This window comes from Mustelus asterias, chromosome 9 (genome assembly GCF_964213995.1).
Source record: "Mustelus asterias chromosome 9, sMusAst1.hap1.1, whole genome shotgun sequence".
In the NCBI taxonomy this organism is placed as follows: Eukaryota; Metazoa; Chordata; class Chondrichthyes; order Carcharhiniformes; family Triakidae; genus Mustelus; species Mustelus asterias.
This window is the reverse complement of record NC_135809.1, coordinates 134,189,540-134,261,628: the sequence shown is the minus strand read 5'-3', so window position 1 is coordinate 134,261,628 and position 72,089 is coordinate 134,189,540.

Sequence of the window (72,089 nt, the reverse complement as noted above, 5' to 3'; positions counted from 1 at the left end):
TGGATTACACTCTGACATGTTGCCCATGGAATTCCACACCTGGAGTGCCAAGGTTCAATTCAAAGATGTCTATGAAAAGGAATGGACATGTAATTAGCATCGTTATCAGCTGACACCTCCATCAGAGAGTGAGGGTCCATCAAGACTAAGGGGAACTGCTCGCCACCAACATGCACCAGCCACCCCCCCCCCCCCCCCGCCCCCATACCATGGGGCATGACAGAACTCTCATCCCCTGCTAGTTTCTATTGTCTTGGAATCTGCCAAAGTTTTAGAAATGAAACATTGAATTGTGATCACTTATCCTGCAACAATGCAGCAGAAATGGTGATCAAATTCCTTTGGAATATACAGTGAGCAGGACTTTGGGTTTGCCAAGCAAAGGCAGAGAAATCCGGAGAAGCTGCTAACAGAGCAGGGAGGAATCGCTCTCGCTCCCTGGGGATAAGTGTAGCACCCAGTTCAAGAAATTAGCATCACCAAAGCCTGCCAATGAATCAAGATCCTGTAAGGATTGAAACATCTTCTACATTTACAGTATGAGGTGGCACAGTGGCACAGTGGTTAGCACTGCTGCCTCACAGCTCCAGGGACCCGGGTTCGATTCCACCTTGGGTCACTGTCTGTGTGGAGTTTGCACGTTCTCTCCATGCCTGCGTGGGTTTCCTCCGGGTGCTCCAGTTTCCTCCCACATTCCAGAGATGTACGGGTTTGGTGGATTAGTCGTACTACATGTGTGGGTGTTAGGGGGATAAGACAGGGTGGTGGGCCTGGGTAAAATGCTCTGTCGAGAGATTTGGTGCAGACTTGATGGGCCGAATGGCCTCTTTCTGCACTGTGGGGATTTTATGGCTCTAATTACCAGCTGCAAGGAACAAGCTAACTTAGAACAGCCGCAATGTTCAGAAATTCACTCCTCAATGCCAGGCACAGGACATAACATCCTTTCAACGTTTTATTGGGACTCTAACTCTCCTTCCTTCCGATCCCCGTTCTTGTGTGTGACATTGTGTTCCTTATTATGTTAGAATCATAGAATCCCTACAGTGCAGAAGGAGGCCATTCGGCCCATTGAGTCTGCACCGAGGAACAATCTCACACAGGCCCTAATCCTGTAACCCCATACATTTACCCTGCTAAGCCCCCTGCCATGAAGGGGCAATCCACCTGACCTGCACATCCTTGGACTGTAGCAGGAAACTGGAGCACCCGGAGGGAACCCATTTTTTTCGGGTTTAGCAACTAACAAATTTGCTCTTATTTTGATTCAAGAAAACCTTGATTTGATTTGATTTATTATTGTCACATGTATTAACATACAGTGAAAAATATTGCTTCTTGTGCGCTATACAGACAAAGCATACCGTTCATAGAGAAGGAAACGAGAGAGTGCAGAATGTAGCGTTACAGTCATAGCTAGGGTGTAGAGGAAGATCAACTTAATACAAGGTAGGTTCATTCAAAAGTCTGACAGCAGCAGGGAAGAAGCTGTTCTTGAGTCGGTTGGTACGAGACCTCAGACTTTTGTATCTTTTTCCCGACGGAAGAAGGTGGAGCAGAGAATGTCCGGGGTGCGTGGGGTCCTTAATTATGCTGGCTGCTTTACCGAGGCAGCAGGGAGTGTCGACAGAGTCAGTGGGTGTCAATGATTGGCTCTTTATTGTTCCCTGCTTAGAAAGTAAAAAAAATCATTTTGGATTTGGAAAAAGCATCCAAGGGGAAAATAAATTGAAAAATCTTCGCTGTGACCAGCGAAGGAGACTAAATAGAGGGGATCCGGTTCTCTCCTCCGTATCTGGTCGTAACAACCTGCAAGTATTGGCTTTGTTTAATCCTACGTCCAATCCAAAGGTTATCTGGGCTCGTCTGAAACCTTTCTTTGCGCTGCCCTCAGCTGGTAACTTGCAAGCAGGGCAACAGTGATGCTGTGAGAGAGTGAGGCTTTTGAATGAACTGGCCCTCATCTCATCTGTCTTCACGTACGACTCTTCAATCTTCTTCTCTCTGCTGGTGAGCAGGTAACAACATGCTGTATCCAGACATGGGCATTCGAGGTCACATCAGGGGAGGGAGTCCCTGATCTTGCTTGCCCCGGTACCACTACCAGTGAGAATTGGCACCCAGCTAAATCTCCATTCACTGCAGCAGGACTGGAAAATGCCAGCCGTGGGCAAGGTCGGAGAATTCCGGCCAAGATGTTACAAGGTAAAAGCATAAACATGACAAAGCAGATTCTAGCCAAGTCTCTTTGCATCTGATTTTCCAATAGTTCCTGCCCCTTCCCCTGCACGCCAGTGCATGCCAACTTGGAGTCCACCTCCTTCCCTTTTACCATTTAGACTGTTAAATTAAGGTGGAGATGCCAGCGTTGGACTGGGGTAGGCACAATAAGAAGCCTCACAACATTAGGTTAAAGTCCAACAGGTTATTTGGAATCACAAGCTTTCAGAGCATTGCTCCTTCATTCGGTGAGTCACTCACCTGAGGAAGGAGCAGCGCTCTGAAAGCTCGCGATTCCAAATAAACCTGTTGGACTTTAACCTAATGTTGTGAGGCCTCTTATAGTTAAATTGGACAGGCAAATTAGACAGCCTGCCCACCTCCCAGTAATTTATGAGTGGGTTGTTAGTCACTTCAAGACCCACTTTCACCAAACCATTGGCATCCTTTGACCTTTGAGCCCAATGTCTGCTATCTTTTCAAACCTCATTCCGACAATAACCTTCTCCACAGAGGCTAATAGCAGACAGCAGCTGTGCTCCTGCACACTGCATTCAATCTATATGAAAGACAAAGACTACCATGTTCCAGTGTGTTTTGTGATGTTGAACTTGCTGTAGGCTGTAAGTGATCCTGCGTTGATCAATAAAGAGTGACCATTCACTGCAAATGGATCATGCATGGATAGCAGTGCAGTGGTTTGCTGAATCACAGGGGATTATTGCTGTAAATCTGCTACGTTCCACCCAAGCTCCCCTCGACTTACCCATCAAATCAATGCTGACTCTGTAAATCTTCAACAGTCGCCTTTGAGTCTTGTCTTCTATTCAGGAATAATAAAAGCTGCTCTTGGGTGTAAAACGGAGACCTCTTCCTCACAAACGAACAATAGTGCCAGAAAACCCAACAGGTCATGCCGCACCTGTGGAGAGAACCAGGGTTAATACTTCAACTTGATGATCCCAGAATCCCGGTGCAGAAGGAGCCCATTCGGCCCATCAAGTCTGCACTGACTTCCTCACAAGGTATCTTACACAGGCCCTACCTACCACCCCCCCACACCCCCCCCCCGCCAACCCAACCCAACCCAACCCAACCCAATCTCTATAACCCTGTACATTTCCTATGCCTAATCCATTCAACCTACACCTCTTGAGACACTAAGGGAGAATTTGGCAATGGCCAATCCATCTAACCAGCATGTCTTTTGGATTGTGGGAAGGAAACCAGAGCACCCGGAAGAAACCCACGTACACAAGGAAAAAAACTGCAAATTCCACATCGACAGCCACCTGAGGCAGGAATTGAACCCAGGTCCCTGCAGCTGTGAAGCAGCAGTGCGAACCACTGTGTCCCCATGCCGCCCTTTCATTTGAACTAGAATGAACCTTTTCTTGTTTCACCTTTAAGAATGTAGTGTTGTATTCCCAGCAGAACTCAGAACTTGGGGCAGCACGGTGACACAGTGTTTAGCACTGCTGCCCCACAGCACCAGGGACCTGGGTTCAATTCCTGGCTTGGGTCACTGTCTGTGTGGAGTCTGCACATTCTCCCCGTGTCTGCATGGGTTTCCTCCGATGCGCTTGTTTCCTCCCACAATCCGGAAGACGTGCTGGTTCGGTGCATTGACCCAAAAAGACACCGGAGTGTCACGACTAGGGGAATTTCAGAGTAAGTTCATTGCAGTGTTAATGTAAGCCTTACTTGTGACTAATCAATAAACTTTACTTTACTTTAAAAACTGAGGAAGGTGGAACTTGTAGCTGTTAAAGAATAATCTTGCAGATTGGAAGTACCTTTTTTTTAACATATCTGTGCAATCCCAGTGATGCTACTGAATGTTAATGGTTCTCCAAGTTTCAGCATCGTGTAGAGAAGTTCAAGTCTTTGGCTACTTTTTGATAGGGTGATCTCAATTTTAGATTGATGCATTCCTATAAATATCAGTCCACTGATTGGTTTTCACCCCTTTTTGAGCCTTTAATGAAATCAGGTAACATGAAAATGTATCAGTAATGATATTTCCACTGCCCTCGAAATGAAGCAGTGTTTATTGTGCTCTCCATGTCCCCGCTGATGTATTAGCTTGTAATTCAAGCACACAAGCAGGTATCCATTACACACCCTCTCTCATCAGTAACACACATCTCATGATGGACTGGCTGCTGCTTACAGACACTTAACATTGTCATAAAATGTAAGTTACATCTGCAAAACTAATGGAAATAATCTTTTATTGTCAGCTCCAAATGAGATCGATACCACATTTGAATACAGATGGACTTAAGTAAAAGCAAATGGGAGAATAACCGTTACTGCCCGAAATATTGTCTATCTGAAATCTCAATAATTAATTTTTTTAAAATTCATTCATGGGACATGGGTGTCGCCAGCTGGTCAGCATTTATTGCCGATGCAGTTCGGAGTCGACAACATTACTGAGGCTTGGAGTTACATGTAGGACAGACCAGGTAAGGACGGCAGATTTCCTTCCCTAAACGACCATAGACACGACCTAAACGACCATAAGACTTACCTGGATAGTCACATGAGCAGCCTGGGAATGGAGGGATACAAACGATTGGTCTAGTTGGACCAAGGAGCGGCACAGGCTTGGAGGGCCGAAGGGCCTGTTTCCTGTGCTGTACTGTTCTTTGTTCTTTGTTAGAATCATGGAATTCCTACAGTGCAGAAGGAGCCCATTCGGCCCATCGAGTCTGCTCCAACCACAATCCCACCCAGACCCTACTCCCATAACCCTACATATTTACCCTACTAACCCCCTGACATTAAGGGACAATTTAGCATGGCCAATCAATCTAATCTGCACATCTTTGGCGTGTGGGAGGAAACCGGAGCACCCGGAGGAAACCCATGCAGACACCGGGAGAATGTGCAAACTCCACACAGCCAGTCACCTAAGCTAGGAACTGACCAGTGAACCAGACAGGTTTTTTCCGACAATCGACAATGGTTTCATGGTCATTATTAGATTTTTAATTCCTGATATTTTTTCATTGAATTTAAATTTCATCATCTCCCAGGGTGGGATTCGAACCTGTTGTCCCTAGAACATTCGCTAAATTTCGAGATTAATAATCTAGCAATAATAGCCATCGTCTCCCCCTATTGACTGAAATTTATTCTGAAGAGGCTATGTGAATGATTCTATGCTGGAATTTTTTTTTCAATTACTCGTCCCTTCATCGACTAAGGCAAGAGGTGAGCATTTCCGAGGCCCAGCCATAAAGAAAAAATTACTGTCTCACACAGTCAAGGTTTTTAACGTCAATCTCATTGCTGCGGTTGAGTGTCTGTATCTAGCCTATGTGGTGTCATCCTGCATGGCGTCAGCACAGCGCTGCCTACCTTGGATAGCATGGCAGTCTGTATAGGTACAACAGCAGAACCACTACAGCAGAGTCCATGTCAGCATTCTTTACAGCGTTGTTGGCAACTCAGACACCTGGGTTCCACAATCCAGAGGAAGGTTTATTGAGCGGACAGTGGGCAGGGGAGAGGGTTGCTTGGACATCGTCTGCAGTCTGCTCTCCCACAGGTCAGTGGAGCAATGAGACACAGCCCAGTGGCGGTGACTGTTTTTATTCCTTCATGGGATGTGGGCATCACTGGCTGGACCAGCATTTGTTGCCCATTGCTAACTGTCCTTGACCTGATTGGCTCGCTGGGCCATTCCAGAGATCCCGGCTCCAGAGGAGACAGTGGCATTGCAGTATTGTCACTGGGTTAGTTAATCCTGAGGCCCAGGCTCATGTTCTGGGGACACGGGTTCAAATCCCACCGCAGCTGCTGATGGAATTTAAATTCTATTAACAAATCTGGAATTGAAAGCTGGTCTTGGTAATAGTGACCAAGGAACCATCACTGATTATTGTAAAAACCCACCTAGTCACTGGTATCCTTCAGGGATAGAAATCTGTTGACCTCACCCTAATTGGCCTACAGGTGATTTCATACTTACAGCAATGTGGTTGACTCTGAACAGCCCTTTGACACTCGAGGGCAATTTGGTTTGGACAACAAATACTGGGCTTGTCAGTGATGTCCTGTATCCTTGAAAGAATACATATTCAATGATGGAGCATCCAGAACACTCTAGGATAGAGAAATCCACAGATTCAGAGCCATTTGAGGAAAGGATGTTCTCTTCATCTTCATCTTAGCGGAGTTGGCTAATGTAGACTGGGAACACAGACTAATTGGTGGGACAGTTGTGGAACAGTGGAGGATTTTTAAGGAGATTTTTCTCAGTACTCAGCAAAAATATATTCCAGTGAAAAAGAAGGAATGTAAGAAAAGGGAGAGCCAACCATGGATAATTAAGGAAATAAAGGAGAGTATCAAATTAAAAACCAATGCATACAGAGTGGCCAAAATTAGTGGGGAACTAGAAAATTGGGAAGGCTTTAAAAAACAACAAAGAACTACTAAGAAAGCAATACAGAAAGGAAAGATAGATTATGAAACTAAACTAGCACAAAATATAAAAACTGATAGTAAAAGTTTTTGCAAATATATAAAACGGAAAAGAATGGCTAAAGTAAATGTTGGTCCCTTAGAAGATGAGAAGGGGGATTTAACAATAGGAAACGAGGAAATGGCCAAGGCCTTAAACAAGTTTTTTGTGTCGGTCTTCACAGTGGAGGACACAAATAGCTTACCAATAATTGACGGTCATGGGACTGTTGGGGGTGAGGACCTTAAAACAATCACTATTACTAATGAGGTAGTGCTGGGTAGGCTAATGGGACTAAAGGTAGACAAGTCCCCTGATCCGGATGGAATGCATCCCAGGGTACTAAAAGAAACGACAGAAATAATAGCAAATGCATTAGTTGTAATTTATCAAAATTCATTGGACTCCGGGAAGGTGCCAGCTGATTGGAAAACAGCTAATGTAACGCCACTGTTTAAAAAAGGAGGTAGACAAAAGGCAGGTAACTACAGGCCGGTTAGCTTAACATCGTAGCACCTGGAAAAGAATGGTTCAATCAAGCAGACGCAGCATGGATTCATGAAGGGAAAGTCATGTTTGACTAATTTACTGGAATTTTTTGAGGATATAACGAGTGCGGTTGACAGAGGGGAACCGGTGGATGTGGTGTATTTAGATTTCCAGAAGGCATTCGATAAGGTGCCTCACAAAAGGTTGCTGCATAAGATAAAGGTAGTCATGATGTGGAGATGCCGGCGTTGGACTGGGGTAAACACAGTAAGAAGTTTAACAACACCAGGTTAAAGTCCAACAGGTTTATTTGGTAGCAATGGTTTATTATTGCTACCAAATAAACCTGTTGGACTTTAACCTGGTGTTGTTAAACTTCTTACTAAGATAAAGGTACACAGAGTTGGGGGTAAAGTGTTAGCGTGGATTGAGGATTGGCTATCTAACAGAAAGCAGAGCCGGAATAAATGGGTGCTTTTCCGGTTGGCGATCAGTGACTAGTGGCGTGCCGCAGGGATCGGTGCTGGGGCTTCAACTATTTTCCATATACATAGGCGATCTGGAGGAGGGGACCGAGTGTAGGGTAACAAAGTTTGCAGGTGACACAAAGATGAGTGGGAAAGCAAATTGCGTGGAGGACACAGAGAGTTTGCAGAGAGATTTGGATAGGCTAAGTGAGTGGACAAGGATCTGGCAGATGGAGTATAATGTTGGTAAGTGTGAGGTTATCCACTTTGGAAGGAATAATAGTAAAATGGACTATTATTTAAACGGTGAAAAATTACAACATGCTACTGTGCAGAGGGACCTGGGGACCCTTGTGCATGAATCACAAAAACTCAGTTTGCAGGTGCAGCAGGTAATCAAGAAGGCAAATGGAATGTTGGCCTTTATCGCGAGAGGGATGGAGTATAAAAGCAGGGAGGTCATGCTGCAACTGTACAGGGTACTGGTGAGGCCGCACCTAGAGTACTGTGTACAATTTTGGTCCCCTTATTTAAGAAAGGATATATTAGCTTTGGAGGGGGTACAGAGAAGGTTCACCAGGTTGATTCCGGAGGTGAGGGGGTTAGCTTATGAGGAGAGGTTGAGTAGACTGGGCCTGTACACATTGGAGTTTAGAAGGTTGAGGGGAGATCTTATAGAGACATATAAGATAATGAAGGGGCTAGACAGGGTAGAAGCAGCGAGGTTATTTCCACTTACAATGGAAACAAGAACTAGGGGGCATAGCCTCAAAATACGGGGGAGTCAATTTAGAACAGAGTTGAGGAGGAACTTCTTCTCCCAGAGGGTAGTGAATCTTTGGAATTCTCTGCCCAATGAAGCAGTGGAGGCTACCTCGTTAAATGTGTTTAAGTCACAGATAGATAGATTTTTAACCATTAAGGAAATTAAGGGTTATGGGGAGCGGGTGGGTAAGTGGAACTGAACCCACTATCAGATCAGCCATGATCTTATTGAATGGCGGAGCAGGCTTGAGGGGCTAGATGGCCTACTCCTGCTCCTATTTCTTATGTTCTTATGTTAGTCCTAAATGATTGGCCCTTATCCTGAGACAGTGCCCTTGTGATATAAATTCCCTGACCAATGGAAACAATCATTCAGTGTCTACCCTGTCAAGCCCAATCCACCTAATCTGCACACCTTTGCATGTTGAGCATGTATCGATTTTGACATTGGAGCTTGAAGTAGAAACGGAACAAGGCAACCTGCACATGAATCAAGGGAAGGAATTTAGTTCCATCTCATTCAGGGAGGAAACCCTGCCTCTGAAAACTGACAGTCAATCAGAAGGCCAGCAGCTATTCTGCCCCTGCATGGTCACTGCCGGGACTGCGGGTTGCCCTGAAGAGCCAAAAGAACACAGACTCAGTGGTAATTTGGGAGGTGGTGGGGGAAGGGGAGGATGGGTGGGGTTGGTGCTGGGATTGTCAGGGTGGAGCAGAATTATCCTGTCAGGTGGAGCGGGGGAGAGGTGCGCGCAATTCAATGCCTGAAAATGAGATACCTTCTCCTTGCCCAAGCCACTGGCCTGCCAGGCTCACCAGGCAGATAAGACATGGTGACGACCTTCCTTACAAAGAATCATAACATCTACAGTGCAGAAGGAGGCCATTTGGCCCATCAAACCTGCACTGACAACAGTCTCACCCAGGTCCTATCCCTGTAACCCCAAATATTTACCCTCCTAAACCTCTTGACTCTAAGGGACAATTTATCATGGGCCAATCAACCTAACCCGCACATCTTTGGAGTGTGGGAGAAACCGGGGCACCCGGAGGAAACCCACGCAGACATGGGGAAAATGTGCAAACTCCACACAGACAGTGACCACAGGTAAGATCCCAGCAACACCAGGAGGAGGTTCAACTGGCAATGGGTGGGATTACTTTCTGATGTTTCCCCCGCTGCTGGCAAAATCATAAAGCGGGGGGGGGGGGGGGGTGCAAGTAGGCAGCAGATACCACTACCCTGGAGTCAAATTGTACAATCCCATCCACCCCCCCCCCACCACCCCCAACCCCACCCACCCCACCCCCCTGCCCCCGCCCCCCACCCCAACCCATACCCTACCTGTCATTCCTGTACAATTACAGCCTCTGTATCTGGATTGGAAAATTACAAATATCACTGCACTGTGTAAGGAGGGCAGGGAAATGCATCTGTCAACACAGCAGTTTAATATCAGTAATTAAATCATTCATCAGAGACAGTGACTAGAGGTTTCTCTAAACACAACTGATCAGAGGGTCATCGTGGGTTTGTGAGGGATAACGTGTAGCTTGTTGCATTTTTCCAGGAGGCCATTGGTGCGGTGAATAAGCAAGAATCTAGAGGGTGGCACTGTGGCACAGTGATTAGCTCTGCTGCCTCACAACGACAGGGTTCAATTCCCGGCGTGGGTCTGTGCGGAGTCTGCACGTTCTCCCCGTGTCTGCGTGGGTTTCCTCCCACAGTCCAAAAGACGCGCTGGTTAGGTTCATTGGCCATGCTAAATTCTCCCTCAGTGTACCTGAACAGGCGCCGGGGTGCGGCGACTGGGGGATTTTCACAGTAACTTCATTGCAGTGTTAATGTAAGTCTGCTTGTGATTTTTTATGAATAAACTTCAAAAACTATTGACAATATGGAATCATTCACAAAATGAATGCATGGAGTTGGAGGTAACCTTGTGACATGACTTGGTAATTGTTAGGATGAGAGGGAATGGGGATAAATGGTTCATTGTCTTATTGACAGGGTCTGACGAGTAATATTTCCCAAGGTCCTCACTGGACATAGATAAATGAATTGGATGATGAAATAGAATGTTGTATATCGAAGTTTGCTGACGGCACGAGGTTAGCAGATGAACATACAAGTTAGGAACCATTTGGCCTCTCGTATCCCCTCCACCATTTGATAATTCATAGTTTCATAGAGGTTTACAGCATGGAAACAGGCCTTTCAGCCCAACTTGTCCATGCCGCCCAGTTTCCTTCCACGCTCCAAAGATATGTAGGTTAGGTTGATTTGACCATAGCCCTTAATGTCCGGGTAGGTTAGCAAGGTAAATAGCGTGGAGTTATGAGGCTGGGGCATTGATAAGATTGTTGTTGGTGCAGGCTCGATGGGCCGAGTGGCCTCCTTCTGCACTGTAGGGACACCATAATTCTATGAATCTCTGAATTAAATCAGGTGTCAGCTGTACCTCAACCCCATTGGCCTGCCTTTGTTCCATATCTCTTGATAACTGTACCCTATAAAAATGATCAAACTCTTGAAAAGGTGAATTGATCCAGAAATCACAGCCCTTTGCAGCTGTGGGCAGCGAAGAGCAAGTTTCAGATTTCCACTTCCCTTTGGCTTCCTAATTTCAATCATGGATTTTAGGATTAGGTGGATTGTCCCTTTGTGTCAGGGGGACGAGATAGGATAAATGTATGGGGTTATGGGGATAGGAATTGGGTGTGATTGTGGTCGGTGCAGACTCGATGGGCCGAATGGCCTCCTTCTGTACTGTAGGGATTCTATGATTCTATGATTGCCCGGTCCTGCTTCAGTTTCCCTCAGCGAATAAATGGCATCTCCAACATTCACTCCAACAAATTCCTTCAATATTTTAAACTATTCCATTTGATCACTCCTCGACCTCCCACAAGAGAACACAAACCAAGTTAACTTGTCCTCCAGTTTCACTCTTTCATTACCAGAATCATCCTGGTGAAACTTCGCTTTCCGAGCCCACCAGCCCCTAATTTTCCTGAATTTCCCAAACTGATCATGATAATCCAGACGGGATTTAAGGCTTTGTGTTGCTGAGCATCTCTTACTCTGCACATCTCGTCATGGCGCGGTGGAACAGTGGTTAGCATTTCTGCCTCACAGCACCAGAGACCCAGGTTCAATGTCGGCCTCGGGTGACTATCTGTTTGGAGTTTGCAAGTTCTCCCCATGTCTGCATGGGTTTCCTCCGGGTGCTCTGGTTTCCTCCCACAGTCCAAAAGATGTGCGGATTAGGTTGATTGGCCATGCTAAATTGACCCTAGTGTCAGGGTGATTAGCAGGTTAAATACAGGGGTTAAGGGGATAGAGCCTGGACAGATTACGATCGGTGCAGACTTGATGGGCTGAATGGCCTCCTTCTGCACTGTAGGGATTCTATGATCTCCTAGTCTCTCGCCCTGATGAAAATGTTCTGATTTTCTCTTTCACATAACCAAAGTGCATGATTCCACACTTCACCTCATTAATCTCCGTCTGCTATAGTTTTGCTCACACTGTCAGTCTCTCTCTGCCCTCTTGAAATTTTGCATTGCATCACACAATATATTAAATATTTTAAGGCAGTTAGATAGATTCTTGCTCAATAATAGAGTTATCAGATGTAGGCAGAAAAGTCCATTGACAAGTCCATCCATTGACTCTGTCTACACTTCCCGCTGCCTCGGCAAAGCTGGCAGCATAATTAAGGACCCCACACACCCCGGGACATTTTCTCTTCCACCTTCTTCCGTCGGGAAAAAGATACAAAAGTCTGAGGTCACGTACCAACCGACTCAAGAACAGCTTCTTCTCTGCTCTGACTTTTGCATGGACTTACCTTGTATTAAGTTGATCTTTCTCTACACCCTAGCTATGACTGCAACACTACATCCTGCACCCTCTCATTTCCTTCTCTATGAATGGTATGCTGTGTTTGTATAGCCCGCAGGAAACAATACTTTTCACTGTATGTTAATACATGTGACAATAATAAATCAAATCAAATCAAATCAAACCAAAAAGTAGAGTGAAGATCACAAACAGATCAGCCATGATCTTACTGCCAGAGTAGTAGTAGAGGCGGGTACAATTTTGTCTTTCAAGAAGCATTTAGACAGTTACATGGGTAAGATGGGTATAGTGGGATATGGGTCAAGTGCGGGAAATTGGGAATGCAGTGCTAACCACTATGCCACCGTGCCACCCGAAATTGAATGACAAAAGAGACAAAACAGCTGAAAGGCCCACTACAATTCCTATAAGCATTCAATAAACATCACTTATTTACTTCGAAATTCATCTTTTTTGTTCACCAACTTTCTGTGATTTGCGAGCATGGGCACCTAACTCCCTTTGGCCCTGTATTCCTACATCGTAGCAGCAACTCTGACTGAAAGTTTCACTTGCTCATGAATTACATCAAGAATGGATGGTCATTGTTCGTTCCAACCAACATGCCTACCCAATCACAGCCTGACAAGTGAGTTTAACAGTTTTGTTTCCATTATAATTGGGGACCCAACTGTGACTGAACTCCTGTGTGAGTTTAACCTGCAGGATTTTACCCATTCTCTGGTGCATAAAGAGGTCATTACTGCAGGCTGAACGAACAAGTGTTAGGATGAGCTGCTGTGTGGCTGGCTTTGAATCTCCCAATCACGGAACAATTGCAGGAAAATAGGAAAACATTGTAGCTTTATTGCAGGAGAAATTGAGGTCTGAGTGTTTCAGAGAGTTGAGGCACCAATTGAATTGATGATGGAAGACAAGTGTAAGTGGACTGCAGCGGATGGTCTTTGCCCTGCAGTGGACATGCTGAAGGACGAGGACATTGTAAATTCACAGTAATCAGGGATGATGAAGACTATACCTGCAGCAATCAAAAAGTGATGTGGTTCAACTGGAGTCTGAAGGATCCCAAGGAACCTGAAATCAGATGTTAATAGGTAAAGAGAGGAAAGACTTTCAAACTCATTTCTCAGCTAAGATCAAGCCCAAAATGGGTGCAATGCCTTATCTTGTCAGCTTGGATCTTGTTTGTGTCTCTTGTGGGGACCATGAATTGGATTCAATTGGAATTTGAATTTGTTTTTTGGAGCAAGCAAGGAATGGAGTTGGGTTTTGCCCCCTCCACTCTGAGCATTGACTTTGTAGCTTTAAGGATGGAGTGAAAATTTTAAAAAAACAAAGGAGGAAACCTACCAGTTGACAACATATTGGTGTGAGGGGAGATGGCCAAGGTAATGGATGGGGTGAAATGGTAGAATGCACTGGAAAGGCTGGTTATGTTTCAAGTGGATAAGTCACCTGGTCCAAGGGGCTTGAATCCTGGGTTTCTATCAGAAGGCTAGGTGGAGATATGCTTTTTTTATGCTAACATATTCTGAAGAGGGATTTATGTCTGTGAAGGTATTCCTTACATTGGAGCTATGGAGATAGTTAGCTGTTAAAAATTATACCTTGTCATCTCCCTTCTTCATTCAAAGCCAGAGGTGGGCAGCTTGGAGTTGGGTTCGTGTTGGGATATCTGATTTTTCCTACAGACACTTTCGGAACATTTAAGCGGTTATTGGATAGGCACATGGAGCATACCAGGATGATTGGGAGTGGGATAGCTTGATCTTGGTTTCAGATAAAGCTCGGCACAACATCGTGTTCTATGTTCTATGAATGCCTCCATCAATCCTAAAGCTGCCCATTTTCTGGTTGTCACTTTCTCCTCTGCCTCTGTCCATAATGCGAAGGACATCATTAGGCTTCTCTAAAAAAAATTAAACAGGTTTCTCAACTTGTCCTGTCATCATCAAATATTCAGTTTCAATGAATCATTCAAACAAAAACCAATTATTAGTCATAAGCAAGAGCATAACATCTCTGTAAGGAATGGTATACAATGCTTATGTAATAGGCTGTCAATTTCCTCCAATATGTTCCACACCGAAAATGCAGCAGAACCCCGTTTACACACGTAAACCAGTTTCTACCATGGTCAGACATGGCTGTAGAGTGAGACATGTGGACATGAGACATGGGCGGCACCATGGCACAATGGTTAGCACTGCTGCCTCAATTCCAGCTTCGGGAGACTATGTGGAGTTTGCATGTTCCTCCCGTGTCTGTGTGGTTTTCCTCCGGGTGCTCCAATTCCCTCCCACATGCCAAAGATGTGCGGGGTTAGGTTGATTCAACCATGCTAAATTGCCCCTTAGTGTCAGGGGGACCAGCAGGGCAAATACAAGGGATTACGGGGATCGGGCTTGGGTGGGAATGTTGTCAGTGCAGACTCGATGGCCCGAACGGCCTCCTTCTGCACTAGGGAATTTTCACAGTAACCTCATTGCAGTGTGAATGTAAGCCTACTTGTGACTAATAAATAAACTTTGTAGGGATTCTATGTTCCAAGGAAATTGTCAGCCACAGTGTAAAATGGATATTCCAGTTCTCCCAGCTCCTCACTCTTCCCACATGAGGCAAAGACATTATTGATAACTATCTCACAACCAAGAAAAACACTTTTTTTGTGAAACTGAAGTATTGGGTTTTTCCAGTGTTTGAGCAAGATTGAGGATATTCTCTTAGCCCTACCACTGAAGATGTGAATGTGACAAAATGGTACAAGATGTCATTTCCAATGTCAGGGCCAAAACAGCTAACAGGGCATGATTTGCACCTGAAATTGATCATCTCAAGTCACTGAATCCCTGTGCTATACGCCGGGGAAGAAATTCGATATCCCTGTGCGGAACAGGGTTTACAAAAGTAATGCCACTCTCTTTTCCTGATTGTGTGAAAGTAAGTGTTGATCAGTGTCAGTGCCTCCGGAGCTCACGGTCGATTGGAAGGCATTAAATTCTTGTATCTTAGGCATGAAAAGGATGAACAATAATTTCTTCTCATCGGCCACAATCTCAGACTGGCCACAAGCTGTTTATAAATGTAATTGAAAATGAAATAGTTCTGATGCTCCACTAAATGTCACGGCGTTCTGAGGGACTGATGGGCGTCACATAATACTTTTTCAAGGCCATTGGAGAATAAAGGATTTCAGAGCCTTGAAAACAGTCATTGAGAGGAAAGTTGACTGTGGTGAAAACCAGGTGAACTGTTGAATGAAACAAGTGTTATAAGTTCTGCAGAAATGACCTTGAAGAACCGGGGAATGGACCAATAAGCCCAGCTTCGACTGGTTAAAGCTGATTTTGAAATTTAGTTTTCAACTGGATTTATGTTAAAGACTACAAAAACTAAACATCCCCTTGTCAATGCTTTGCATGATCAAATGATTTGAGTTTATTAAGTTTAATGAACAAAAATGCTGTTAAATAGAAATGTAGAAATGTAGAAGATAGGAGCAGGAGGAGGCCATTCGGCCCTTCGAGTCTGCTCCACCATTCATTACGATCATGGCTGATCACCCAATTCAGTAGCCTAATCCTGCTTTCTCCCCATAACTTTTGACCCCATTCACCCCAAGTGCTATATCCAGCCACCTCTTGAATACATTCAATGTTTTGGCATCAACTACATCCTGTGGTAATGAATTCCACAGGCTCACCATTCTTTGGACGAAGAAATAATTGCAGGAACTTGAATATTTGAAAAATACAAGTCAGTGAGGAAGTGCAGAAGTTCACACAATGTTAGAGAAAATAAAGATGAAGCTTGAACAGTTAATAAAATTATTACCAAAGGATCGTTTTATTTTATGTTTTGGCAATGTAAGATCCACAGGGAATAACACAAAGGACAAATATTCAATTCAATGCTAACAGACTGCTGGTAAAGGGAATGACAATGTGTTCTGGCATCAAACAAATGTGTTTTGTAACATAATGCTACAAATGCCAGGTTTCCAAACTGATTATGTGCAAAACAGTCTATTCAGTTCATGCAAAAATGGGGTAATGAAGTGGATCGTATGACCTGCTACAAGTTCTGCCTGACAACAAACCTCTGTAGTTTGGTCACCATGGGGACCAGGCAGCCCAGGTAGAGTGATATTGGAATGCACATGCCAGGTTTAACATCTGAACACAAAGGCAGAGATAATTGTTCTTAATATTGCAGACTTACTGTCTCGGGAGGCAGGGGAGAGAGAGACAGAAAGCAACAACCATCACGTGCAGCAGTGAAAAGCTGTGCTCTGCTAGCTACCAGGCAGAAGGCTGATGGCACAGTGTCCTTTGGTTGAGGAGATTGAGCCATCAGGAATTAAAGACTCTGATAGATTTTCATCCTGGCATGGCTGGAGTTCAGGATTTCTCATTAGAATGTAGAAAGCAACCTCAAAGGTCACTTGGCATTACTCAGTGAAACAGAGAGAAGTGAGCCTACTTTAACCTGAGTGTAATTTTGGACTATGTGCTCTGAAGACTGCAATCCTATGGAGAACATTTTATAATGTATAAATGTGAAATGGGGTTATTGGTTGTTTTAAGAAACTAATATGGGATAGTTTTCTGTGGTTTAGTCTATTGGCTGCCTACTATGTAATGTTTAGTCAATATTGCTTTTCGTTTGTTTGTTACTGTAAAAGGCTTAAGACATGACGTTTTGTGCGATAACCTTCATTCACAGAGAATCTTTTTTAAAAGTAAGGTGTTTCCCTAGGAATTGTAACAATATGAAGAATTCTTTAATTAATTTTCTCCTCAACCTGAACTTGGAATGATGTTATTGAATAGCTTGAGCATAGATTAGTTTGTTTACTGATGAGGATTAAATTTTATCTATCTAGTGAAATATAAATGGAAGTAGTAAAATATTACCAAACAGACATGTACTGCATCAACTCCAGTGTTGACTCGGTTAATCTGCAACCCTCTTTTTTGACTTGACTTAAGAAAAAGGTTGCAAATACTTTTGTTTATTTGTGTTTACAGGATGTGGGCATCATTGGCTGGACCCAGCATTTATTGCTCATCCCTTTCTATTATAGAAAGGATATTATTAAACTAGAAAGGATGCTGAAAAGGTTTCCTAGGATGCTACTGGGACTTGATGGTTTGCGTTATAAGGAGAGGCTGGATAGACTGGGACTTTTTTCTCTGGAGCACAGGAGACTTAAGATGATCTTATAGAGGTTTATAAAATAATGAGGGTCATAGATCAGCTAGATAGTCAACACCATTTCCCAAAGGTAGGGGAATCTAAAACTAGAGGGCATAGGTTTAAGGTGAGAGGGGAGAGATACAAAAGGGTCCAGGTGAGCAATTTTTTCACACAGAGGGTGGTGAGTGTCTGGAACAAGCTGCCAGAGGTAGTAGTAGAGGCGGGTACAATTTTTTCTTTTAAAAAGCACTTAGACAGTTACATGGGTAAGATGGGTATAGAGGGATATGGGCCAAACGCGGGCAATTGGGACTAGCTTAGTGGTTAAAAAAAAGGGGAGCATGGACAATTTGAGCCGAAGGGCCTGTTTCCATGCTGTAAAACTCTATGACTCTAACTACCTTCCATTTCAGAGGGCATTTGAAAGTCAACCACATTGCCGTGGGTTTGGAGTCACATGTCAGCCAGACCAGGTAAGGATGGCAGATTTATTTCCCTAAAGGACAGTGCTGAACCAGATAGGTTTTTATAACAATTGACAATGGTTTCATGGTTAGACTTTTAATTCCAGACATTTTATTGAATCCAAACTCTATCATGTGCCATGGTGGGATTCGAACCCAGGTTCCCAGAGTATTACCCTGCGTCTCTGGATTGCTAGTCCAGTGAAAGCACCACTATGGCACTGTCTCTCCCTCACATACTGTTGATTGCTTTGCAAATGTCAACTTCACCTTTCTTCACACTTCCTTAAGCACAATAAGTAGTCTCACAACACCAGGTTAAAGTCCAACAGGTTTATTTGGTAACCTGAGCTTTAGGAGCGTTGCCCCTTCATCAGGTGAGTGACTCACCTGATGAAGGAGCAGCACTCTGAAAGCTCATGATTCCAAATAAACCTGTTGGACTTTAACCTGGTGTTGTGTGACTACTTACTGTACCTACCTCAGTCCAACGCCAGCAACTCCACATCATGGCTTCCTTAAACAGGTAGCAAAACTCAATTTCTTAAGATTAGACAAGACATGTTATCTGAAAAAAAAAATGTATACTCCTGAGTTCACTTGCTCAAACTCTGCAAACTGACTACCTGGCATCAAGTCTCAGAGCCATTTCTTTGTATTTTATAAATACATTTTCTGATAGAAATGGATGTAACTAACAGAGGTGGTTTGGAGGTGGTTTACCGGATTGATACTGGAATGAGCAGGTGGTCTTATGAGGAAAGATTGGACAGACTGGGCTTGTTTCCACTGGAGTTTAGATGAGTGAGGGGGAACTTGATTGAAATTTATAAGACCCTGAATGGTCTCGACATGGTGGATGTGGAAAGGATGTTTCCTCTTGTGGGTAATCCTAGAATTAGGGGGGGAACTGTGTTGAAATTAGGGGTCACCCTTTTAGGGCAGAGATGAGGAAAAATGTTTTCTTTGGAACTCTCTACCTTGGAAGGGAATGGAGGCAGGGTCACTGAATATTTTTAAGGTGGAGGTAGATAGATTATTCTTGGACAAGGGAATCAAAAGATATCTGGGGTAGATGGGAATGTGGAATTTGAAACACAGAGTAACCATAATCTTGTGGAACGGTGGAGCAGGCTCCAGTCACCAAACGTTTGTACTCATTCTCTTGGAGAAAATGAAAGGCGTTTTAAACTTGTAATTTTTGGAATGAATCTTACATTAGGAATATTTTAGGGGAGACGATGGCCTAGTGGTATCATCGCTAGACTATTAATCCAGAAACTCAGCTAATGTTCTGGGGACCCGGGTTCGAATCGGGTCCCCGGAATAATGGCCGGAATGCTCTGATGGCGTAGACCCCGCCACCGCTGTCAGCGGGAACAGAGAATTTGGCGCTCAGCCAAATCTTCATTCACAGGACCAGAGAATCCTGGCCACAGGCAAGGTCAGAGCATCCCAGTCAATACATCTAGGGAAGGATCATAGAACCACAGAACCCAGAAAGTGCAGAACAAAGAACAAAAGAACAAAGAACAGTACAGCACAGGAAACAGGCCCTTCGGCCCTCCAAGCCTGTGCCACTCCTTGGTCCAACTAGACCAATCGTTTGTATCCCTCCATTCCCAGGCTGCTCATGTGACTATCCAGGTAAGTCTTAAACGATGTCAGCGTGCCTGCCTCCACCACCCTACTTGGCAGCGCATTCCAGGCCCCCACCACCCTCTGTGTAAAAAACGTCCCTCTGATGTCTGAGTTATACTTCGCCCCTCTCAGCTTGAGCCCGTGACCCCTCGTGATCGTCACCTCCGACCTGGGAAAAAGCTTCCCACTGTTCACCCTATCTATACCCTTCATAATCTTGTATACCTCTATTAGATCTCCCCTCATTCTCCGTCTTTCCAAGGAGAACAACCCCAGTCTACCCAATCTCTCCTCATAGCTAAGACCCTCCATACCAGGCAACATCCTGGTAAACCTTCTCTGCACTCTCTCCAATGCCTCCACGTCCTTCTGGTAGTGCGGCGACCAGAACTGGACGCAGTATTCCAAATGTGGCCTAACCAGCGTTCTATACAGCTGCATCATCAGACTCCAGCTTTTATACTCTATACCCCGTCCTATAAAGGAAAGCATACCATATGCCTTCTTCACCACCTTCTCCACCTGTGTTGCCACCTTCAAGGATTTGTGGACTTGCACACCTAGAAGGAGGCCATTCAGCCCATCGAGCCTACACTGACAGCAATCCCACAATCCTACCCTGAATCTGTAACATTGTTGTTGGAAATTATAACTTTGTGTTACTTAAGACACAATTTATTTTTCCTTTTGCTTTCTGAATCACTTTCCTCTCTTAAACTAACCTTCCTTTCCCTCTCTTTATTTCTCTTTCTGTACTTGATTCAGTGTTCAATTCACCCTCTTTGACGTACACTTCCTTCTCCATCCACGCATGATTCACTTCACGATCTTTCACCCTGATTGATTTAGGAGAAATATGGTTGCTGGTCTGGTTCACTTAGGTCTCGCGTTCCCACATTCCCTCACGGCAACATTACCAGTCACACCTTCAACAACTTGCCTGGCAAAAATATTTTTAACAAAGCCTCAACGTGCAAGAACAAAGCCTCATCAATAACGAAAAATGAAGGACTCGCTCCTGAAGCAAATTACAATGATTGCATTTTCCCTCATCTTTCACTTTCAAACATCAGATCTGGGTTTCGATACTAAGAAAGGTAAATGTTGTTCATGCCAACACCTCTACTTTCTCATAAGACTAAGGAAATTTGGCGTGTCAGCTGCGACTCTCACCAACTTTTACAGATGCACCATAGAAAGCATTCTTTCTGGTTGTATCAAAGCTTGGTATGGCTCCTGCTCTGCCCAAGGCCACAAGAAACTACAAAAGGTCGTAAATGTAGTCCAATCCATCACGCAAACCAGCCTCCCATCCATTGACTCTGTCTACACTTCTGCTGCCTCGGCAAAGCAGCCAGCATAATCAAGGACCCCGGACATTCTCTCTTCCACCTTCTTCCATCGGGAAAAAGATACAGAAGTTTGAGGTCACAGACCAATCGACTCAAGCACAGCTTCTTCCCTGCTGCAGTCTGACTTTTGAATGGACCTACCTTGCATTAAGTTGATCTTTCTTTACACCCTAGCTATGACTGTAACACTACATTCTGCACTCTCTCGTTTCCTTCTCTATGAACAGTATGCTTTGTCTGTATAGCGCGCAAGAAGCAATACTTTTCACTGTATGTTAATACATGTGACAATAATAAATCAAATCAAAATCACATCCAATGGGGAGCAAACATTGAGAATCTGGGCTTGTGTCTCTCCTTATTTCTATTCCAATACGAATAAATGTGTGCAAATACCCATGTTGATTCTATTGGACAAGGTTTGCTGCAAGGAATCAACATTAGAAAAATGGCTTTTAAGATTAGATTTCTTCAACCTGAAATTTTAATTTACGTCCTTTTCAATCGATCCTGAAAAGGACTTTCCTCCCTCACATATTTTTGAATTGAACACTTATTTTTCTTCTGAATTAAAAATCTTCTCTCATACCATTTGATCTACTCTTACCCCAATATCATCTAATTATCTCCCGTTCACTGATGTTCCTGCTTTTCTTTCTACTCGTAACGTTTCTTGCCATGTCTGGGGAGCTCCTAAATATCAAATCAAATTTTCCTACTTTCCTATTTCCTGGTGCAGCATGCAAGAAATGTATCATCTCAATTAACTCATCTGCCCTCTTTAAAAGATCACTTCCCTATTCCGTTACAAAATTGTAAAAATTCCTGTAATGAGTTCCTTTTCTGTTTGTAATATATTATGTATTTAAGTGTCTGCTTTGGTGTTAATGTCTTGCCAATTACATAGTTATGGTAAAGAGGAACAGGTGATTTGAATTAATTGTCTATGAGCACAAATAAATAAGAGTCCCGCCCTGAGAATTTGCCACAAAAATACAGAAGAGTCGCAATGACTTCTTCTGGAACAAAAGGGCTGCCAAGGTTCTGAATGTGTTGCTTAGGGAGGATGGTGAGTCGCTGGTGTTCCTTCACTCCAAGTAGCTATTCTCCATCTCCAGCATTTACATTGAGCCTCAACCATGAAGTGCAGCTCCTGTTTATAGACCTGTGAGGTCATTGTGCCTCATTGCAGGAGTTGCCTGTCCTTTATAGGGAACTGACTGAGGTCTGGAACATGGCGGCCTCATGCCAGAGCGCTCTCCCAGCAGGAGTAGCGGTATATATGTTTAGGGGGAGGCGATGGCGGAGTGGTAATATCTCTAGTCTATTAATAAGAACATAAGAATTAGGAGCAGGAGTCGGCCATCTGGCCCCTCGAGCCTCCACTGCCATTCAATAAGATCATGGCTAATCTTTTCGTGGACTCAGCTCCACTTACCCGCCCCCTCACCATAACACTTATTTCCTTAACTGTTCAAAAATTTATCCTTGCCTTAAAAACATTCAATGAGGTAGCCTCAACTGCTTCACTGGGCAGGGAATTCCTTTGGTGAAGAAGTTCCTAAATCTGCTTCCCCTTGTTTTGAGGCCATGCCCCTTCGTTCTAGTTTCACCCGCCAGTGGAAACAACTTCCTTGCTTTTATCTTATCTATTCCCTTCATAATCCTGTATGTTTCTATAAGATCTCCCCTCATTCTTCTGAATTCCAATGAGTATAGCCCCAGTCTACTCAGTCTTTCCTCATAAGCCAACCCTCTCAACTCCGGAATCAACCTAGTGAATCTCCTCTGCACCCCCTCCTTTCTCAAGTAAGGAGACCAAAACTGTACACAGTACTTCAGGTGTGGCCTCACCAGCACCTTATACAGCTGCAACATAACCTCGCTGTTTTTAAACTCCATCCACCTAGCAATGAAGGACAAAATTCCATTTGCCTTCTTAATTACCTGCTGCACCTGCAAACCAACTCCTTGTGATTCTTGCACAAGGACACCCAGGTCCCTCTGCACAGCAACATGCTGCAATTTTTTACCATTTAAATAATAAATAATAATACAGAAACTCGGCTAATGTTCTGGGGACCCGGGTTCGAATCCCATCACAGCAGATGGTGGAATTTGAATTCAACAATAACAAATCTGGAATTAAGAATCTACTGATGACCATGAAACCATTGTCGATTGTTGTAAAAACCCATCTGGTTCACTAATGTCCTTTAGGGAAGGAAACCTGCCATCCTTACCCGGTCTGGCCTACATATGACTCCAGAGCCACAGCAATGTGGTTGACTCTCAACTGCCCCTCCAGGGGGAACTAGGGATGGGCAATAAATGCTGGCCAGCCAGCAACGCCCAGCGATCCCCCGAATGAATGAATAAAAGGTAAGTATTTGCGATGTTTTCCTTGCCAGTTTTGGCCTCTCCCGCTTTTGCTGAAATATGTTTCTAACTATGGACATTGTTCAAGTTAAAAGCTGAATAGTGGGTATTGGCAGGTTACAATGAAATGTGATTATTTACAGCTAAGCTGCTGTCCAACGCGCATTGGGGTGTTAGTTGGAAGTGAGTGGATTGTGATCAGGATGGTAAATGTGCTTTTGTTTTTGTTACCTAACTTGGGTAGGGTGGCACGGTGACACAGTGGTTAGCACTGCTACCTCACAGCGCCAGGGACCAGGGTTCGATTCCAGCATCAGGTCACTGTCTGTGTGGAATTTGCACATTCTCCCCGTGGCTGCGTGGGTTTCCTCCCACAGTCTGAAAGACGTGCTGGTTAGGTGCATTGGACGTGCTAAATTCTCCCTCAGTGTACCCGAATAGGCACCAGAGTGTGGCGATTGGGGGGTTTTCACAGAGTCATAGAGGTTTACAGCATGGAAACAGGCCCTTCGACCCAACCTGCCCATGCTGCCCTTTTTTTAAACACCTAAGCTGGTCCCAATTGCCCACATTTGGCCCATATCGTTCTATACCCATCTTACCCATGTCTAAACACTTTTTAAAAGACAAAATTATACCCGCCTTTACTACTACTTCTGGCAGCTTGTTCCAGACACAATAACTTCATTGTAATGTTAATGTTAGCCTATTTGTGACTAATAAATAAGTAAATAATAAAGATGTTCTTTCGGAGAGTCAGTACAGACTCGATGGGTCGAATGGCCTCCTTCTGCCCTGCAGGGATTCTATGGTTCGGTGCTACATCCAATTGTTTTATGCACCAAAACCGCACAGGGTGTAGTTAGCAAACTATAACAGAGTGAGACCATGACGAGCTATTGGCATATTTCTTTATAATTTTTCTGTGCACGTGATCGATCTGTGCTACCTTCTCTCACTCAGTCTAAATAACGATACAAAAGATTTCAATGTAGAACCTCGGAATAGAATCAGGTGTGTGGGCGTGGGTGGCACTGCCGATCCTCTCAACTGTTATCTGCACAAGCTTCTGTAACACTCTGGATCTGATTCCGAAGAATTCAGAACTATTTATCTACCCACACATGGGTTGTTTGCTGCGGCAGACTGAAATCCTTCATTGATGTTGAAGAGTCACCTTCAGTGATTCTCCAGAGATCCAGGGTTGGTATTCTCCAAGTGAGATCTTCGATTGTTTCGTTCCCTGGTTTGATAATTAGCTGAGCTTAGTTCCAAATTCTCCTTTAATCTAATACTTGAAGGCATTTCATTGATGGAGTGAAAAGCCTATTCAATAATTGAATAATTAGGATATTAAGCGATACACTGACAGACAGTGCAAGTTTAACAAAGGCCTTTCTCTGAAATCAATACAGAGTCAATGGTTTATACTGGAATCTGAACTCCACAGCTACAACTTGCTGCTACGATAGTCCAAGAGTGTTTCATTGACGTATTCTGTGTTTTCTATAGAAATGAATCATCAGAACAGCACCATATGTGGTTGAATCATGCCTCGGTGCTTTTATTCTTGATATTATATTGTTCTTTGCTGACATTTGCTTCATTGTTCATTGTTGGAGATATGGCAGAAAATTCATCAAATGAGCAAAGTATTTCACTTCATTCAGGAGCATCAAATAGTTAGCACTTACTGGAGGAGAGATGTGAGACGGAACAACGTATCAATAAAGAAAGTGTTAGTTTATTTGTAAGTGTCACAAGTAGGCTTACATTAACACTGCAATGAAGTTACTGTGAAAATCCCCCAGTCGCCACATTCCGGCACCTGTTCGGGTACACTGAGGGAGAATTTTACACGGCCAATGGACCCTAACCAGCACGTCTTTCAGACTGTGGGAGGAAACCGGAGCACCTGGAGGAAATCCATGCAGACAATGTCCGCACAGACAGTTACCTGAGCTGGGAATCAAACCCGGGTCCCTGACACTGTGAGGCAGCAGTGCTAACCACTGTGCCACCGTGCCGCCCCATTTCAGCATTGTTCTATCTCTTCCAGTGAACATTTTCATTTACCCCATCAGTTGTAAGGAATTATCAATATTCATCAGAATAATAATACAAATGTACGTTTAGAATTCAGATGCTGTTGCAGCATAGAAATTAATTCAATATTGGTAGAAAATCAGAATATCAGGAATAAATAATTTATAGATCCTGAAGGGACGTGAGAGGGTGGATGTGGAGAGGATATTTCCTCATGTGGGAGAATCTAGAAATCGAGAATCTAAAAATAAGGGGTTGCCCATTTCAGACAGAGATGAGGAAAACATTTTCTCTCAGAGGGTTGTGAGACTTTCAAATTTTCTTCCTCAAAGGTCATTGAGCCAGAGGTGGATCGATTTTTGATTAATAAGAGGTTAAAAGTTATCAGATGTAGGCAGAGATGTGGAGTTGAGGTTAATGTTAGATTAGCCATGACCTTACTGAATGGGAGCGAAGACTCAAAGGGCCGAGTGGCCTACTCCTGCTCCTTATTCATATATTTTTATTCATCTATGGGACATGGGCATCATTAGCTGGCCAACATTTATTGCCCATCTCTGGTTGCCCTTGTCCAAAAGGCAGTTTAGAGTCCACCGCATTGCTATGGCTCTGCAGTCACATGTCGGACAGACCAGGTAGGGACAGCAGATTTCCTTCCCTAAAGGGCATTAGAGAGCCAGACAGGTTTTTCCGACAATCAACAACAGTTTCATGGTCATCAGTAAATTGTTAGTTCAGATTTTCCCGTGGCGGGATTCGAACCCTAGTCCCTAGAATATTAGCTGAGTTTCTGGATTAATAGTCCAGCGATAATACCACGAGGCCATCACCTCCCCCTAAATATATATATATGTTGATTATATAGAAGAAAAAATACATTCACTTCAATTTATTTTAAATCCCAGACACCTGAACCGCCAGTTTCACAAACAAAGTATCAGAGGATCGCAGAATCATAGCAATTAGACGATTCTTTCTTTCTACCCTCCCCTCAATAATTGAAAATTGTATATTATTTAAAAGGTATAACTAAATTGCTTCTTTGATAGAATTATCCAATAAGTTGCACGTCCCTGCTTTTTCCCGGTGATCCAGTCTATGTATTCCTTCAAGTATCTATCCAGTTCCATTTTGAAATTATTATTAATCATACTCGCTCTATCCCTCCAGCAAGGTGTATTCCAAATTGTAGCAAGTTCACTGTGTAAAAAAAACAAAGTTCCGCATTTTATGCAGCAAATGGTAATGATCTGGAACTTCATGTCTCTGAGAATGTTCGATGCAGAGGTGAGCATTGATTTCAGAAGGTAATTAGATGGTGGACAGGCTTTGCGGACTCAAGAGATGAGTTACTCTCCACAGAACTCTCGGTCTCTGACCTGCTCTTGCAGTATTTACATGGTTAGTCCATTGAGTTTCTGCTCAGTAGTAACCCCAGGGTTGTGATAGTGGGGGATTCAGTGTTGGCAATAGCATTGAATATCAAAAGGATATGGTTAGGCCCTCTCTGGTCGAAGAAGGTCAGTTTCCTGACAATTGTGTGGTGCAAATGTTATTTGCCACTTGTCAATTCAAGCTTGAATATTGTCCAGGTCTTGCTGCACATGGACACAGGCTACTTTAGTAGCAGAAGTGACCATTGCTCAATCATCAGCAAACATCCCCACTTCTGACCTTATGATGGAGGGAGAGTCATTTATGAAAAGCTGAGGAAACTATCCTGAGGAATTTCTGCAACAAAGTCCTCGGATTGAGATGATTGACATCCAACAACCACAGCCATCTTCCTTTGACCCGATATGCCAGTGTGAAGATGGAATTTTGTCTCCACAAGTACTGGTGGTCACTCTTAACAATACCGCCATGGACAGATGTATCGACAACAGATAGATTGGTGAGGATGAAGTCAAGTAGGTTGTTTCATTCTGTTGGTTCCCTCACCACCTGCTGCGGACCTAGTCTCACAGCTATGTCCTTTAAGGCTTGGCCAGCTCGGTTAGAGGTGGTGACACTGAGCCACCCTTGGGGATGGACATTGAAGTCTCCAGCCAAAATACATTCTGACCATGAAGCTCTCACTACTTCCCCCAAAGTAGTGTTCAACATGGAGGAGAATTATTTCATCGGTAGGGGGTAGATGATAATCAGCATGATTGTGCGTGTTTGACTTGGTGCCATGAGACTTCATGGAGTCTGGAGTCACTGATGTGGATTCCCAGGGCAACTCCCTCCAATTATGTTCGAAATATGAAACAAAACGGGAAAAATGCTTGAAATATTCAGGAAGACAGGCAGCACGGATGGAGAGTTAATGTTGACAGTCATCAACCTGAGACTTTAATCTTCCTTCTCTCTCTACAGAGGCAGCTTGAGCTGCTGAACATTTCCAGCATTTCCTGTATCATCACCATAGAGTCATAGAGGTTTACAGCATGGAAACAGGCCCTTCGACCCAACTTATCCATGCCGCCCTTATTTCTTTTTTAAAAACCCCTAAGCTAATCCCAATTGCTCGCATTTGGCCCATATCCCTCTATACCCATCGTACCCATGTAACTATCTAAATGCTTTTTAAAAGATAAAATTGTACCCGCCTCTACGACTACCTCTGGCACCAATATCTTTTCTGCCCCTTAACCTTTTGTTTCTCATCCAGCCTGCTCACAAGCCTATGATGTGGTGCAGACTCACGAGTCTTTTAAAAGCTCATATACACAGTATCAACAGAGCTACCTCATCACATCACTCAATTACTTCACAAAGTTGAGCTAACTCAACTAATTTGAGACATAATTTTGATGTAGCACCAGCCTGATATTGTTTTTAGCCATTACTATAAATATTGATGTTTTAATTCATTGAGTAATGTGGACAATAATAGACTCACTTATAAATAGCAGAGATCTGATCAGTCATTACTATTGCTGTGTTATTTGCTCAGATTTATGGACTAGAATAAATTCAAGTTGGTTAATTTTACTGGGCTTTATTCCAGTTAAAAATATATTAACTTGTTCTAGTCCAGTCAGTGAACAAACTGGATTCAATTTATTCATACAGCTACACAGACTCCTGTAATTAAGTAATATTCATTATATTCATGTGATTTGAAGGATTCAGTGCTAAGCCAAGATTAAATACTGGATCATTCTCTCTGTGAAGCAACTGCTTTGAATGCATTGTTGTCTAACTGAAGGAGCAGTTCCACATTAAAAATGAATGCTGCATAATTGGCAGTAATTTCACCGCTTCCCCAAAGGTTTTTAAAATCAAATATTAACGCAGGTGGAGTCAGATCCCCACTTTCTTGGTGAAGGGTGTGTTTGTAAAATATATGCATAATTACCGTCTGTTTGCAATTGGACAGCAAGGAAACGTCATTCCCAACATTTATAAATTGGTCGTTAACTATAAATGGCGAAGAAGGTGTGCAAAAATATTACTCCTAGATACTCAGGGGCAGACACGGTGGCACGGTGGTTAGCGCTGCTGCCTCACAGCGCCAGGGACCCAGGTTCGATTCCTGGCTTGGGTGACTGTCTGTGCGGAGTCTGCACTTTCTCCCCGTGTCTGCGTGGATTTCCTCCGGGTGCTCCGGTTTCCTCCCACAGTCCAAAAGACGTGCTGGTTAGGTGCATTGGCCATGCTAAATTCTCCCTCAGTGTACAGGAACAAGCGCCGGAGTGTGGGCGACCAGGGAATTTTCACAGTAACTTCATTACAGTGTTAACGTAAGCCTACTTGTGACACTAATAAATAAACTTTCAATTGATAACCTTGGTCTTCAAATGTCTGCTGCTTGCTTCCTTCACTTGCATCAACTGTGTAAAACTATCCGATCTTCGTTCTTCAGATCTATCTCCCCAAACAACCTCTTCAAAACCTTCATTACACAAAGAATAATCTCATTTGAATTTTAACTGCGCCATTAATGTGCAAATTCACACATTTAATATTGCACAGGAATATAGCCATGGGATTTCCTTTACTAATGTGAGTGTTTTTGAAGTTACTCCATGCTCCTGTCCGCCCAGCAGTCGATGCATTTGTGTTTTCTCCAGAAAATGAAGATGAGTTCCTTGACATTAGCTGCCATTCCTCAGCAAGGAGGGTAAACATCCTGACGTCTCAGATTTGAGAAGCTGCCTTGCTTATTTTTTTGATCAAGCAGAGTTGGGCTGTCGAGAGCGAGCTGTGTTGACAGAAAGCTGATGACTTGTTCATTCTGCTGCACGTTTCACCTTGGTTTTGTTTTCTTCATTTTCTCCTGCCTGATTATTGTCAATATGCATCGCTCCAGGAAAACCTTTCTTCCACGGATAGCACTAGCTCCACCCTGTGGCAAACAAAGAAACATTGCTAATTGTCATGCTGCACCCCAGATACGTAAAGCGGCCTGTACCACTGAAATCCTGATAGTTACAGAATGGACAAGAAATGTTTGGGCAGAGCCTGTATATAGATTAAACTTTTTGAAATCAGAGAAAAATACCTGGTTTTAAAACTTTTCTTTACACAAGAATAGATGTGCGACCTAGGTTGATTGGCCATGCTAAATTGACCCAAGTGTCAGGGGACTAGCAGGGTAAATAAGTGGGGCTACAGGGATAGGGGCTGGGTGGGATTGTGGTCAGTGCAGACTCAATGGGCTGAATGGTCTTCTTTTGCTCTGCAGGATTCTATGAATATTTTATTTTACAACACAGCATAACACCAGTCAGGGCGCATGTCTTCAATGGACTATCACTTGATTCTAACTGCACCAAATTGTCAACTGAACATGTAAGGAAGTCATCGCAAAAGATTTCCTAGATGTAATCTATATGAGGACACAAACATATCAGTAAACATCAGCTCTAAAGTTCAAGCTGTTAATAAAAGGATGAAAACACAAATCAAGGAATCTTGAATACAATATTGCAATTCAATGCTCACTATCTATCCAACCCAACCAGTGACTGTCTTGTCGACATCTCATTCCTTTTACCCCCAGTTAGGCTTTGCAGCAAATAACTCTGCTTACTTTATGCACATTGCAATAGTCACCAGTCTCTGTCCTCTGAATATTTTGCCCCTACATTAACCTATGTGTATATTGTCCACCTCTCTGGGCAAGATGTCAACCTCACCATCATTGTACCAACATTCCCAATATCCACTTACGTGTCATTTGTTGTCTTTTCCTATCTCTTTGCCCACTTACAAATCTCCCAGCCTCACTCTCCGAATCAAAATATAAATCACTTCTTGCTCATTCATCAATTCTTGGTTGTAACTGTGAGGAGGTGGAGATATTGGGTGCAGAGAGGGCTGAGTTTCCAACCCAGAGAGTTTACTTTCACGTGTAAACAACCAGTGAGGATGTTCAAGGGTCTGAGGGCCACCAGAGAGAAACAAGGAAAGAATCACCTACAAACAGTTGAAGTAAAGGATTTCATTGGATGGAAAGGGGGAGTTTGAAGCAGGTTGCAACTTTTCTTGTTGGGCACAGAGCAGTGATCCTGCGAATCCTGCTGCGAGACCCCAGAGGACTCCCCGTTCAGCCCCCGGTTAACATATCTTCATCTTGCAGAATTTTAGTCTTCGAAACAGACTTTTGATACAAAAGCAAATGTGGTGAATATCTTCTAGGAATTGAAATTTGTTTAACATGAGACATGAGACAATTCAAAGTCATGCAAGTGTTTTATTTAAGTCGCTCCCTTCATTTTTACTGAAACTTCCCATCCATGATATATATGGGCGGGGTTTTATAGCCTCTCTCGTCCCGAAACCGCAAAATCCCCTCCGAGGTCAATGGACCTTCGCATTGTCCTCCCCTCCCCCGCTCCGATTCCCGTGGCGGGCAGGACGGTAAAATCCCGGCCATAGAATGAATATTGTATTTTACCTTAATTGCACCTTCTCAAGAGCAACTAGGGATGGGCAATAAATGCTGTAAGAGTTTTAACAGCACCAGGTTAAAGTCCAACAGGTTTATTTGGTAGCAAACACCATTAGCTTTCGGAGCGCTGCTCCTTCGTCAGATGGAGTGGAAATGTGCTCTCAAACAAGGCACAGAGACACAAAAATGTGTCTTAGGCCTAAACCGGGATGTTGGATTTATGTCACATTATCAGTAACCGCCACAGCTTGCCTCCTGGACTTGCAGGCTGTCCTGTCTGGAGACAATACACATCTCTTTAACCTGTGCTTAATGCTCCCTCCACCCACATTGTCTGTATCTTTAAGATCTGGCTGGTTGTAGGGATTTGCATTCTAATCAGTATTCTGTAACTTGATTTTTGTGTCTCTGTGCCCTGTTTGAGAGCACATTTCCACTCCATCTGACGAAGGAGCAGCGCTCCAAAAGCTAATGGCATTTGCTACCAAATAAACCTGTTGGACTTTAACCTGGTGTTGTTAAAACTCTTACTGTGTTCACCCCAGTCCAACGCCGGCATCTCCACATAATAAATGCTGGCCAGCCAGCGACGCCTATGTCCCACGAATGAACAAAAGAAAACTAAATAATCCAGCTTGTATACGGAGGGCTACATGATGCAAAGTTCCTGTGAAAAATACAACTTTACATTTGAATAATCATTGATCCAACATTTTCTGAATCGTGTGAACATATTTTGAGTGTCATGAGCTTTGTGCAGTGGCCTGTGCGAAATTCTTTACATCAACTGAGCTGTATGTAAACTTACTGCTGCTACCTAAGGATGATTGAGAGCTGAACAGATGATTAGACAATGTGTTAGCTTTGGTCCTCACTTGTTTCTCTGTGATTTCATTTCAACCTTTCCCACCTACACAAATATGCAGCCCACTGAATTGGGATCATTTCAGGTCACACCAATAGCACTCAGTGTCAGCTGTGCAGTAATGATAATTACAGTTCTCGTGCTTCCTATCACTTTTTAGACAAGTGGAATTGTGAAATGGTTTCCTGCAGCACTTACACAATGCGTGCACTTCTTACTCATAGAATCCCTACAGTACAGAAGGAGGCCGTTCGGCCCATCGAGCCTGCACCGACAACAATCCCACCCTTTCCCATTACCCCACCAATCCCCCAAAACTAGGGTCAATCTAGCTTGGCCAATCAACCTAACCCGCACATTTTTGGAGTGGTCTCCCTGTTCGAATCTGTGTGGAGAGATGCAGGACATCGGGAGGCACTAACATCTAACCTGCTTCTTTGAATTTGATCATTCTCAACGGAAGACAACTTTGGAACAATTCTTGCTTAATCAATAAAAATCCTTCAGCCAGCCACAGTTTCATTTTAAATGGACAATTATTTGCCTGAAGTAAGTTAGGAAAGCATAATTGCTCAAACTTATCAATTGGCAGCAATGGCATAACTGTGAATGTGCAACTCATTTCAAGGCAGTCCTCGACTTTATGATAATTGAGCTATGAAGAGTGGCACTTGCAATATTTCTAAATTGACACCCTGTATCAACATTCCTATGTCGGTTTCAACTCTACGATGCCCCATGCCAGCAAACAAGTTCAAACATTCATACATGTGCAATGACATGCATAAAACAGCACAGTACTATAATTCTAGCACAAAGAACAAAGAATAAAGAAAATTACAGCACAGGAACTGGCCCTTCGGCCCTCCAAGCCTGCACTGACCACGCTGCCCGACTTAACTAAGGCCCCCTACCCTTCCGGGGACCATACCCCTCTATTCCCATCCTATTCATGTATTTGTCACTCTCATATCTGCTTCCACTATCTCCCCGGGCAATGAGTTCCAGGCACCCACTACTCTCTGTGTAAAAAAAAATTCTCTGTGCATTTTCAGCTGATGTGATATTTTACATCAATATGATTGCTATTTACATCATAAATTCAATAATGTTGCTATGTTACCAGTCTATAATCGATTGCGTACAAAATTCTGGATTATTTTGGTGAAAACAGGGTATTGAACCTTGGTTCAGGAACCAATCCCCCATTTATAACATTTTCTAATGGGAAAATTAGTTCCAAGTTTCGACTCCGAACACTGTTTTCCGGAACCAATTGTGTGGTAGGTGCTCAGGCTGCCCCTCTGTGCAGAACTGGCTCACTGCAAAGCCTTGAGACAAAACAAAAACTCCTCAGAGACACATGTGGGATCGAGTTCGCATTATGGGCACAGCTGTCGAAACAGATGCAAATTGTGCCCATGTTGAAAAATGTTTTCTTTCCTCAGCCAATGGTAAGAATAGTTGCTTAACTCCCAGCAAGCAGTGTGAGGGAAGCCGGATCTGAAACGTCAACTGCTGGTTAACCTCATCAGTAATCCCAGCAGACGTGAAGTCACTGTGTGTTCATAGTTACTGGACTTTTATAGATCTTAAAATCTGAAAGGTGCTGTTGGACAAACGGGGGAGAGATAACTCTGAAGGTAATTAAATTAAGATTGTTTGGACCTGTTTGAAGTATTGATGCTGTGTGGAGATATTGGACCTGATTTTACCATTTTGAGTCTAAGTGCCGAATCTGGGCGTCAAATAGATCTGAGCCTGGAGTCCTCTTTCCAGCAGCACCCATACGCGTTTTGCCGGCTCCAGTCCGATTCACACTGTGGGCGGGGCTTAGCACTGCCAGAACGATCGGAGCTCTGAACTGCACATGCGCAGTTTGAAAAAAAATCCGAAGCAGCGCGCCCGGGCGGGGAGAAAAAAGCAGAGAGAGCGGCTCTCTGACCCAGATCATCTGGGGGGGGGGGGGGGGGGGGTGGGAGGAGGGGGGGGGCGGGACCCAGATCACCCTCTGGAGGGGGGGGGGTGGGGGGGTGGGAGGAGGAGAGGGGGTGTGACGGGCCCATCTGGCTCACCAAGTCAGTTACAATACTGCGTTCAGCATCTACTGAACCATCTTGGATACAAAGGATAATGGCATTAGGGTTCTGCATGTAAGCCTTGCTTATGCTAAAAATTATATCCTTGGTGTCGGCAGCCATTCCTGATGTTCCAGAACTGATAACACCAGGAAGATCGACCAGTACCATTCATTATCCTTTGTATCCAAGATGGTTCAGTAGATGCTGAACGCATTATTATAACTGACTTGGTGAGCCAGATGGACCCACAAGGCAGAAGGACCAGCTTTGTGTTGACCTAAGTAGATCTAGCTGAGGAACATACAGCTTATCTTGCTAACGGAAGGATGGTGGAGGGAGACCAGCGATCGAGGTAGGTTGGGGATGTGCTCTACCGGGGGGGGCCTGCCTCCCAGGGGGGTCTGATCCCGGGGCGGGGCGGGGGGGGGGGGGGGGCGGGCGGGGTCTGCCGGGGTGGTTAGCGGGGGGGTCCGCGAAGGATGGTCGAGGAGGATGGTGACTTCACAAGGGCAGAGAGGGCTTCTGAGGTTCCCCTGCGGAATAGAAATCCGCTTCGGACTTTTATTCTGCAGGTCGCTAAAAGCGCGGATTCGGAACGGACCAGAAGACGGTAAAGCGGGATTTGGCGGTAGAGTTGGGCACGCGGTTAATTAAGTCAATTTAAATGCATGCTAATGCATTTAAATCGTCGGGCCGCTCGATTCGGACGCGGGCCGGACCCGTGCCTGCATCGGGTGTCGGCAAAGCCGCGATTTGCTCGGAATCGGGTGCAGATCGTGGTATCGGCCCGACACCCAACTTTACCGCGATTTTGCGCCCGAAAATGGGCGCCAAGTTTTACCATAAGACCATAAGACATAGGAGCGGAAGTAAGGCCATTCGACCCATCGAGTCCACTCCACCATTCAATCATGGTTGATTTCAACTCCATTTACCCGCTCTCTCCCCATAGCCCTTAATTCCTCGAGAAATCAAGAATTTATCAATTTCTGTCTTGAAGACGCTCAACGTCTCGGCCTCCACAGCCCTCTGTGGCAATGAATTCCACAGACCCACCACTTTCTGGCTGAAGAAATTTCTCCTCATCTCTGTTCTAAAGTGACTCCCTTTTATTCTAAGGCTGTGCCCCCGCGTCCTAGTCTCCCCTGTTAATGGAAACAACTTCCCTACGTCCATCCTATCTAAGCCGTTCATTATCTTGTAAGTTTCTATCAGATCTCCCCTCAACCTCCTAAACTCCAATGAATATAATCCCACGATCCTCAGACGTTCATCGTATGTCAGGCCTACCATTCCTGGGATCATCCGTGTGAATCTCCGCTGGACCCGCTCCAGTGCCAGTATGTCCTTCCTGAGGTGTGGGGCCCAAAATTGCTCACAGTACTCCAAATGGGGCCTAACCAGTGCTTTATAAAGCCTCAGAAGTACATCCCTGCTTTTGTATTCCAAGCCTCTTGAGATAAATGACAACATTACATTTGCTTTCTTAATTACGGACTCAACCTGCAAGTTTACCTTTAGAGAATCCTGGACTAGGACTCCCAAGTCCCTTTGCACTTTAGCATTATGAATTTTGTCACTGTTTAGAAAATAGTCCATGCCTCTATTCTTTTTTCCAAAGTGTACGACCTCGCACTTTTGGTAAAATCGGGTCCATTGTTTTGTTCAAGTATACTTCTATTTCACTTTATTATTTTTCCTATTTCTTAATAAATATTTACTCTGTTATAAAATTATCACACGTAGTTGAGGACATAATTTCTTTAATTTAACCCTCTCATACCATAGGAACTGCAAATACCGTTGAGACTGATTCGTTTCAAGTCTCCGTTCTGGAGTTTGAACAACTCGGCATTTGCCATCAGGCTTCCCCTTAACCGAGTAACAGGCAAATAGTTAAAGGAGAACATGTTCTTGGATTTCCAAAAGACATTTGATAAGTTGCCACACCAAATGTGACTACAGAAGATAAGAATTCATGCTTTTGGGAGGTAACATATTAGCATAGATTAAGGATTAGTTCATTAACAGGAAGCAGAGAGTCAGGATAAATTAATCTTTTTTGGATTGGTAATCTGTAATTAGTGGTGCAGGGATCAGTGCCAGGCTTCAATCAGTTACAATTTATATCAACAACTTGGATGAAGGGAACAAATGTTTGGTCGCTAACTTTGCTGCTGACACAAAAGTAGTTAGGAAAGTAAGTTGTGAATTGGACATTAAGAATCTACTAAGTGAGTGGCCATAAACTTGGCAGAGGGAGTACAATATGGAAAATATATTTATTGTAAGGGGAATTGAGTGTAAAAGTGGCAAAATGTTGCTGCAGATGTAAAGATGTCCAAAGATAAATGGATTGGCCATACTAAATTGCCCCTTTGTGTACGGGAAACTAGCTGGGGTAAATGAGGATAGGGCCAAGGTGGGATTGTGGTTGGAGCAGACTCAACGGGTCGAATGGCCTCCTTCTGCACTGTACGGATTCTATGATTTACAAGGGGCTTTAGTCAGATCTCATCTGGAGTTTAGTGTACAGCTTTACTCTCAACTAAGAAAGGATATAATTCGAACATAAGAACTAGGAGCAGGAGTGGGCAATTCAGCCCCTCGAACCTGCTCTGCCATTCAATACAATCATGGTTGATCTCATCTTGGCCTCAACTCCACTTTCCTGCCCGTTCTCTATAACCCTTCAACCTCATTACTAATTAAAAATCTGTCTATCTCCTCAACTTTACTCAACGTCCCGGTATCCACCGTACTCTGGGGTGGCGAATTCCACAGATTCACAATCCTTTAATTTAACCTTTTCAAGCCCAATCTCATTCTGATAAAACTGCAATTTGGGTTACGGGGCAACTTAGCAAATGCTTTCTAAAAATTGATATAAACATCATCCGCCCCATTCTTTTTATTTCTTCACAATCTGGTTTCTTCCAAAAACACAGTGAATTAATGAACCAAGGCATGTCCTTCAGAAATCAGTGTTCACTGTTTGTGATTTAAAGCCTCACTAATTTTATCCCAATTTGTCCACAAACGAAGGATGATTAACTGGCCTTTCATTTGCTTGATGCACTAAAGAGTGACGCGGAGAAGAGGAAGGAAGTTCTCTGTCCATTAGTTTATTGTTTAGTTCCCATTCTAAAAAAGTGTGAGAAGTGGCTGTCCTATCCTGTCCATGTAGAGCAGAATTAATAAGAGAAAGGAGATAACATGGACAATGAGAGCATCAGTGATGTTTTCTAATGTTTGGCCCATGAAGTAAATTCAGAATTGGAGTAGTCAATTTATTTGGCAACCCTGATAACTCTTGGGAAACTGAGATGTGAAAACTTCCCTCACCTACAGCCGAAAAGAATAAATTAAAACTTCCGAGTAACTTGCACCTATGTTCGCTGCTTCAGTGAGGTATGGCAATGGGATACCTTGTTTATTCAATTCACAAAGAAGGCTCTCCGAACTCAATCAGTTACTCAAGAGTTATTAGGTCCTGCTTACTTGTGAAAAAAAAAATGATGGAGTACTGTCTCTGGTGTGAATCTATTCCCTTGATCAAGCACAATTCTGTCTTCGGTAATGAGTTTAGCTTAGTTCAAAATGTAACTGATGAATGCAAGTTTCACCATGGATAACTCATTAAGCAGCCCATCCATCATACTAATTGTGCATATAATCGTGTATAATAGCATTAAAACTATTTCAGATCAGCATATTCCTAACGTTCTCAGGAATGAATTATTCTATCAACGCAAGTGTTGACGTGTATTTTCCACATGCTGTTCACTGCGGCCTTTGGCACATTTTGTAAATACCTCAGGTTTGCATTATTTTCATGTTTCTATATCCAGCTGCAGAGAATAAAAGAAATGTACTGAAACTCTACCAAGGCTAAACGGGTGCAATTCTATCTGGAGAAGGCCAAATAAACTGACCACATTTTCTAGGGGCGGCACGGTGGCACACTGGTTAGCACTGCTGCCTCACAGCGCCAGGGATTCGGGTTCGATTCCCGGCTTGGGTCACTGTCTGTGTGGAGTTTGCATGTTCTCTCCGTGTCTACAAGGGTTTCCTCCGGGTGCTCCGGTTTCCTCCCACACTCCAAAGATGTGCAGGTGAGGTGGATTGGCCATGCTAAATTGCACCTTAGTGGTAGATGGACTAACTAGGGTAAATGCAAGGGGTTGCGGGGATAGGTCCTGGGTGGGATTGTGGTCGGTGCAGACTCGATGGGCTGAATGGCCTCCATCTGCACTGTAGGGATTCGATGAATTCTATGAATATGAAACCTGCTGGGCTAGCTGTTCCATCTATTCAAAATCAATAGAAAAATTAGTCATTCCTTTGAAGAAGTTTAATAATTCTCAACTGTTATTACTGTATTTCCTTACAAATACCTATTTTTATTATTCACATTTTTTGCCAGGCTAGTTATAACCTCATAACAATGCTCAACTGGTAATAACAAGGCACTTAACACTGTCTTTCAAAAAGCATTTAGACAGTTACCTGGGTAAGATGGGTACAGAGGGATATGGACCAAATGCGGGCACTTGGATTAGCTTCATGGCAACTTTTGTGGTAATCTTGCACCACTTCCAGCGACAAATCAGCACAGTCTCATAGCATAGATCCATCAAAAAATAGCGCCGTCTTATGTTTTACCTCACTCTGGGAGTCAGCGTTACTGTGGCAACAAGCACTTCTACATGTGTGTAATCTGGAGTTAAAGATGGTGATGGAAATGTCTCCAACTTCCTTTCCATCACATAGAACAAAGAACAATACCGAAGAAAAGTACAGCACAGGAACAGGCCCTTCGGCCCTCCAAGCCTGTGCCAATCATGCTCCAACTAAACTAAAAAGAAACCTTCTGCCCTTGCTCTGGCCATATCTCTATATTTCTTCCCTATTCATGGACCCATCCAGATGCCTCTTAAATGTTGCTAATGTGCCTGCTTCCACTACCTCCTCTAGAAGCGTGTTCCAGGCACCCACCACTCTGCATGAAAAACTTCCCCCACACATCTCCCTTAAACTTTCCCCCTCTCACCTTGAACCTGTGCCCCCTTGTAATTGACACTTCCACACTTGGAAAAAGCCTCTGACCATCCATCCTGTTTATGCCTCTCATAATTTTGTCGACCTCTATCAGGTCTCCCCTCAGCCTCTGTCTTTCCAGTGAAAACAATCCTAGTTTATTCAACCTCTCCTCATAGCCAACACCCTCAAGACCAGGCAACGTCCTGGTGAACCTTCTTTGCACTCTCGCAAGTGCAAAGCTTCTGGTAGTCTGGTGACCAGGAATCTCTCGGTCTGCCGTTGAAGTGAATAGGAAAGATTTACAGGTTGATACTCAGTCTGTCTGGCCACAAACCCACCTTCCTTGCTCATCAGCTGCTATGGGGGGGACTCAAACCCTGAACTTCTGACTCAGAGGCAGGCTAGCTCCCCACTGCGCTACAAGACTTCACCAAAGCATATTACACAAGTACAATTAATACCCTTTAAACAATCACCCAGCAACAGTGCAGTAACATTTTGTCCAGCTTTTAACAATAGCTGGAGTCAGCAAGCTGCAATTCATTGATTCACAGTGAAACAATTTTGTGGTACTTCTCATTGTCAAACTAACTCCTGAGAAAGGGAGGGATATGCCTGTAAATAGAGGTGCATTTAGTAGGGGTCAGTTTGTACAATACTGTAAAACAGCTTATAATAAATCTACAGTCCATTTCATGGCTGGAATTCTCCGGCCGTTCACGGCGGCGGGGTTCTTCAGTCCCGCCAGCAGCACACCTCTCCCCGTGGGTTTCCCACCGGTGTGGCGTGACATCATTGGGAATTCCCATTGACAGCGGCAGGACCAGAGAATCCCACCGCTAGCAAACAGCGTGCCACCTCCCGGCAGCGGCAGCCGGAGAATCTCGCCCCACATCTTCCCCGATTCTGACTTCAATGAACAAAGAACAAAGAAAATTACAGCACAGGAACAGGCCCTTCGGCCCTCCAAGCCTGCACCGACCATGCTGCCCGACTGAACTAAAACCCCCTACGCTTCCGGGGACCATATCCTTCTATTCCCATCTCATTCATGTACTTGTCAAGACGCCGCTTGAAAGTCACTACCGTATCCGCTTCCACTACCTCCCCCGGCAACGAGTTCCAGGCACCCACCACTCTCTGTGTAAAAAATCTGCCTCGTACATCTCCTTTAAACCTCGCCCCTCGCACCTTAGACCTGTGCCCCCTAGTAATTGACTCTTCCACCCTGGGAAAAAGCTTCTGACTATCCACTCTGTCCATGCCTCTCATGATCTTGTAGACTTCTATCAGGTCTCCCCTCAACCTCCGTTGCTCCAGTGAGAACAAACCAAGTTTCTCCAACCTCTCTTCATAACTAATGCCCTCCATACCAGGCAACATCCTGGTAAATCTTTTCTGTACCCTATCCAAAGCCTCCACATCCTTCTGGTAGTGTGGCAACCAGAATTGAACACTATATTCCAAGTGCAGCCTAACTAAGGTTCTATAAACCTGCAACATAACTTGCTAATTTTAAACTCAATACCCCGGCCGATGAAGGCAAGCATGCCGTATGCCTTCTTGACTACCTTCTCCACCTGCATTGTCACTTTCAGTGACCTGTGTACCTGTACACCCAGATCCCTTTGCCTATCAATACTCTTAAGGGTTCTGCCATTTACTGTATATTTCCTATCTGTATTAAACCTTCCAAAATGCATTACCTCACATTTGTCTGGATTAAACTCCATCTGACTGGATTTATGTTGGATTTATGTCACATTATCAGTAACCCCCACAGCTTGCCTCCTGGACTTGCAGAATCTCACTCGCTGTTCTGTCTGGAGACAATACACATCTCTTTAACCTGTGTTTAATGTTCCCTCCACCCACATTGTCTGTACCTTTAAGACCTGGCTGGCTGTAGATTCGTATTCTAATCAGTATTCTGCAACTTGCTTTTGTCTGTTTGCACTGTTTGAGAGCACATTTCCACTCCATCTGACGAAGGAGCAGTGCTCCGAAAGCTTATGGTATTTGCTACCAAATAAACCTGTTGGACTTTAACCTGGTGTTGTGAGACTTCTTACTGTGTTAAACTCCATCTGCCATCTCTCCGCCCAAGTCTCCAACTGATCTATATCCTGCTGTATCTTCTGATGATCCTCATCGCTATCCGCAAATCCACCAACCTTTGTGTTGTCCGCAAACTTACTAATCAATCCAGTTACATTTTCCTCCAAATCATTTATATATATTACAAACAGCAAAGGTCCCAGCACTGATCCCTGAGGAACACCACTTGTCACAGCCCTCCATTCAGAAACGCACCCTTCCACTGCTACCCTCTGTCTTCTTTGACCGAGCCAGTTTTGTATCCACCTTGCCAGCTCACCTCTGATCCCAGGTGACTTCACCTTCTGCACCAGTCTGCCATGAGGGACCTTGTCAAAGGCCTTACTGAAGTCCATGTAGACAACATCCACTGCCCTACCCTCATCAATCATCTTCGTCACTTCCTCGAAAAACTCGATCAAGTTCGTGAGACACGACCTCCCCTTCACAAAACCATGTTGCCTCTCACTAGTACATCCACTTATTTCCAAGTGGGAATAAATCCTGTCTTGAAGAATCCTCTCCAATAATTTCCCTACCACTGATGTAAGGCACACCGGTCTGTAATTACCTGGATTATTCTTGCTACCCTTCTTAAACAAAGAAACAACATTGGCTATTCTCCAATCCTCTGGGACCTCCCGTGTAAGAAGTCTAACAACACCAGGTTAAAGTCCAACAGGTTTATTTGGTAGCAAAAGCCACTTTTTGCTTGATGTACTAAAAAGTGGCTTTTGCTACCAAATAAACCTGTTGGACTTTAACCTGGTGTTGTTAGACTTCTTACTGTGTTTACCCCAGTCCAACGCTGGCATCTCCACATCATGACTACCTCCCCTGTAGCCAGTGAGGATACAAAGATTTCTCTCATGGCCCCAGCAATTTCCTTTCTTGCCTCTCTCAGTATTCTGGGGTATATCCCATCAGGCCCTGGAGACTTGTCTACCTTGATGTTTCTCAAGAACCCCAATACCTCCTCCTTTTTGATCTCAACATGACTCAAATTATCTACACATCCTTTCCCAGACTCATCATCCACCAAGTCCTTCTCTTTGGTGAATACTGACGCAAAGTACTCATTTAATACCTCGCCCATTTCCTCTGGCTCCACACATAGATTCCCTCCCTTGTCCTTGAGTGGGCCAACCCTCTCCCTGGTTACCCTCTTGCTCTTTATATATGTGTAAAAAGTCTTGGGATTTTCCTTAATCCTGCTGGCCAATGCTTATTCATGACCTCTTTTAGCTCTTCTTACTCCTTCCTTAAGTTTCTTTCTACTTTCCTTGTATTCCGCACTTGCTTTGTGTGTTCCCAGCCTCCTAGCTTTGACAAATGCTTCCTTTTTCTCTTTGACTAGGCTCACAACATCTCTCGTTATCCAAGGTTCCCAAAACTTGCCATACTTATCCTTCATCCTTACTGGAATGTGCTGGTCCTGAATCTCTATCAACTTACACTTGAAAGCCTCCCACATGCCAGATGTTGATTTGCCCTCAAACACCTGCCCCCAATCTACATTCTTCAGTTCCTGCCTAATATTGTTGTAATTAGCCTTCCCCCAATTTAGCACCTTAACTTGAGGACTACACTTATCTTTATCCATCAGTACCTTAAAGCTTACTGAATTGTGGTCACTGTTCCCAAACTGCTCCCCTACTGAAACATCGACCACCTGGCTGGGCTCATTCCCTAATACCAGGTCCAGTATGGCCCCTTCCCTGGTTGGACTATTTACATACTGTTTCAGGAAGCCCTCCTGGATGCTCCTTACAAATTCTGCCCAATCCAGGCCCCTAGCACTAAGTGAGTCCCAGTCAATATCGGGGAAATTAAAATCTCCCACCACAACAACCCTGTTACTTTTACACCTTGCCAAAATCTGCCTACACATCTGTTCCTCAATCTCCCGCTGGCAGTTGGGTGGCCTATAGTAAACCCCCAACATTGTGACTACACCTTTCCTATTCCTGAGCTCTACCCATAATGCCTCACTGTATGAGCCCTCCGAGGTGTCCTCCCGCAATACAGCTGTGATATTCTCCTTAACCAGTAGTGCAACTCCGCCACCCCTTTTACATCCCCCTCTATCACGCCTGAAACATCTGTATCCTGGAATGTTAAGCTGCCAATTCTGTCCTTCCCTTAACCAAGCCTCTGTAATAGCAACAACATCATAATTTCTAGAACTAATCCAAGCTCTAAGTTCATCTGCCTTACCTGTTACACTTCTCGCATTGAAACAAATGCACTTCAGTCCACCAGACCCTCTCTGATTTGCAACCCCACCCTGCCTGCTGTTTCTCTGAGTCTTACTGGCCCTACTCTCTGGTTCCCCTTCAGCTAATTCACCTTTGCTTTGGGTCCCACCCCTCTGCCAAACTAGTTTAAATCCTCCCGTGTGACACTAGCAAACCTCCCGGCCAGAATATTTGTGCCCCTTCAGTTTAGATGCAACCCATCCTTCTTGTACAGGTCCCATCTGCCCCAGAAGAGACCCCAATGGTCCAGATATCTGAAACCCTCCCTCCTACACCAGCTGTTTAGCCACGTGTTGAGCTGCACTATCTGCCTATTCCTAGCCTCACTAACACGTGGCACAGGGAGTAATCCTGAGATTACAACCCTAGAGATCCTGCTTTTTAACTTTCTACCTAACTCTCTAAACTGCTGCTGCAGGACCTCATCACTCTTCCTGCCTATGTCGTTAGTACCAATATGTTCACCCTCTCCCTTCAGAATGCTTTCTGTCCGTTCAGAGATATCCTGGACCCTGGCACCAGGGAGGCAACATACCATCCTGAAGTCTCTTTCACGTCCACAGAAATGCCTATCTGCACCCCTAACTATAGAGTCCCCTATAACTATTGCTCTAGTCCTCTTTGTCCCTCCCTGCTTAACAACAGAGCCAGCTGTGGTATCACTGCTCTGGCTGCTGCTGCTGTTATCCCCTGATAGCCCATCTCCGCCAACAGTATCCAAAACGGTATACGTGTTAGAGAGAGGGATGACCACAGGGAATTCCTGCACTGACTGCCTGCCCCTTCTGGCGGTCACCCATCTATCTGCCTGCACCTTTGGTGTGACCACGTCTCTAAAGCTTCTATCTATGACACTTTCCGCCTCCTTCATGCTCCTCAGTGCATCCAACTGCTGCTCCAACCTATCCATGCGGTCTGTAAGGAGCTGCAATTGGGTGCACTTCCTGCAGACATAGTCATCCGAGACACTGGAAGCGTCACGGATCTCCCACATCTCACATGAGCAACTTTAGCCCCACTGACCGACATCTCGAGCACCAATGAAATTATTTGAAAAAAATTATAAAACTCTTATCTTCGCTTTTACCGTCTCACAGTGGCCTTTTTTTAATACTTTTCCAATTCAATCAAATCAAGTCCAATTCAGAGTCTCAAAAAGTTGAGACATTTCCGATCCAAGCTGACAAGACAGGGCCTCCACTCCTGTCTTGGGCCTGATCTACATGAGCCAAGCTGATTGGAGTAGATGCAGACTCACCTCCTCCAAGGCTTGATCTCATTTGCATCTTAGCCAAAAGGCCGAGATGCCACTTTTAAAAATTGCTTCAAATTAAGCTTAAATGTAACCCAATGACCTCAACCAAGCGCAGCATCAGATCCATACTACACCTGATCCTAGCCAAAAGGCCGAGAAGTTCGAGGAGGAGGGAGGGAGGGAAACACTAACGTAGTGTTTCGGGTTTTCCGCTCCTTGACACCCAGATCTTCTGCTTCCCACTTCTTGGTAAATGTTGCTGGTCTGACTTCTCCCAGAATGCACCAGTGAAGTCCCTCAGCCGCCTCTACCGAATGGGAATGGGAACATAAATAGAGAGAGAGATGTAAAAGGGGCTGACGATTCTTTGGGGGGAGTTTTCCCGTCCCACCCGCCATGGGAATCGTAGGGGGGGGGGGGGGTTGGGGGGAGGACCATGCAAAGGGCTGTTGACCTCAGGTGGGATTTTCCAGTTTTGGGGCGAGCGTGACTTGGGGAGGGGAAGGAGTGTTGGTGGGGGTGAGTCCCCTCAGGGAGGGGAGGGGGTGTTGGGGGGGTGGGGGGGTGGGTGTGGGGTGGGGGGACGCTAATGAGAAATGTTTAACAATTGCTTCGGAAAAAGGTTGCTGGATCTGAGCCTTTCCTTCCAAAGCTCGAAATGTCAAGCTAGGTTCAAAAGGCCAGGAAGGGCGGTACAGCACTCTTTCCAATTAGCTGCGCACAAAACCAACTGGAAGTTGACATTGCTCCATACTACCTTTTCAGATCTCCTCTCTGAGTCGTGTCCACAGACCTGTCCTCCCTGGACTTCGGAAAGAGGAGAAGGAAAGACCCGGGGAAAACCGGGGGCAGTTATGCCGGTGCTTTCCCACAAACTCAATAAAAATTCTAATTATTACATTATGTAGAAATGTCTAGCATGCCCATGCTTCATTTCTGTGCATGATATTTCTACACAAGTCGTCAGCTTATTTTAAACCAATTCAGACTCTCATAAAAATGGTGCAGTGGGACATTTGTCATGAATTTGATACAATTTCAGATCTGGCATTTTCCTTTCAGAAGGAAACCACTGCAGTTCCTGTGGTGTGGTGTGGTGTGGTGGCACAGAGCACTGCTGCCTCATAGTGCCAGGGACCCGGGTTCGATTCCAGCCTTGGGTCACTGTCTGTGTGGAGTATGCACATTCCCCCATGTCTGCGTGGGTTTCCTCCAAGTGTTAGGTTTCCTTCCACAGTCCAAAGATGTGCTGGTTAGGTTGATTGGCCATGCTAAATTGCCCGTTAGTGTCCCAAAAATGTGTAAATTAGAGGGATTAGCGGGGTAAATAAGTGGGGTTACGGGGATAACATGCTCTGTCAGTGAGTCATTACCGACTCATTGGGCCGAATGGCCTCCCTCTGCACTGTAGGGATTCTGTGAATAGCTGGAAGAAGAGATTTTTAACACTGGCATGGAGTGCTGTCTCAATGGTCTTTCTCTCCATCTCACCATGAAATCGTAACTCACGCTGCAGCTAAGTGCTCTATCCAGATGCATAAAGGGACAACTCGCTCATACAGAATAAAATAGTTCAAATCTCACGATAATTCAATTCAATTCACTGGCATCAATGCTTAAGTCCAAATTCTGCTGTTTCTGCAGAGGCTGTTATTATTATGAATTCGCATATATAAGGTTAAAAATGTGGTGTTTGACAAATGCAAATATTGAAAAGAAATGCTGAAACCAAAAGAAGAAATCAGATAACATTGTCTCTTTAAAAAGCATGTGTTCTTGTGCTTGGATTTTTAAATTGAAGAAAGCAGGCTGCAGAAGCCAATTTTGCAACATTTTGTCAAAAGTTTAGCAGCCAGAGTTCCAGCATAGCAAAACAGGCTTTTGAATTGGACCAATGAATTTAAAGGAAGTATTCAAAGACACAGAACTAACTGAATTCAAATTGGAGTGTTGTTGAGAGCCTCCAGCCACTCAAATTGCAGGAATACTGTGAGGTAATTCTAGGTATTTAAACCCAGACAAGAGGAAATAATGGTTCGAGTAATCTTGCCACCTCTTTAATCAGAAGGAGGGAGAGGCAAGTCTCTCACATAGACTCCTGCAGTTTAATGTATGTCTTCATAAAACTTTCCACCTACAGACGGAAAATAGATCAATTCAGAAGATGTGTCAGCCCTGAACAGCAAAGACCTTCAGGCTTCTAACAAGTGCCTGGTTAGATATATATCCTTTTGAGAATGACTGGAATTTATAAGCCTTTGTTTCATTCATGAGTCTTGTATTAACCGGACAGCATTCTACTGGCAAGTTTATTCAGTTTGTTAATTGTTTTAATAAGATTGTCATCAGTTTTAAAATAAAGGCCTGTTAATTGTTCATGATAGTGTGTCCAATCCTGCTTTAATTTACCTAAACTAATAACTTCCTGCTCCCTCACACACACACTTACTTAACATTACGATGCGAGGTATATTCCTTTGGGTGGTTCCAAAATTGCACAGAGGGACACATCACCTCCATGTTGCAACAATATTGAATTAACTTCTTATTTGTAGCAAACACAGATTTCTTCTCAGAAACATTAATTTGGATCCAATTTAAATGAACTTATATACAAAACATTAAAAATGTCTTTGAACTGAATGAGAGTAGCTCCCCCTCAGAGACCGCAGACGTACAAGAAGGTAGTTCACCACCACCATCTCGAGGGCAACTCGGGATGGGCAATGGGCAATAAATACCGGCCTGACCAGCGATCTCACATCCTGTAAATTAATTAAGAAATAAACTGGCTTTAAAGAAGTGTTGCTTTAATTTAACTGATGGCAGCCACTCACAATATTGACCCCGTACCCTGGTGTCGAGGCAACAGCAAGTGTTGGTTCAGGCTACAATAATTGCCAGCAGCAGAGAGTCGGAAGTTGGGTTGCTGCCTACATAGCAGTCAATGCAGGCAGTTTAGTTGCCTATTTTGGGGGCTTTTGAATTTAGTCTCCTTCCTCTTTTTATATCTTCTAGAGATCATTCACTTTAAATTGATACTATACCTATTTCCTTGCTTTTTATTTATTCTTTCACATGATGTGGGAATCATTGGCTACGCTAGAATTTATTACCCATCCGGAATTGCCCTTCAGATGTTGGTGGTGAGACATGTTCTTGAACTGTTGCTGTCCCTGTGGTGTATGTACACCCTCAGTGCTGTTAGGGTGAGAGTTGCAAGATATTGATCCAGCAACAGTAAAGGAACAGTGATATATTTCCAAGTCAGGTTGGTGAGTAGCTTGGGGGGAATCTTGCAGGTGGTGGTGTTCCCACGTATCTGTTCCCCTTGTCCTGGGTGGTAGAGATCGCGGGTTTGGAAGGTGGCATCAAAGGAGACTTGAGGAGTTGCTGCAGTGCAACTTGTAGACGATACGCACTGCTGCCACTGTGCAATCATCAGCCAACATCCCGACTTCTGACTTGAGGATGAAAGGAGCTAAAGATGTTTGGGCCTCGCTGACCTGAGGAACTCCTGCAGTGATGCCCTGGAGCTGAGATGAGTGACCTCCATCCACCACAACCAGCTTCCTTTCAGCCAGGCATGACTCCAAAAAGTGCAGAGTTTTCCCTATGATTCCCATTGACTTCACTTTTCCTTTTAATTCATCGGTGACAATTTTAACCAAACGGGTGGGGTGAGATGGGTTGCAGAACTATATTGACTTCAAGGAGTGTAAAATCAGGTAGGCGTAAAATGAACATCTGGTCAGCTTCCCCATTGCTGATAGATTCAAACTGTCCCCAATGTGTTTATAAATGTTTAATTGAATTATATTTAAAATCCAAGGTACCAGCTATTTACCCACACTGACAAAGACATCTACATTTATCAGCTGAACAGATTGTATCATGCAGAGTTGCACCGGTACCATGGATGACGTGAAGACATGCATTGCACATTTCGTGGACAATTTTCCTCATTCGAAGATGAATGTTGGTAAGAAATAAAAAAAACCTGACATAGGATTATAGCTCAAACATAAATCCCCGTGGAATAATCAGTGATAGTCAGTGAGATACAGCATCTTGAGTCGCTTTTACATAATACTCCATTAAATCGATCCTTCCAATCTTTCATTACATTTGCACAATCTCTGAAACATAATTGGAAATTTATTCTAATCAGAGATTTAATTATAGGATCATAAACTATTTCGATCAGCTGTTATTCTCCTGTTTATTTGTCAGGTGAATATTCACCCAGGAACGTTTGCCTGACCCCATCATCAAGAATTGTTTGCAAGAATACAGGAGAAATTTTATCTGTTACTGCTTAGATTTCTAAGCATATCTAAGGAAATAAAGGAGGGTATCAAATTGAAAGAAAATGCATACAAAGTGGCAAAGATTAGTGGGAAACTAGAGGATTCGGAAATCTTTAAAGGCCAACAGAAAGATACAAAAAAAGCGATAAAGAAAAGTAAGATGGATTATGAGGATAAACTAGCTCAGAATATAAAAACAGATAGCAAAAGTTTCTACAAATATATAAAATGAAAAAGAGTGACTAAAATAAACATTGGGCCTTTAGAGGATGAGAAGGGGGATGTAATAACTGGAAATGAGGAAATGGCTGAGGCATTGAACAGGTTATTTTGTGTCGGTCTTCACAGTGGAAGACACAAATAACATGCTAAAAAGTGATGACAGGAAGGCTTTGGCAGGTGAGGACCTAGAAACTATCATTATCATGAAAGAGGTAGTGTTGGGCAAGTTAATGGGGCTAAAGGTAGACAAGTCTCCTGGCCCTGATGGAATGCATCCCAGGGTACTGAAAGAGATGGCGGGAGAAATAGCAAATGCACTAGTGGTAATTTACCAAAATTCACTGGACTCTGGGGTGGTTCCCACAGATTGGAAAACAGCAAATGTGATGCTACTGTTTAAAAAAGGAGGTAGACAAAAGGTGGATAACTATAGGCCGGTTAGCTAACTTCTGTAGTAGGGAAAATACTTGAATCTAGCATCAAGGAAGAAATAGCGAGACATCTGCATCTCAATTGTCCCATTGGTAAAACGCAGCATGGGTTCATGAAGGGCAGGTCATGTTTGACTAATTTGGTGGAATTCTTTGAGAACATTACATGTGCAGTGGACAATGGGGAACCTGTGGATGTGGTGTATCTGGATTTCCAGAAGGCATTTGACAAGGTGCCGCACCAAAGACTGCTACATTAGATAAAGGTGCATGGTGTTACGGGTAATGTATTAGCATGGATAGAGGATTGGTTAACTAACAGAAAGTAAAGAGTCGGGGTAAATGGGTGTTTTTCTGGTTGGCGATCAGTGACTAGTGGTGTGCCTCAGGGATCAGTTTTGCGACCACAATTGTTTTACATAGATGATTTGGAGTTGGGGACCAAGTGTAGTGTGTCAAAATTCGCAGATGACACTAGGATGAGTGGCAGAGCAAAGTGTGCAGAGGATGCTGAAAGTCTGCAAAAGGATATAGATAGTCTAAGTGAGTGGGCAAGGGTCTGGCTGATGGAGTACAATGTTGGTAAATGTGAGGTCATCCATTTTGGTAGGAATAACAGCAAAATGGACTATTATTTAAATAGTAAAAAACTGCAGCATGCCGCTGTGCAGAGGGACCTGGGTGTCCTTGTGCAAGAATCACAAGGAGTTGATTTGCAGGTGCAGCAGGTAATTAAGAAGGCAAATGGAATTTTGTTCAATGTCTCAGCCATTTTCTCATTTCCAGTTATTACATCCCCCTTCTCATCCTCGAAAGGCCCAATGTTTACTTTAGTCACTCTTTTTCATTTTATATATTTGCAGAAACCTTTGCTCTCTGTTTTTATATTCTGAACTAGTTTACCCTCATAATCCATCTTACTTTTCTTTATAGCTTTTTTTGTGTCTTTCTGTTGGCCTTTAAAGATTTCCCAATCCTCGAGGTTTCCACTAGTCTTTGCCACTTTGTGTGCATTTTCTTTCAATTTGACATCCTCCTTTATTTCTAAGCAGTAACTTAGATAAAATTTCTCCTGTATTCTTGCAAACAATTCTTGATGATGGGGTCAGACAAACGTTCCTGGGTGAATATTCACCTGACAACATTGACAAATAAACAGAGGGATGGAGTTTGAAAACAGCGAGGTTATGTTGCAGCTGTACAAGGTGCTGGTGAGGCCACACCTGGAGTACTGTGTACAGGTTTGGTCTCCTTACTTGAGAAAGGATATACTGGCACTGAAGGAGGTGCAGAGGAGATTCACTAGGTTGATTCCGGAGTTGAGAGGGTTGGCTTATGAGGAGAGATGGAATAGACTGGGGCTATACTCATTGGAATTCAGAAGAATGAGGGGAGATCTCACATATAAGATTATGAAGGGAATAGATAAGATAGAAGCAGGGAAGTTGTTTCCACTGGCGAGTGAAACTAGAACTAGGGGGCATAGCCTCAAAATAAGGACTGAGTTGAGGAGGAACTTCTTCACACAAAGGGTTGTGAATCTGTGGAATTCTCTGTCCAGTGAAGCAGTTGAGGCTACCTCATTGAATGTTTTTAAGGCAAGGATTTTTGAACAGTAAAGGAATTAAGGGTTAAGGTGAGCGGGTGGGTAAGTGGAGCTGAGTCCATAAAAAGATCAGCCATGATCTTATTGAATGGCGGGGCAGGCTCGAGGGGCCAGATGGCCTACTCCTGCTCCTAGTTCTTATGTTCTTATGTTCTTAAATTGCAAAAAATCAGTGTTAAATTATTTTACTGTCCGATCTTGTAAATTAATAATATTTTCATGTCCATTTCAGGCTGGTCACATTATGAACTTTTAGGCAGAACTTTTAAAATACTGGATTAAAAGATTTTAAAATTCTGCTAAGTTGGCAGCTGAAGATCATGTGACTTTTGACATTTGTACTACTTTTGACAGTAGTACTTCAGCACTATTGCTGGAATATTGTCAGGGCACAAGCTGCTAACTGAGACCCTCACTCCAGCGACCTCCACCAACGAGGCAAGGATGCTAAGTGAGCCCAGACTATTAAGTCCTAGAATCATAGATTCCTGCAGTGCAAAAGGAGGCCATTCAGCAGATCGAGTCTGCACCAATAACAATCCCACCCCAGACCCTATCCCCACAACCCCACACATTTATCCTGCTAATCCTCTAACCTGCACATCCCAGGGCACAAATGGGGCAATTTAGCAAGGCAGTCAACCTAACCCGCACACCTTTAGATTGTGGAAGGAAACTGGAGCACCCGGAGGAAACCCACGCAGATAAGGGGACAACGTGCAAACTCCACACAGTGACCCAAGCCGGACATCAAATCCAGATCCCTGGAGCTGTGAGGTAGCAGTGCTAACCACTGTGCCCCCGTGCCGCCCTTGTCTTGTCTATTCTAATGTCCTAGCAGTGAGTTTATTGGAAATTGGACCCAAGATTAAAGTCAATACTTTTTAGTATGCCTCAGTACCTCACTGGGCAGTGCATTAAACTAAAAAGCACAAGAGTGTCAAATTATGATCTTCATTCTCTTCAAAACAACCTACTGATAATGTTTTCAAATAGGAATTATCCCAGTGATTGTTAATGTGCTGTTTGTTTGTTTTGCTGTTGTCCTTTCCGGTGCCTAGGTCGATGCCAGGTGGTCCGTCCGGTTTCATTTCTTTGTTGAGACTTTGTAGCGATTGATACAACTGAGTGGCATGCTAGGCTCCTCAGCTTCAGAGGGCAGTTGAGAGTCAACCGCATTGCTGTGGCTCTGGAGTCACATGTAGGCCAGACCGGGTAAGTACGGCAGATTTCCTTCCTTAAAGGGCATCAGTGAACCAGATGTGTTTTTCCTGACAATGGCTTCATGGTTATCAGTAGATTCTTAATTCCAGATTTTATTTTATTGAATTCAAATTCCACCATCTGCCATGGCGGGATTTGAATCCGAGTCCCTAGAACATTACCTGGGTTTGTGGACAGTCTCGCGATAATACCACTAGGCCATTGCCTTCCCATAGAATGTGATTTGGAAAGGGATGCCTCAGAAGGTGGCATATCCCTCATGAACACATTCAAGGAGCCTCATGCTCATATCAAGAGCCTGTCCTAGATGTTGAAGCAAGGCCAACCCGCTGCTAAATTGGTCTGCCTTACATGCAATTTACACCCAGGGAACGGGTGCACTTATAACGATTTCTATCCCAGGATGTGTGTGTGTTTCGGAACATTCACAAAAATTTTTTAATTGAGGTATTTCAAGACTATAAGGTAATGTAGGTATTTGGGTGGAGGGATTCAAGGTGAGTTTGGATAATGGCGGCAGAATTTTGGGTGAGTTTAAGTTTATAAGGTGTGTGAGGTGGAATAACTCCTCAGACGCCGGTGTCCCTTCACCAGATTCTCTTTATTTACAAACTCGATTCCACTCCTAAGAGTGCTTTAGGAACACAGTCAGAATCCGGAGTGTCAGTAGACTTGAAACTCCTCAATATAGATATAGGTGAAACTCCCTGATTGGGCAGGCAATCATTACCTCAATCAGGGAGCTCATACTCCAACTCCAAGAATCCAACCTCATTGAGGACATTACAGGAGGCCATTCGGATGCATTAAAACACTAAAGTCTAGCGGTAACAAAAGAGGGATGAATGAGGTTTTCAGCGCTGATGTTTTGAGGCAGGGATGAAGTTTGACAACATTATGAAGGTGAAACTAGGCAGTCTGTGTGATAGAATGGAGATGTGGCAGGAGTTCATCTTGGATTGAGTAGGACAGCAAAGATTCAAAGTCCTGGCTCAGCTTCAGACACCTTCAGCAACAGTGAGTTAGTGACGGAGGGCAGTGTCAGTGGGCAGTGTATAATGCTTTCCCCTTTGGTGTGTTTGACTGGCAGGGGATTGGGACTCCACCGCTTTCCTGCATCCACCCTTAGTAAACTCCATGGTGAGATGGCCCTGTGGACAAGGCAAGAGTGGCCGATAATTACTCACAAAGAGCCTCATAGCACTGTCGCTGGCATTAATCCAGTGGTAGATAGGTTCACTCACCATGGAGGGAGAATGACAAGAAACCTGATGGAGGGTCGTTTGCGGGCTCTCAGGGAAGGTTCCTTGTTCAAAGGTTCTCAGTACCCGATCGAGGCATCGGGAAGGTGTGGTGGCGTGAGAACCACCTGCTGCCTTTGCTGCTGAATCACCCCCCACCTGCCCCCATCACTCCCCCCACCCCTCTCCCTGTGACCTTCACCCCACCATCCCCTCTCCCACCATCCCTCACCTCTGGACCAGCAGTGATACCAGGCCTCGGTGGATGCTTTACCAGAAGCAGCCACTGCATTCCCAGTGGCGCTATCGTTCAATAGAGCTGTTGGCTTCTGATTTATCAGTCAGAATTTTACCGCCTCGCCCGCTCGAGGCTCATAAGATCCCGCCCAAGGCCAACGAAGAATGGCGTTCTGTGAACCTCGCCCGCCCCGATTTTGGGGCAGACATGCTGGTAAAATCCTGGCTATCATCGCGACCAGAAACCATGCTCCAAGGTTGGGAGGAATGAGATGAGCCCAATTAGAACTGGCATCCCCCTAAGGCACCTGATCACACTGTGTGCAGTCCATGGAGTTTTGGCTATGGTTTCAGGAACCCAAACACAAGCTACAGCATCATCACTGGTTAACTGAGTATCACACCTATAACTACCAGCGAGTTATTGCATTGCTGCGAGTTATGAGGAGAATCATTCTGTTTGCAGTCTCAGTACAACTTGAGTGAGTTACCATTAATTCCGTGTGGGTTTAAGATTCCTCCCTTCACTGGTTTCCCCTCTCAAACCATTCCCCCACCTTCAATTTCCCCTCTTCACTGCCTTTCTTCCCGTCTGTGTGGCAGGGTTACAACATCAAACCTCTCAGAAGGGTAGGGGATTTTAGTTCAGTCGGGCAGCACGGTCGGTGCAGGCTTGGAGGGCCGAAGGGCCTGTTCCTGTGCTGTAATTTTCTTTGTTCTTTGTTATTTTGTTCTCTCCATTCACTTAAGTTGCCACATCTGAGGAAGACGTTGCATCCTAATGTTGATAGCTGGCCAGTTTGTATGCAGTTTTTGTCCACAGCAAAACTTCACAGCGCACCATGACATTGAGCAACAGCAATGATAAATCTCCTTCCGTATTCAACGCCAAGTTGATTAGGATTGAGTCACACTTCACAATGTTGTCGTTGAAAAGAGAAATTTCTTGTAATGGATTACGGGAGCGTTTCTTGACATCAAGCTGACTGTGCCTTTAATTGCCGTTTTAAAAGCTGCCTTTTTTGGAACAACCACTGTTATTTTAGTTGAAAAAAGTTAACAATCTTGTGGGAGGATAAAAAGCATTTGATAATTTGCATAGCTTCATAGCGGGTTCGATGAATGATCTTACACATTGTTAGCATCTGTCTGTTGTAAACGCAGTCTGCTACAGCACTCATATCAGTGCAGGGAACTGGCTAGGGGCATAGCTGTGATTCATTATTACAGCTTTTATTGTGCCTTGTGAATTAAATGTCAAACAGCCTCCAGGCAGAGAAAACAAATAATGTACAGCTCCGAGCAAACCCTAAAGGCAATGATTGGAGAGTCGGCCTACAGCAGGATTGAGTTCCCAAATGAGAAATGTCAACAAAATACACTGGATAGATTTGATAAATGTATGACAGCCCTAAGACAATGCAAGGGACTGTTAGATATTATTTGCAGTCATAGCCACACTTTGAAATGTCCTATGCATAGCAATATAATGATCCAAATGACTTCCTATGTAAGTAACACCAGCAATGAATGAATACTCATAAAAGGGCAGATTAACTAATTTTGTAGTCAAAAAAGCAATTAAAACTGTTAATTGCCAAATAATTTATGGAAATGACCCATGATGGCTGCAGAGTGACAATAATAATATGTCTGGCCTGAAGTTGATGATGTTCCCTGAGCTTTTCAAAGCAGATGTGTGTTGAAATGCAATATGTTGAAACAAAAATCTCGAACGTATTAATATACGGATTTTATTGCAAGACAGTATTTCACTTTTAGTGTTAGAGCGATGTTAGGCACCAACTGTTCAGCACAGTGGAATTATAAATGTTACATCTTCTCTGCACTACATTCAGAGGCTAACATGACATCTGTCTTCACTGCGGAAGATACAAGAAATCTTCCAGAATTAGAAATTCAAGGGACTAGGGAGAATGAGGAATTGACATGAATGAGGAAGTAGGAAGGTTGAATTGGAGAAATTAATAAAGGTTGCTAAGTCCTTAACTTGGGCAGCATGTTTTGCCAAGTCGGGCAGCATGGTCAGTGCAGGCTTGAAGGGCCAAAGGGCCTGTTCCTGTGCTGTAATTTTCTTTGTTCTTTTGTTCCCTGGGACCTGATATTATGAGTGCTAAGAGATAACTATGGAGATAGTGGACGCATCGGTGACCATCTTCCAAAATTCTATAGATCCTGGAACAGTTCCTGCAGATTGGAAGGTAGTAAATGTCACCACACGTTTTAAGAAGGGGGGGGGGGCGGAGGAGAGAGGAAATGGGGAACTGTAGACATGTTAGCCTTACATCAGTCGTAGGGAAAATTCTGGAATCTGTTATAAAGGGTGTGATAAATAGACACTTAGATAATGATGACCTGATTGGGCACAGTCAGCATGGATTTGTGAATGTTGAATTACGTTTGATAAAGCTGTTGGAGTTTTTGAGGATATTACTAATAGAATTGAAAGAGGTCAGTTGGTGGGCGGACTGGAATTTTCAGACAGCTTTCGATAAAGCACCCCACAGGAGGCTGGTTAGCAAAACCACATGGGATTGGAGGTCATATACTGGCATGGATTCAGGATTAGGTACAGGCAGAAAACATGGGGACCAATGTAATATTTCCAAGTTTGCAGGTGACACGAGATTCGGTGCAAATGTGCATTGTGAGGAAGATGCAAATTGACTTCCAGGGGATTTGGACAGGCTCAGTGAATATGCAAGAACATGGCAGATGGGATATAAGTGAGAAAATATCAGGTTACCCACTTTGGTAGGAGAAACTGATGTGCAGAGTTTTCCTTAAATGGTGAGTTGAGAAAATGATGATATACAAAGGGGCCCGGGTATCCTCATCAATAAGTCACTGAAAGCTAACATGCAGGTACAGCAAGCAATTAGGAAGGCTAATGGTACGTTAGCCTTTATTGCAAGTTGAGTATAGGAGTAGCAAAGTCTTGCTTCAATTGTATAGAGCCTTGATTAGGCTGTACCTTGAATACTGTGTGCAGCGTTGGTCTCCTTCCCTGAGGAAGGAATGATTGGCATAAAGGGAATGAAACAATGGTTCACCAGACATGTTCCCCAGATGGCAGGACTGTCTAATGAAGAGAGATTGGGGAAACCGGGCCTATAATCGCTAGAGTTTCAAAGAATCTTTAATTATCTTTATGTTTTGAACAGGAAGGACCTACATATGCCATGAAGCTTGGCAAAACAGAGAACATGGTTATTACTTACTTCAAGTCAGCTTACTTTCAATATGACAAAACCATTTTGGAACAATGAGGGAAACGCGTACATATATAATTTTCAGAATTTACATGAAATGCTGGAGATCTATAAGAATACTAAATTATATAAAGAATGAAAGAATTTGCATTTATGCACTTTCGTGGCCTGGAGGAACCCCAAAATGCAAGATTTGATGTGCTTTCAAGAACAGCTTTGTAACTTCTTTACACTCCCACTCAATAAAATACAGTTCAATCGGAAATGTTACAACCCATCTCTTTTTATTTTGTGAAAATAGATTATTTTCTTATTCTTTGGAATCCGCTACCCGAGAGAGTTGCGGATGGTACATTTTCAAATAGATTTACGGCTGTGATAGACAGAGTTTTGGCCTCTCAAGGAGCTAAGACGTTCAGGGAGCAGGTGGGAAAGAGGTTTAAGCTATAGATCAACCATGATCATTTTGAATGGTGAAGCAGGCTCAGTAGACTGTGTGGTCAACTCTTGCCCTATTTCTTACGTCCTTAGCTCTTTTATCATTTCAACTTAAAAACAATGGTTTTTTGAATCTAATCAAAGCAGTGTCTGCATACCCATCAATCTCAATGTACTGGTGTATGGTATTCTAAGATACTCAGAAAAATTGTCAAATTCATTCCAAGGTCACACAAACCCTAACTTATATTCATCAGTAACAGACGGGTGAGTTTATTAAAATCGCAGGAGTTTTTACATTCTGGTCATCTTTCTCCATTATCACTCAACATGGCAGAACAAATTCCTACTTGATGAATATTGATGAAGAGGCAGAGGGGGAAACTGTTCAAAGATGACTAAACTGCAGATTTCAGGTTAAACTTTCCACTTTGGGTGAAACCAGTAAATTGAATCCAAAGTGCATTTAAAATTGGTTTGGTTAGGTGTGGCTTTAACTTTCCACTGAATATAAAGCCTTGTTCATTTATTTTTTTCTTTCCTGGAATGTGTGTCACTGGCAAGGCCAACATTTATTGTCCATCGTAAATTGCCCTTGAACTGAGTGGCTTAAAGAGGGCAGACTCAACCACATTGCTGTGAGTTTGGAATCGCATCTGGGCTAGTTAAGGGTGCAGATTTCCCTCCCAAAGGGGACATTAGTGAACCAGATGTGCTTTCATGATGATGAAAGTTTCATGGTTACCATAATGGAGACTAGTTTCATCATAGAATCATCGAATCCCTACAGTGCAGAAGGAGGCCATTTTGCCCATCGAGTCTGCACCAACACAACCCCATCCAGGCCCCATTCCCGTAACCCCACATATTTACCCTGCTCATCCCATGACACTAGGGCCAATTTAGCATGGCCAATCAACCTAACCCGCACATCTTTGGACTATGGGAGGAAACAGGAGCACCCGGAGGAAACCCACACAAACACGGGGAGAATGTGCAAATTCCACACAGACAGTGACCCAAGTCCAGAATTGAACCAGGGTCCCTGGTGCTGTGAGGCAGCAGTGCTAACCACCGTGCCAACGTGCCGCCCCTGTGCCAACATGATGCCCCCATCTTCCAGATTTTGTGAATTAAATAAAAATTTCACCACCTGCCACGGTGGAATTTGAACAGAGTATTAGCCTGGGATCTCTGGTTGTTAGTTCCCCCACACCACCAGCTCTCCTTAAATGAGCAGCCTCTATTAGACTGTGTTAAGATAAATAGAATTACAGAATCTTTACAGTGCAGAAGGAGGCAATTCGGTCCATCAAGTCAGCAGTGGCTCTCTGAAAGAGCATACTAACCTGTCCACTCCCCTGCCTTCTCCCCGAAACCCTGCACATTCCCTTTTTGAAGACCTCAATTGAACCTGCCTCCACCCACCATCCCCCCACCCCCACCACCCCCCACCCCCACCTCAGGAATTTAGTTCTGGACTCCAACGATCCTCTGGGTGAATTTTCTTTTCCTCACATCACCTCCTTCTGCACCGTAGGGATTCTGTTTAACCAAAGTTAATGCCACTTACTCTTAAACCTTCATATGTTTCTCTAATGTGTGTGGAAAATCAATTTGTATGACAAATGATGTTTGAATTTACATCAAATTACAACAATTGAATTTAACTCTGTTCACTCAGCTAGATATTTCATATATTATACGAAATTATTATTCTCAAACTTCTACTTGCTGAAATTACTTCAACAACAGATCTTTTCTTGTATGATTTTGCCTGATTATAACTATCAGGATTTATGATTGTTCTAATAGCAAATATCAAGTTCTTCCTGTCATTGGTTTTACACATTACAGAAGATGCAACTGCATATCATAATATGCCAATCATATTTACAGCTTCAAGTTGGTGACACTGCAAATATATATTAATCTCACATCGAGATATCACGCAAAGATAAAGCAGCCAAGCATACTTCAGTGATATACAATGAGTCAACACACTTTAAATTAATAGGTAAATTCAGAGACTGATATTGTACTGCCAATCTTCAGTGAAAAGTTGTGTTTCAGTCTGTACCATGGAACAAAAAGGAAAAAGATACAGAAAATGTTCAGTGTTTTATGCTGGTTAGTCTAGTTCAGATTTATTACTGATATGTTGGTATGTTCAAACAACAACTGGTTTATTTTATATAACTGAACTGTGCAGTGACATCCATGACCAGATGTTACGCTGCTGAAGATATGAACATTCTCCCCCCCTCTCCCAGTCATGTGTTCACTTCCATCATTATGGGAGATGTATTGACACAGTCCCACACATCAACCCTTACAAACCCTGATACTACATCTCGCCCCCAAGTCTATGTCCATATGTTTAACATTCATATGTACATATTCCGCCAAGTCTCTGACATCACACATTCAATTGGTCAGGAGGATACAGAACTTTCTCTGACTGTGTTCTTGACAGATTTGGAAGATCAATAGTCTCTCTTTGAATTCCTTTTTCTTGACGTGGCTGGCCTTCATTTGGGGTGTTAGTATCTGGCTCTTTATTAATTTCTAACTCAATATCTGGTTCTTCTAAATGTATGACTGTTTGTCGTCTTCGATAATTAGAAATAAGATTCCACTCTACATATGGTATCTTCTGAAATACATGCTAAATAAGATCTCTGTTGATTGCCATCTCTCTGGACTATTACTCCTTCTTTCCCTTGGTCCCGTACACATAGCTTTTTTCCTTTCATTCACCTGGGATGTTCCTGGTATGGTGCCTCCAATTTTAGTTGCAAGCCTCCTGTTTTCAATAAAACCATTCTCGTCCTTAAGCGATAATCCTGGACTTCCAGGCCAGGAGTAATTTTCTGAGTAGAATGAGAATTGGCGTTTAGAGCTTTCGTCCCATTAACAGTTTGGACATTGCCAGTCCACATTGTAGTATAACCTAGTAGTTCAGTCGGAAAATCCTTGTTCTTCTTGAACAGTGCTTTGAAGGTTCAGACTTTGCCATTGAATTGGGGATACATCGGGGATATTGTGAGAGGCATATACCCATCGTTATTTGTGAAGTGTGTGAAACAGTCATTGGGAAATTGTGAACTATTATTGGAGACAACACGGTCCAGAATGTGTCGTGGTTCCCCAGGACGACAATTTATTCACATCGATTAAAACAGAGAGTCTGAGCAGCGATCTTCCAAGCAGTAGACTTTATTTCGCAGCACAACAGAATAAAGTCGGGATGTCCGGAACAATCCAAAGAGCCCTTGGGCTTACAGTCTTTTATGTACATTTCAGCCTCATATCTCAAGATCCTTATCTCACTTTTACAGCCTGTCCTTGGTTGTTATCTTACTTCACAGCCCGACCTTTCTTTGGCCACCATTGTTTTAGTTGACCCTTTATCTGTTTTATTTGCAATTGGTCGCTCCCTGTTATATCTCTTTGTTTCTTAAACCATGGTGGTTATGACTCTTGCTTTTATCTGAACTTTTCTGTTTGTACAATAATCGTGGTTTTGCTGACTTAGGCCGAATGTGTTAGAAAAAACATGCTCACTTTATTCTCTCTTTTTATTATGGACCAACATTAAGTTGAACCACTGAGCAGTATTCATTGTTCTCCCAAGTGACTATTGTTTGCTTTCGTTAATTAGTGACTGCTATACTACTTCTCTGGGTCCTCTGCTTTGATCATATCAACTATACTTGATTACATTAGGTCATCCATTCTAGGTTTGATTACGTTAGGTCACACGAGGTTACTTTAGGTTACATTAGGTCACATAGGTTACATACCCATCTCACTACTCACCTAAATCTGCTTTATCATTTCACTAAGACCTAAATCTACTTTATCATTTCACTAAGACCTATGAATCTGAATTCCATACCTAACTCATACAATATCCAGTACAATTTCCCTTACAATCCCCCCTTTGAGGCTTCCCTAGCCTCATCCCAATTATCAAGCTCAAATAATCCCCTTGCTCAATCCCATTTGTATTTTATTTTAATCACTTTTTCCAGGCGATGTGGAGGAGCCGAATATTTTGGTCAGGGATCAGTGTCCCTATTCTAACTTTATCATAATTTGTCTATCCCGGTTCTGATTTTTGGGTTGCTCCTCCAGATTGCCTGCCCCTGACAGTCATCAGCCAAAAACCTTCCCACTCTTGTCTAGGGAAGGGAAAAAGACTGATTCCTGTGTACAGACTAAGTTCTCCTGGTTTCGCGCGGACTTCAGCAAGGTGCTGTTGTTTCCACAAGGTGATCTTCCACTATTGTAGTTATTTTACAGTGACGAGTTTCAACTTCGACCAAGGTCATTGCGAATCCACTCAGCGGGGGCGGCTCAAGGTTTTCCCATTCCTCTGTTTTTTCTCTCGAGCGTGAGCTGCTTAGCACCCGCGTCACCATCTGCCGCGCTGCCATTCTGGTAAGGAAGGATCTCAGGGCGGGTAAAAAACAACAAAATATCAATCCCAGAATGATTATTGTTGCGATTGCTACAGCTCCAGCTTTGGCAAACCACGCCCCCCATCTTCCTAATATTCTGTCCAGCCAACTCCATACCTCATGCCCAAACCCAGCATTTTCTTTCACTTCTTTCCTAAGATTTTTTAACTTATTCATGGCTTGTGTAAATGACCCCTCTGGATTAGTGTTATTAGGGATAAATGTGCAGCACTGATCCCCAAACATAACACACACTCCTCCTTTCTCTGCCAGGAGCCAATCTAACGCCTGTCGATTTTGCCACGCCATTTTGCTGGTCGCATCCCTAGCACCTGTGTCAGGAGAGCTTTGACGTCGCCCAGTGCCATCCTTTTTCCCACCATTCCTGCCTCCAACTGTCCAATCCACCTTCCGGCTCCATCCAAAATATTGGGTAATTCATTAATTAAATTGGGCAAATCCTGACCTGACCAAGGGATATACTGCGGTCTGCCACCCTTCAGAATCACCGGGAATACCCTTTTCCCTTTCCTATTTATAGCTGGAAATTTTACGGGTGGGTGCCTTTCCCGCATTGATTTTCTTTGCTCCCCTAACACCGATTGGCTCTCTTCGTCTTCACTACTTTCTTCTTCCATCCTACTTTTCTCTGGGTGCGTCCACCTCCACCCTTTCCCCCATTGTTGTCTGTCTGGCTCTCTGCACACTTCCCAGCATATTCCTTCTCCGCTCCTTTCTCTTTCCTCTCTGCTCACTCTGACTCTCTTTTCTTCTACTTTTCCCTCAGATGTCTCACTTCCACACTCGTGAAGATCATTTACTGTTTTCCCCTCATATTCTTTTCTAACATTCTTTCCTCCCTCTTCTCGTTCTTTTTCCTCTTTCATTACCTTCTTTACCCATTCCAAAAGTTCTACCACCTTTACTTCGTCCTCCAACTCCTTTCTCCTTTGGTTCAGCTCATCCAAATCCTCTTCTGTTTTCCTAGCCGCTTCCTCTATATCTTGTCTCTTTTCTCTCTCCCTTTGTGCCCTTTCCTCCTTCGTCATCTGTTCTATGTCATATTCTCCCTCAAAATTCATTGTGCCTGATATAACTGGGTACAGTCCCGTGGAGCTCTGTTTCTCTAAGTATGGGGGTGGGGCTACGTTTGGATCTTCCAATTTTGCTTTTTCCTCAAGTTTTACTGGCATCTGCATCCTACCTCCCCTCCACACCCCTCTTCTCTCTTTCCCTTCTTGTTGGAATAGGGCTAATATCTCTAACTCCTTTTCTCGCTTTTCCCTTCTTTTGCTCGATTTATCCTTAATCTTATAGTTCTTTATCATTCCCTTCTGGTCCTCACACCTCTCTATGGACCATGTGCCTTCCTCCGGCCACTGTGTATTGGTCTTATTTGTTCTTTTGGCCCATTTTTTAGAGACGTGTTCTATATCTCCCCTAAGGGCTGGGAACTTATCCCCTAATATCTCCACTGGTGTCTTAACTTGGTGCGCCATTACTCGTCTTTTTGGATCACTGTCACAATTTTTATCACTTAATCTGTCAGAGTTAGGTATCACAGTGATTGTTACTTGCTGTATTGTTTTTCCGTGCTCAGTCCCCTGTTTACCTTTCCTTTGGGTTTCCCTTGCCAATATTTGTAACTCTAACCGGGGTCCCGATATCCACTTCCCCGTAGTCCCCTGTCCCGGCACTATCTTCCTTTCCCGGGCCAGAGGGTAGTAGGTTTTCACTTGCTCGTCTCTGCGTATAAGAATCCTGTATTGGTCAGATCCCTTTATTAATTTCTCTAGGGTTTCCAATTTTATTTCGCCTATCCAATTCCTATCGACTACTCTTTCCCAATTTACATACGGCCACTCATTCTTTATCTCCTCTAAGTTAATTATGTGTGTAATCTTTTTCCAATCCAGTGTTGCTTCCGTTTTTGTTATTATTCAAAGATTAGTTATTTTCAATCTTGTCACCAGGCAGTTTTGTCAGGGTAATTTTTCAAGTTGTTAGTTATTACCCTACCTATATTCCGACTCTCTCTCTTATTTCTGTCCTTCACGCTGTTGTCTCAGACCAGTTTGTTCAAATTGGTCTTTTACTTCCTCTATTCTAGCTGCTACTCCCCTTTCCTGTGGTTAAAATCCACTCCTGTGCTTTTGGCTACTGTATTAGGTCCTGGAGCGATCTCTCACTGATCTCTCTCCCTCTCGGTTGACGTCCCTTACCCGAGGTCCTGGGTAGGTTTGGACTGGCAGATTTTCCCACACTTACTCTCTTCTGGGCAAGTCGTGACCTGAAAAACCCGCTCCAAACCGCTCGACTTAACCTAATTGCATTACTTTAGCTTTCAGCCTTTTTCCCGTCTCACTTTTTACCCATTCACAGACAATACAGTATTCGCAGCGCGCTTTTGCATGCAAAAATTCTGCTCTTCGGATCAGACTCAGTCTCTCAACATTTTTACACAATTTGGTTTTACCTGTGCAGGATATCTTTTTGGGTTGGGGAGATCCAGGACCAGCAGAGAGCCGGGCGCACCGGGCCTCGAGAAAACCCCTTTCTGACAACAAGGATTTACATGCATGCAAGTCTGCTTACCTTGTTGACAGAAGGCCGGCTGGGGACTTCTCGGTTCCGGTCGGACCACCGTCTCCGCCACTCCTTCCAGATGCTTTTCTGGGCGATCTCTCACCAACCCTGCTCGCAGCGCCAATTTTGTCGTGGTTCCCCAGGACGACAATTTATTCACATCGATTAAAACAGAGAGTCTGAGCAGCGATCTTCCAAGCAGTAGACTTTATTTCGCAGCACAACAGAATAAAGTCGGGATGTCCGGAACAATCCAAAGAGCCCTTGGGCTTACAGTCTTTTATGTACATTTCAGCCTCATATCTCAAGATCCTTATCTCACTTTTACAGCCTGTCCTTGGTTGTTATCTTACTTCACAGCCCGACCTTTCTTTGGCCACCATTGTTTTAGTTGACCCTTTATCTGTTTTATTTGCAATTGGTCGCTCCCTGTTATATCTCTTTGTTTCTTAAACCATGGTGGTTATGACTCTTGCTTTTATCTGAACTTTTCTGTTTGTACAATAATCGTGGTTTTGCTGACTTAGGCCGAATGTGTTAGAAAAAACATGCTCACTTTATTCTCTCTTTTTATTATGGACCAACATTAAGTTGAACCACTGAGCAGTATTCATTGTTCTCCCAAGTGACTATTGTTTGCTTTCGTTAATTAGTGATTGCTATACTACTTCTCTGGGTCCTCTGCTTTGATCATATCAACTATACTTGATTACATTAGGTCATCCATTCTAGGTTTGATTACGTTAGGTCACACGAGGTTACTTTAGGTTACATTAGGTCACATAGGTTACATACCCATCTCACTACTCACCTAAATCTGCTTTATCATTTCACTAAGACCTAAATCTACTTTATCATTTCACTAAGACCTATGAATCTGAATTCCATACCTAACTCATACAATATCCAGTACAATTTCCCTTACAAATGCTGTGTGTTGCGAATATTTCCTTTAAAGCCTGAATGACTGCCTTAGTGATCGTAGTGTATAGATATTTGAATCACGATCTGCCTGGAGAAATAATCAATGACAATTGTTCGGGCACCAGAGCAGAAACCCCAATGTATGTTATGAAGCCCGAGTAGATGCCAACTGTTTTTCTATTTTGGCATTAGTGTGAGGATAAGGTGATTCACTCCAAGTGTTATTCTATTGATGCACTAGGAAGCTTTTATCAAAACAAATTTTATTCAACAACACAGTTTAACCATAACAAATTAATTAGTTTAACTTTTGCCAATTTAAATACTTAAACATGACGAGATACAATTCTTAATTGCTAACCTATCTCTTTTAGTTGTAATTCAAGCAATAATTCTCTTTTAGGCTTAAACTCGTCTTCAAAATCAGTTAGCAAACAACATAAGATTATATGCTTGCACTTGTTAACAGTCTTAGAGCCTTTGAACACCTCTGGAGAGAGAGAGAGAGAGAGATACTTGTCTCCTGACAGCCCCAAACCGCTGCCTCCAGAGAGACAGAAAGACACCTCTTGCTTCTTTCAGGACCAGGCTGAAACTTACTGCTTAAAATAAAAGAGAACTGTGCGTTTTCCCTACAAGCTTAGCTCTGCCCATTTACAGATCCTGCCTCTGTCAATCAACCTCATCAAAACCCTACTCTGAAACCCCAGGGGAAAAACCAAAATAAACAAAAATGCATTAACTCAGATTAAACAAGCACATCCCGAGATAAATTAATTATTAGCCTGCATTCTAAGCATGTGAGCTGCCTGGTGCAGACAAATCAGCGCGATGTAAAACAGAGCTGAATCTTAAACATACCCCACACAAGAAACATGATCTAAATACATTTCTTAAAAGCACAGTGTCATCACGCAATAAGGAAGGATTTTCCATTCAACATAAACATAGAAGAGTTTTTAGAATCTTACAGTGCAGAAGAAGAACATTCAGCCCAATGACCTGCACCAACGTAGCCAAAACGTAATGGAAGGATCAAAATGTAATGTGTACCTCAAGGAATAACTGGAATGCTAAGGAGAATTAATGTAAATTCTGGAGAGCTGTGGCATACTTTTGCGTTGATCCCAGGAAAAGTGACTGAACCCTCTACGTGTTGAACACTTAGGGGAAATAAAATGTAAAACTGAATTTATAGCATGAGTTTTTATTAGCTGTCATGTTAAGTTAATAATGTTTACTTTGCATAATTTCCCTTTAGACACAACAAAGTATGTTTCTGCTGAAAAACCGTGAAATATTGTGGTGTAATTTTGCCAGTTAATCATAAACCATTCAGGTTTCTCTTTAAACGCAAACAGTCCCTAACAGGAGCATCACACTTGGCAGTGAGAAAAATCACATCCATCAAACTTGCAATTTTTGCTCAATTACTTTTTGAACACTGTAGATTATTTCAGAAATAAAAATCACAGCCAAGATGTTCCTCAGAGTTACTCACATTCTACAGCTACATCTTCACCAGAGATCTGCTGGGAAACTTGTTTATCCTGGGCGGCACGGTAGCACAGTGATTAGCACTGCTGCTTTACAGCTCCAGGGACCTGGGTTTGATTGCCGGCTTGGGTCACTGTCTGTGTGGAGTTTGCACATTCTCCTCATGTCTGCGTGGGTTTCCTCCAGGTGCTCCAGTTTCCTCCCACAGTCCAAAGATGTACGGGTTACGTTGATTGGCCATGCTAAAATTGCCCCTTAGTGTCCTGAGATGCATAGGTTAGAGGGATTAGCTGGTAAATATGTAGGGTTACGGAGGTAGGACCTGGGTGGGATTGTGGTCGGTGCAGACTTAATGGGCCAAATGGCCTCTTTCTGCACTGTAGGGTTTCTATGGTTCTATGTAAATGGAGTTTCCATCAGGGATGACATGACATGAACCAAATTCCTTTCTGTGTAATACAAGGTAACATAATATGAGTGACAGCAACACTTCACAGACCAACATAATGTCTGCTCTTTTTTATTACTGCCATTCCATAGTAGTGTTGTTACGGGGCTGTCACAATGTTTTTCTTGTTGTATTTAAAACTATGATTCCCTAAAGTAGCCAGACAAAGTGGTTTCAAGATGATTTATTGGTAATTGTAGCAGTATAGGGCTCCAACTAAGCCATTCAGACCAGGCAGAATGCAGAATTCAGAAATACAGAAGCAATTATAGTTTCAAATTTAATTGCAAATAATTATCATATACCTATAAAAGTATAGGAGTTATTTATTATCCAATCATATTTATTAAGGTTACATCATGCATACATAAGGGGGTGTCCAATTAAAACTTGTGCATGTTATATCACCAAGCAATGATAGCTATATCTCTGAAAAATGGAGTATCAACCTCCCTTTCCATTGTTCCTTGTTCTAATGAGCAAACATGAGTTGCAGCTACAGATTGTTCAATTAGAGGAGGTGATGGCCTAGTGGTATTATCACTAGACAATTAATCCAGAACTCAGCCAGTGTTCTAGGGACCCAGGTTCGAACCCCGCCATGGCAGATGGTTAAATTTGATTTCAGTAAACCAAATCTGGAATTAAGAATCTACGGATGACCTTGAAACTATTGTTGATTGTCAGAAAAACCCATCTGGTTCACGAATGTCCTTTCGGGAAGGAAATCTGCTGTCCTTACTTGCTCTGGCCTACATGTGACTCCAGAGCCGCAGCAATGTGGTTCACTCTCAAATGCCCCTGAGCAATTAGGGATGGGCAATAAATGCTGGCCAGCCAGCGACACCCATGTCCCACGAATGAATAAAAAGAATGGTCCGTGATTCTTATCTAGGTCTGCTTTAAGCAAGACCTGTGATTTTCACATGGCTTTCCATGTGTGATTGAGATCTTTAAACTTGTGAGAAAGTAAAAATACATTTCATATATGCTCTGTGTATAATTTTAAATATTTTAAAAATCTACTCAAAGATTATTGAGTTAAAATTTATCCAACTATTTATAACTTGACCATCATGCTGTATTTGCATTAATATCCCAAACCACATTGATGGCTTTGAAGAAGACCCCATTAATATCTTTGACGAGGTGGGTCAAAGCAAGATATAATTTTTGCAATTCCTTCAAAAAAAATATTGCTTAAAAACTTGCTCTTTGATTGCGTCCTGATGATCAATCTCGATGGCGTTATAGATAGCAGTTTCTCCTTGGCAGCTTTCCAGGTTTAACACCGATAAAATATTAATTCTTTGAATAATTCTTGCAGCAGATGCACAATTCGTTCTGGTCAGGCTTCCTGGTTATGTTGCCCTTTAGGAACTCTGAGGGAGTTGTTTAATATGACTAAGAGTTGGGGGAATTTACTTCAGTTAAACGATCACTGTAAATCCATCGCGCCAGGAAGTGGGGAATCAGCAGTTCTCCAAGTAAGAAGTTCCCAATTTCTAAAGCGCCCTCAGAGTGAAACAGGGGCCGAGTACCACCTCACAGAGATGGAAGAAAGATCAGAAGCAAGTCTACCCGAGGGGCTCCTTAGTGACGCTTTAGATCTGTTCATGGAACAATATTGGAATGCAGAACAGAGCTGGAGGGACAAAGCATCCTCCTGGATGAAGAATAATGTTTAGCTTTGGGAAAACTGAGCTCCGTAAAGACATTGCATTAAAATACAAAAGCACTTTTGTGAAATGCTTAACCTGTGGTCGTTTTAGGACTCCTGTCCTCCTTCAGATTAATCGTGTGGAGTTCTTTATCTGAAGCATCTTAAATTCCCATGGCATCTATTTCAAACTGTGCCTGCAGTGAGGCGAACCTATAAATGCAGGGATTCACTGCAGAAAATTAAGTTTCTTTTTATAGCAGCTCCAATTAATGTAATTATGACAGCTGTGCTGGTTTTAATCATGCTTGGGATAATGTCATTTAATTTGAATAATAATGTCCCTTGTTGAGTTTAAGGTAGACACGCATGTTGAGGGAATATTACTTAAGGTAATTCAAATTTTCTGCGGCGCTGATGACATGGCAACCCAGGTATTCTGCCGTGCTCAGATGCATTCAACAGGAATGGAATCGGGAATAATTTTCAAATTTATAAAAAGATGTGGCAGGGAGAATAGAAAAGCAACATGTTATTGAAATGGAGAGAGATTGCAGTATTCTGTTCAGAGGGATCGCCGTTTCCTGGTACATGAATCAGGATATGTTAGCATGCCGGTACAGCAAGTGTTTCAGAAGGCAAATAGGATGTTGTTGTTTATTGCATTAATAAAATATAGATGTTTCGCTGCAGTTGTACAGGGCGTTGGTGAGGCCACATCTGGAGTACTGTGTGAAGTTTTAGGTCTCCAAAGGAGAAAGGATATTATTCGCAGTAGAAGTAGTTCAGAGAAGATTCACTCGACTGATTCCTGAGGTGAGGAGGTTATCAAGCGAGGGAAGGTTGAACAGGTTGGGCCCCCTATCCACTGGGGCTTAGATGAACGAGAGGTGTTCTTTATTGAAATATATCAGATCCCCTGACCTCATCCACAGCCAGGATTCTCCAGTCCCGCTGCTGTGAATGACCAATGTGCTAAGCGCCAAATTCTCCATTCTCGCTGGCGGTGATGGTGGAACGTGGGAGACAGGAGAATTCCGGCCTAAGTCTCAATAAGTAAACCCATCTAATCTACCCTGATCATGCTAAAATCAAAACAAATAGATTACATTTAAATTTTATAGATTGCAATTTGGTACAAAAGGTCCAAAGTATTAGTATTTGATTCCTTGCAGCATCCATTTCCAAACTGGATCAGAAAGTATTGTGAGCTGAATGCTTTCCTTTGTATACCCCTCTGGTCATTCTGATCGATTTCAGCAAGTTATTCTCTGGCCATTTCCTTAATGTGTTATCATTAGTCCCAAGTATCATCATTATTATGGTATATGTTTCAAGCTTCGAATAAAGTTATTTTCAGGAACTTTAATTGGAATCCTCTCAGACCCAAAGTCGTGGTGTCGTGGTAATTTCACTGGTCATAGAATCATAGAATCCCTACAGTGCAAAAGGAGGCCATTCGGCCCATCGAGTCTGCACAATCCCACCCCAGACCCTACCCCTGTAACCCCATATTTTTACCCTGCTAATCCCCTTGACACTGATGGACAATTTAGCATGTCCAATCTACCTAACCAACACATCTTTGGAGTGTGGGAGGAAACCCATGCAAACTCGGGGAGAACATGCAAACTTCACACAAGACAGTTACCAAAGCCAGGAATCGAACCCGGGTCCCTGACGCTGTGAGGCAGCAGTGCTAACCGCTGTGCCACCATGCTGCCTGGTCCAGTAACTCAGGTGACACGAGTTCAAATCCCACCATGGCAGCTGATAGAATTCAAATTCAATTAATAAAATTTGGAATATAAGTCTCAGTAATGGTAACCGTGACAACTGTCAATGATTGCTGGGAAAGCCCATTTGATTCACCACCGCCCTTTAGGGGAGGAAATCTGCCATCCGTACCCTGTCTGGCCTACATGTGACTCCAGAATGACTCTTAACTGCCCCTTGAAATGGCCAAACAAGTCACACAGTTCAAGGGCAATTAGGGATGGGCAACAAACTGCCAGTGATGCCCACATCTCCATGAAAGAATAAATTATTAAAAAGTTCCAAAAATAAAGCATATCTCTTGAAGAATAATCTTGAAAATGGTTGTTCATAACTTTGATTGATAGTCAGAGAGCTTCATGCAATAGAAATAATAAAGCATTTCTTTTATGATTGTTAACAATGGAATGACTAAGCTTCTAGTGTTCTCATTCATTATAAATGTATGCCGTTAAAAAATAATTGATGGGAGAAATCCAAAGGTTCTTTCTCTTGTGCTGAATATCTTTCATACTGAATTCTTCACAGCAATTTCAAACTTGCTTTCACAGATAAAAGCTAATGACTCACAAATTGTCTTAATTGATAGTAACACATCTTTCAAAACATTCTTGCAAGTCAGATTTTTATGAGGCCACTTGGAAGCAACAGCCTGCATTTAGATAGTGCCTTTAATGCAGCGAAAAATGGCCCAAGGTGTTCGCTGATGCATAAGCGGGAACTGACTGGAGCCAAAGGAGAAAGGACCGTGAGAGTGTCACGGAAGTTTGGAACTCACCGCCTGAAAGAGTAGTGGAGGTTGAATCCCACAAAGCATTTGAAAGCTGCGTTATAATCCAGGTCAGAAATTCCACAATTGTGTTTTATGGAGTCAGCTTAGAATATAAGTTTTGAAATTTGAATTTTGGCGTGGGTAACCATAAGATGTTTCACTCCAGGT